Source organism: Arachis stenosperma, chromosome 7 (genome assembly GCF_014773155.1).
Source record: "Arachis stenosperma cultivar V10309 chromosome 7, arast.V10309.gnm1.PFL2, whole genome shotgun sequence".
In the NCBI taxonomy this organism is placed as follows: domain Eukaryota; kingdom Viridiplantae; phylum Streptophyta; class Magnoliopsida; order Fabales; family Fabaceae; genus Arachis; species Arachis stenosperma.
In genome coordinates, this window is record NC_080383.1 from 71,380,084 (window position 1) to 71,452,172 (window position 72,089).

The following is a 72,089-nucleotide window of genomic DNA, read 5'->3' on the forward strand; positions in this document are numbered from 1 at the left end:
GCACTTCTCTTCTGATAACTTGCATATCCTCCTTTCCTGATGATATGACCAAAAGCAAAGAAAGATAAGAGAGAGAAGAGTGAAATGCTTTTACTAGTAGTAAAGAAGGTAATTAAAATGAATTAATAAACCACTTCCCTTTTTCCAAGCCTAGTAACGTGTGAAACATTAAAGGCCATTAAATCAATTTGACCTTTCTCTTTTCTGTTTTCAAGGCATGCAATTAAGCCAAGTTAATTTAAATTTGAATTCCATCAGAGATGTGAGTGGTAACTGTGGAAAACATGCATTCAATTTGTTTAAAATTTGAATTTCACCAAAGTGAATTAGTAACCAAAACATGCTTCAACAGAATTGGGCCCCTTTGTTTTTGTGATTAACGTATGGTATCCTTGGGCCACTTTCTTCATCATTTGTTTTATCAAAATGGATCTGAGATTTGGGCTTTTCTTGATTTCAAAATTTAGCCACTTTGTATTTGAATTAATTTGCTAAAATAATATTTTGACCAAAGTGGGCTGCTCTACTATTTTTGGCCCAATCAACATAATAATAATTCAGCCGTAATGATTAAAATATTTTGTACCAAAGGCTAAATACTTTTCCAACCTATTGGGCTTATCTCAATCTCAAAATTCAGCCACTTGATCTATTTGATTTGCACAAGGCTAAATTAATTCATTAATCAAAGTGGGCTTGATTAACTTTTTGGCCCATTGTGAAAAATTATTTTGCTTCCTGCACACTTGAATAAAAATCATCAAACAAACCGTTGAAAATTATTTAAACACTTAAACATATTTAATAATGTTTATTCATCATTTTTAATTTAAGTTTTCCAAACTCAACAGAGAGTATTAAAACAATGAAACAAGTTTGTTATTTTTAGTGTTTGTTTGGATCTTACTGTTAATAAAAGAGATTTTAAAATAGATAAGGTATACTTTTTATTTTTTAAATTTATTAAAAATTTTAAAAATATTCTTAAGTTTTATTTTATTTTAATTTTGTCTAAAAAAGTTTTAATTTACATCAAATATACTCCAAATAGCTAATTTTTAAAATATTTAGAACCAATTTAACAACAATTTTATAGAAATTAAACAACCTTTAACACAAGCAAAATAGACATAATTATCATACATTATTAGTTTAATACTGGATTTGTCTTAAAATTTTTGAAAATTTAGCTGTTTGGGATATATTTGATGTAAGTCAAAAACTTCATAAATAAAATTAAAACAAAATAAAATTTAGGAATATTTTTAAAATTTTTAACAAATTTCAAAGACAAAAATTTATCCTATATCCTTTTTAAATTTTACCAAGATCAATTATTTAAAAATTTTATTTTTTGGAGAAACTCATCCAAATTTGCAATACCAAATTTAATTTTACAAACGACAAAATAATCAGAATTAATATACAAGGCAGTGAAAATCAGTGATGGTTCTCTCACTTGGTTGAATAAAAATCATGTTGCATATTAGGTTTTCTAATATTAGTGTTACGAATACGGAATACACAAGACTCAAACCATAAAACCAAATACTAGGAAATCAAGAGAGTCTTGAAAGTAGTTGTAGTGGTTAGTTTTCTGTTATTACAGTCTTGAAGTCCTGGTTCACACTTTGCTCTAATATATATGAGATCAACTTGTGTGTAAAGATTTCAGGCTCTTAATGTACAATTATAGAAACAATTCAATACAATTTCTCTCATTTACATCTTCTCTGCTCTCTACATTCCTTGTTTGCATTGCTTCTCTGTTCTTGAATAACTTCTTGCAGATTAAGAAACTTCACATAGTATCATGAGATTATTGTGTATTCAACTTGCTAAACAACCTCCTCAGTTTGCAATAAATGCTGATTGAGATTCAGACATAATTTCCAATACCTACATAAATTGGAATATCTAGGACTATAATTTTAGCTCACTACAGGAAAAATGTTAATTACCGTTGGATTTACCATTGAATTTTTTATTAGCATTAATGGATGTTTCTTTCAGAAATCGAATGGTACATTGTAAATTAGCCCACAAAATTTGGGAGAAATTACAAGGCTATTTTGTTTCTGCTACTAAGATCAAGTCCAAGCAATTCAAGACTCAGCTTAAGAACATCAAGCAAGTGAATCTTTCTGCCTCAGAATATGTGGCAAAAATAAAAATATCTGCTGTTGGTGCTCCCATCACCACTAATGATGACATAGAAGCTTTGTGTGATGAACTCACAGAAAAATATGATCCTTTTATTACTACTGTTGATGACAGAGTCATCAGATTCACAGGAAGTTAATCAATTAATAGCAAATCTTAATTCTTGTTTGCTTTGAAAGACTTAGGCACATTGCATTATTTTCTTAGTTTAGATATTCCTAAGCTCTCTGATTCTGAATTACATGTTTCTCAACAAAAGTATGTCAAAGATCTTCTTAACAGGGCTGGCATGTTGCATTTAAAACTAATGCCAACTCCTATTCAAAGATGCTACTCTCTATAGTAGGTGGCCTCCATATGCTACTTTGATTCATCCGGAGATTGCCTTTGGGGTGAACCGTGTGAGCCAATTCATGCATAAACAACTTCAAAAGAATTTTGAGATACTTATCAGATGCAATATCACACGGTCTTTACTTAACTAAAAATCCTAATTTTAGAATTCTTGCTTTTGGAGATTTTGATTGGACTACTGACGTTGATGATCAACAATCAACAAGTGGCAACGCCTGTTCATAGGCTCCAATTATGTGATTTGGTCAAATAAAAAGCAAGTAGTTTCAGTTAAAAGATCATCCGCAGAAGCTGAATTTTGTTGCTTGAACAGATGCATCAGTACACATTGTTTGGCTTGAGAACCTTCTAAAAGAGTTGTGCATTCCATCTACAATTCCTCTAACATTGTTTTGTGACAACCTCAATGCACTGTTATTAGCTGCAAATCCATTATTACACAGTAGTAGAAGCAAACATTTTAATTAACAAAATGTTATCAGCTTGTGTGTAAAGGTTTAAGGCTCTCAATGTACAATTACATAAACACTTCAATACAATTTCTCTCAATCACATCTTCTCTGCATTACTTCTTTGTTTTTGAATAACTTGCAGATCAAGAAACTTCATAGTTATATAAAAACAAAACTAAATAATAAACATCAAACCCTTTTTCGTTTTTAATTAACAACGAAATTCAAACTTCATCAATCGATATTATTATTCATCCCGTCATCCCGAAGGGAAAAAAAACTTTCAGGTCCTCATGATGCAAGCTGGCATACAAATTATGATACCTATTAATATTATTAATTATATCTAACTAGAATTATGTGGCAACTATTAAACTAGCTAGCACATTAAGCCCATAGTCCAGCATTACAATATCTATGATCTTTTGTCACTTTATAAGATACACGGCTGCGTCAGTTTTTATTCAATTAAACATTTTGCATTATTCAAATGAAAAATGATTTGTGAAATTATAAAATTAAATATAAATAATTTAAAAAAATTATTTAAGCTCTATCTTATAATAACGAATAAGAGAGGAGAAATGCTAGACAAATAAATTATTTTTTAATCAAATTTAACCAAATATTTTTCTTTTTCTTATATGTCTCTTTCTTTCTCTTCAATTAAATTTTATTATGTTAATAAAATATTAAACCAACTTGATCGCAATAATAATAATAATAATAATAATAATAAAATCACGCGGTCCCAACACAACTCGTGTTGTGGATGGTTGCTAACATGCATGTGTTTTTAGCACAAAACACGCTACCCGCAACTCTAATAAGTAATAACCGAGGCTTCCGGGCACAAGGTACTTATAGTTTACATCAATTTTATACTATTAATATTGTAACATTCTGATTTGGTCAGAGATTTTATTTTCATTAATAATAATAAGCTAAGTCTCGACACAACAACAACCTATTGGATCGTAGGCTTGTTGACTTGTTCAAGAAAGTTAAACTGTCTACCTTCTGCTTTGGAAGGGATCGGATGGACCTTAACCTGCTTGTGTTGTTTTATTTGCTGGCGTTTACTACACAAATTTCTCGAGTCTGAATATGGTTCTTCAATCTTCTATATATGTTGCCGTTATTGTTTTTGATACTGTGGGACCATATACATGCCAGTATCTCACTTTGGTTTTCCCTTGCTTTGAGTTTTACCACTTGAAGCTCTTATTTGTGTCTATTTTGAACTGCGGATTGTGCTTATAGAGAGTTTGCAATGTGTTATTTTTTTTATAATGACAAAAACATAAAGATATTCACTACAACAAAACAACATTTTTGCAACGATTTTTTTTAATGCAGGGCGACAGTTTTAGCTATCACTAAATATTTTTGCTACGATTAAAAAAAAGTCATAGATTTGAGCGTCACGAGCTGACATAGTGACGGTTTTGAACCACCCTTGATAAGAAGTTTTGCTAAATTGTTTATGACGATTTTTGAAATATAAAACCGTCACTAATTTACAAACACTTGTCAAAATGTTTTTTGTGTTGTATTTCGCGACGTTTTAAAAGTGTCATTAAATTACTAAATTTAATGGGTGTTTTTTTCTAATATTTCGTGACTGTTTTAACCCGTCACGAATTTTTTAGTAACGATTTGAAATCGTAACTAAATTATTAGTTTTTACACCTTTTAGATATATTTATTGGCTGTTTAAACTGCTCGCAATATTTTTAGTGATAGTTTCTCAATTTGAAACCATCAATAAGTCACTAATTTCTGTGACCACTTTTTTTATATTCAGTGATTATTTTAAACTGTCATAATCTCACCAACATCAAAGTTGAATTCTACAAAAATAGCATTATATTTCAAAAAATACCAACAATATATTTCAAAGTTGAATTCTACATAGGCATAGTTCATAACATATAAATTTAAAAACTCCTAACTTAATCCAAACATGAAAAGTTAACAATTCAATCATAAAACTCCTTTAATTGTTGGATGGCCTATATTGTTGAAGTTCATGACTAGTAGAATAAAATGGTCTTATCTATATCGGTGATTCAAAATCTGCAACCTAGAATTAAAAATAAAAAAATATTTTAGTAAATATTTTAGAATGATACTTAACAAATCAACAAGTGTTAAAAGACCGTGATTACAAATTACAATCATATTTAGCTAACAACAAGAGATATTATCAAGGCTTCCACTAATGAGACTATTTAACCCTGTCAATGTTACTATCGTTGATCATAACAGTCTCCAGTTAGATTTGTCCATTAGTTACTAACGTCCATTGCTAAGGTGGAATGTTAAGTTGCACGCGGTTAAGTGCTATGTGCAATGATAAAAACAGATCAATCTATCATTGTATACGTAGAGAAGACAACGTCGTCGTTGTTTTAGGAAAATTCAAAATGTTGCGTGTTAGGTTGCGAGCGCCATTCCTTCTTCATCTAAAAACCTTGAATTAGAATAGAACCCTACTTTATTCATCTTCTAAACTCATTATTTGTATAATGATGCCTAGTGCATGTGGAAAGCTCATCAACATCAACCTACCGTCGAGGGAGTCAATGTAAGCATGTCCCAATGTTACATGGGTATGCATGACACTGGACAATTTTCTTCCGTATTGGTTGATCAGTTGTTGGCAAGGGGGCCTTTGGGCCTTAGACTAGGGATGTTAGTTGGCCTTTGATGTTACTCTATGTGTCTAGTTGGTGGGTACACAAGGTTGTTTTTTGAAGTTTTAGCTAGCTTTGGGAAGCTTTTCTTGAGAGGGTTCCCACAAATGGTGTCAAATTCAAGTGGTTACTTGGTTGGCCGGTGATAGTTTTTACAAAAGACTATGACGTCATAAATCAAAAGAATTTAAAAGTAAAATATGTGTAATGTGAAAGTGTATGGGGTATAAAATTATACTCTTTTTTTTGTCAAGTAGATTAGACAACCTCCAATCTTAGGTACCCTAAATGAATTGGACAACCTCCAATTCTAGGTACACAACACACATACACAGTTCTCACACATTTACCAAATTTTCTCTTTGATTGTAATCTCTAGAATTTGAATCTGAGGCCTTTGAGGTAGGGAGGGGGAGACATGCCATGTGAGTTAAGATTTATTGGTAAATCATACTTGAATGTACAAAAAGCTCCTCTATTTATATCAATTTTCTCTTAAAGAAGGTGGCAAATAAATCCATTTATTTAATCTCATTTGTTTTCCTAAGTTTTTGGAAAGTTTAGCTAAGATGAGATGAGTTTAAAATATATATATAAAAAAATAATATAGTTCAAACTTAAAAAGTTAATTAAAGTTGGAGAAAAAAATCTAAATGATTTTTGATAATTATTCCGAAAGATAACGAAGTTTTCAACAAAAAAAAATTCTTTTAGACTTTTGATTTTTATTTATGTAAGACTGGTTAGTTCATTCGTTAATATTTTTTCTTTGGGTTAATGAAACAAACTTATATAAGACGTTAAACTCTTGATTTATCCATTAAATGCCAATTAGGACTTACAAATTTTTTTGTTGTGGGTCTTTGTCATTTGAAAATAATTGTCAGAGTCGTTTAAGACTTTTCTCAATCTTTTGTTATCTTTTTCATATATATTAGCTAAATTTATGTATAAAACTAAGAAACATTAATAATTTTTTTATTTTTTTTTTACTTATAGAAATTGAATAGAAGATATTTTTATAATCTTTTTGCTGTTGCTTGAAATAGCTGTCACTACAAGAAAATCACTCATTCAACTACTCTTGAAAAGTGTAGCTAAAAAAATGATGTTTTTGACTAAGGCTACGCTTTTTTAGCTTTGGAGACGGTTTAGTGGAAAATACCTATTTAGTCGTTGCCTATTCTCAAAGACTACGTTTTTCTGTATAAAAAACTACTCTTTTAGCGTTCAAGTATTGGGTGCACATTTCAAGTGATGCAGTTTATGACCAAAGATTACGCTTTTCAACTTCCATGCTTACCAGAATTCTAAAGAATAGGCTCTAATTATTTGCTACTATATAACTTTAAAAAGGTAGCAACATTTTATACCTATAACTACTCTATATAAACGTAGCCTTAAGTTCTTTACTTTTGTTTTTATTTTGTGTACATATAAAGTATTCTAATATTTTTTTCTAAAACCTAATATTTAGTAATATAAATTAGTCAAATATTATAAAATAAAAATAAATACATAATATTATTATACAATATATTTTTTAAATAATAAAAATTATCTTTAAAAAAAATATATTTATTATGATCCAAAAATATTAGAATGTACATCTCTCACTAAATTAAAAGATAATATCACATATTCTTAAACACAAGGAAGGCGAATTAGAAATACACTAAAAAAACGTTAATATAATACCAATATATGGAACAAGTTGTGATATTATATTATTAATTAAGATTATGTAAAAAATGAGGTGTACTCAATTTAAATTAACATCATAATTTATATATATTCATTATTATTAAAAGTACATATTCTATTTTATAATAAATAATAAAAAAGTTAACATAATATTTTATCTAAAATAGATACAATAAATAAGAATATTTATATCAATTAATTAAGTAGATATGATATTAAAGATTCAAAATTTAATATTTTGAAATAATTAATAACAAATAGATAAGACTAACAATAATTAGTAACGTTATTTAATATGTATATTCTCTATTCAAAATTTATAAGTAAAAAAAAATAAAAAATCACAAATAATTTTCGGTTTTTATATAATAAATTTAATTAATATATATAAAAAATAACAAAAAATAGAATAATTTTTTTATAATTATTCTCAAAAGACAGCAAAATTACAAACAAACAAAATCTGTTATTTCTAATTGATACTTAATAGATAAATAAATAGTTTAACATATCACGTAGAATTATTCTGTTAATTCAAAAACGAGTTCATTAACAAAAGAATTAATCAATTTCATAAAATTAAAAATTAAAAACAGAAACAAATATTTTTTTTATTAGACTTGTAATCAACGGTATTCCCCAATCCGACAGGTTAAAGACTAATCCGTCCCGAATCAGAGCTCCATTGAAGGGTCTGCCCTTGGCCAATAAATTACTGCATGTACAAGAGAGGGTTCGAACTCCCGACATTTATTTAAGTGGACGAGTAAACTGACCACTCGACCAATCCAAGTTAGTTAGGATCGGTATTCATTAGTTAAAGTTGTTACTTGGGCCGCAACTTAAGTTACTCTCTTCTGTGGGCCGTACGTAATCAAGTTCGGGGCCGAAAGAAATGTTTAGGTACAAAAATGATATACGTGAATAAACCACTCTGGCAAAATAACGCATTATCGAAGCCATGAATGGTAGCTAGCTACGTATATAATATAAAAACAATAATATATGCATAGTAAATATTATTATTTTTTATTAATATTTGATAATAATTTATACTGATATTTATATCTAATAAAATTTTATACACATAAATTAATATAATTTATATTTATATTTTTAAAATTTATATACATAAATTAATAAATTTATTTATTAAAGATAATATAATATTTATATTAATTAAATAATAATAAAAATTATTAAAAATTATTGATATTCAAAAATTTGTTATCATAATTGTGATATATTTTTTAAAAATTAAGAATGAGATTTAAATTTAAAATTTATAGATAAAAATAAAAAAATTATATTATTTGAATTTTAGGTGATTGATAATGGTGACATTTTCTTTGTGATATTGACTTCGTATTACTTCATCAAAATACATCGTTACCACCCAAAACTAATAATAATATAATAACATAGTTATCCTTTGGCCATGCAAAATCGAGGAGCCAAATAAAGTTACCTTTTGAAACTCGCGAATGATTTACAAAACTTATACTAGTAAATTACAACACATTCAAAAATCCCAATTTACTGGATCGCAAGTAGTATTTAAGGGCAGCCCATGTTTTCTGCGAAAACGACTCATTTAAATATAAAAATTTCATGATCCAAAAAAAAAAAATATAAAAATTTCTTTCACCAATAAAAAAAGAGAAACGTTTCTATTTATTCTATAAAATCTTTTTTTTTCCCTCCACATTATATTCTTATTCGTCTAGTTTATTTTCTCTCTTTCCTTTTCAGACTCAATGAATGAGATCACTTCATACGATAACAATGCATGCATGTCTCTTTATATATAATATTAAAAATGTTTGATAATAAAAAAAATTAGTTAAAAATAAATTAAAATTTATTTTATTTAGTATTTATTAATTATTATAAATTTTAATTATTTTTTATTTTTTTAAAACTATCGATATAATAATAATAATAATAATAATAATAATAATAATAATAATAATAATAATATAAAATGACGAATAAATGAAATACACAAAAAAATTGAAATATATATAAGAATAAACAGAAATTAAAATATATGTAAATATAAAGTACACTCTAAAATTTTTTTATTAATGTTAGATATATACTAAAATCATCCATTATAATATAAAATATATGTTGAAATATAAAATATACATTAAAAATAAATTAAATAATATATATATTTATACACAAATAAACATTTCACTGATTTTAATTACTGTTCTAACAAAGATACTTCTTTCGAGTTATATGTCGGTCTCGCATCACGGTCTCGCGTCAATCCTAAGGCGCCTTACGGCCTAAACCAAACTGGAAGTATCCTCGTGAACTCGGACTCGAACGTGATACTTGCAAAAAGGACTCTAACGCTCAAATCAGTAAAAAAAATCACTTAAAAAATAGAAGCGAGTATATGATCGGAGTATTGTTTTATAGTGTGTTGCTGTGGAATGAATTTCTTGTGTGTTATATAATCGGTACCGTGCTTGATTTATAGCACGGTTTGAAATAGTAGTTGATTTTATCCGAGATCTTTGCGATTGATCTGTAGCGAGATTATGGGGAGTATTCCGATAAGGTAGAGCCATTTTTATGATAAATCATGTCGAGATATAACTCGGTTTTATCCATAAAATGCGGTACAATGTCATTATTAATTTTATATACAAATACTATTTTTATTTTTTTATAGACAAAAATATCATATCGATAGTAGATTTTGGAAATCTAACTTGTATATTTGTCTATGAAAAATAATTTTTAAAATATATTTTAATATTTAAAAATTTTAATACATATTTTTCTCAAACCCTTTCATTGGTAACTTTATTCATTTAGAAAAACTTTAAACGAAACTCTCACTCTATTTAAAAAAAAGTATACTCCTCAACGTCACATTTTCTCCCAATAATTTCTCTTCAACTTCATCAAGGGATAAAAAAGCAAACATAACAAAAACCCACAAAATGAAACATAAGTCGGTGCCCTTTGTAAGCGCTAATGGTACCGTAGTTCATATTTAGCTTTTAAGTTTTAACTCCCCCGTTAGAATGAGTAGTTCACTTCCATGCACACATCTTCAATGACCCACAATAAATACTAAGAAATATCGTTCAAAACGACAACAATAATGACCCAAAACGGCAGTCTTGTCGAACACTACTACATGATCAGTTTCCTCCTCTTTGCCCTTCTCATGCAGAAGCCGCCAGAAGCAACATCTCAGCTGATAACTGCCGCAAAAACCCCAACATATTTGTCTCAAACATCCCCAATGGAACCACCCAACAAAAATTCCATGGTGGCCATCATGATCATCATCGTCTTTATGTTCCTCCTCTCAGCCTTCATCTCGCTCTACTCGCGCCACTGCACTCGTCGCCCAGCCCGCGTACAGTCTCGCAGGCTGAATATCGCCATGGTAGCGGACGAACTTAACGATCGCCGATCGCACAGTGAGTGTGTTGGCCTCAGCCAAGAGACAATCGAAACATTCCCTACTTGTCTCTACTCCTCCGTGAAGGGCCACAAGATCGGCACGTGCGCATTGGCATGCGCGGTGTGCATAAGCGAGTTCGAGGACCAAGAGACCCTTCGCTTGATCCCCAAATGCAGCCACGTGTTTCACCCAACCTGCATCGACGCCTGGCTGGCATCTCACTCCACGTGTCCCGTTTGCCGCGCCGACCTCGATCCAACGCAAAACGACGTCCATTCATCTTCCATATTCTCAATTCACATTCCTGATGATGACGTCATCAACGAAATGGAGGAGCAGGGCCAAAGCAACGAACAAGAGGACGCTGCTGCTGATGTTATGGGCAGGGATCAAAACGACGTCGTCGAACCGTTTTCATCGAAAGGTGATTTGCTACGTAGAAGCCGTACGGTGAACGATGTTATGACAGGCCAAACCCTGCGTTCTTTATTGTTTCCGCGGTCTAACTCGGCCGGAACATCCTTAACCAGGGTTCAGACCGGTGATAAGGATTTTGAAAGGTTTACTCTGAGGTTACCGAGTGGGGTTCGAAGCGAGGTTTTCATGAACTCGAGATTGAAGCGTGCAAAGACTTGTGTGGGGTTAGTGAGAATGAGTAGTGGGACAAAGGGGTATAGGACAGGAAGCGTTGGCAACTGCCGCGGCGATTACGAGCGGTGGCGGTTTACTTTGACGCCACCGTTTTTGACCAAGAATTGGAGTCGGTTAGGGAGAAGATCTGCATCGGCTCAGTGTTTAGGGGTGGAGGTGGATAATAATAATGTTGGTGAGCGATCTTCTGATCTCTTGTTCCCTCCATCGACAGCTTAATCATGCATTACATACAATGTTATTAGTTGAACTTACTATTTTAATTAGTACATCCAAATGAAACATGAACGCTTAAAGGATACATGAGCTAGCTAGGTTCGGTGTGGAACTTTGAATATTTGTACATAAAAATTTGGACATTTTAACAAGGAGAACTTGAGAAGAAAGTAAGAAACATAAAAGCTATACCTATAGTCCGATCCCCGGCCACTACTACCATAGGTCCATAGACCATAGCTAGTAACACTGATTTTTATTTATTTATTTATTTTTTAAATTTGATTTCTATATACTAATTCCTACTTGTTACCTTTAAAGCTGTTGTACAGGTGTACTACGCCGTCTCTCTGTACATGAATATCTATTACATTTTACATACACTAATTTTAAGGGGTTTTTTTACTTATATAAAACAAAGAAAATTTAAAATTATCAAACTCTCTTAAATCAGTTTCTGCTATATAAATATTTTTTTATAGAGCAATGCTAGGGGCCAATAATTTTTGTGATTGTTAGCCATCAACTAGCCATCATTGATGATTTGATGGTGTGAGATTGGTATGAAATTTCATCCAATGGCTCACCTTCCTCTGCTGGTTACATGCTAGCCAAAATTCAATAAAACTGCTGGCCCCTAGACTTTTCCTTTTTTATATTATATAAATCGTTTTAAAATTTTATGGTTTAGATAAACTAATAAAATACTACAGATTGAGACGATTTATATTTGAACTTACTAATTTTAAATTGCATAAATTATTGCGCGTATTGTGTTTTGTAGATGACTATAAATCGTCCCAAGGTGAAGATTATAACATGTAAAAGTTGGAATCACAAAATTTTAAAACTATTTATGCCTTGTTCAAACTCTCAACAGCCTGAAACAATTTATGCCTTACAATAACTATTAAAGTCCTAGGACGATTTATAAAGACAATAAATTTATAAATAAATGAGTATAGTATATACTAAAACAAACGTAAAGTGAGAGTTTTGGAAGAAATGGTTTAAATTAAAAACCAATTTAAATTATAGATACTAACTTCTTTTATTATTTTAAATTGTATTATATTTTTATTATTCTAGTACTCATTAAATATATTTTAGAAGTTTGCTAATTTATTATTATCTTTTATCCACATTTTACTTTAAAAATAAATTGATACAATGTAAATCGATACTCTTTTTTATTTTATTTGGTCTTCCTAATAAAATTAATAATTAAAAATTATACAAAACCAAATAAAAAATAATTAAAAAATTTCTATAAAAATAGGCATCGATAAAAATGATTAAAAAAATTATATGAACCATGAATACTAAAAATTTCATAACCTTAAATTTATATTACTAAAAAAATATGAATTTATATTATACAAAATTACAGTTTTTAACACCCTTTTGACTCATTTAAAAAAAAAAAAAACTTAATTTTATGTGTTAAAATTTAGTAACTTTTCTTATTATAATTTGTCAGTACTCTCTTTTATTTAATTTGGTCTTCTTAATAGAATCAATCATTGAAATTATAAAAAACACAATAATAAACAAATTACATGCTAATTCAAAAATACATAGTGAGAATTATACAAAGCCAATACAAATGAAAAATTAACAAAGAAAAGTTTTATAGAAAATATATATCAATAAAGATTATTAAAACAATTTATATGAACAATGACTTTAAGCCTTTTTATATTAATATCCTATGAAGATTTATGCTCATTTTTTTAAATGAAGTTCAAGAATAAATAATCCTAAAGTGTCACTGTTTACTAATTATCTTAAGTCCTAATTAATACGATTTATATAATAATAATAGAGAGAGAAGAGTCACGCAACAGAAACTCAGTTAGAGGATTATGGTAATTTTGGTTTTTATTTATTAATTATTAATCATCGAAATTTTACTCAAAAGCAAATAACTAAAAATAAATTAAGAATATATTATTTTTATGGTATACAAAATAAGGAACTTTTATTAAATAAAAAATGAAAATTTTTATTTGAAATTTGTATTATATCAATTTATTGTAACAAATTATAGCGATTTGCATTGTATCAATTTATTTTTAAAGTGAGATGTGGGTAACAGATAATAACAAATAAAATAATAAATTAGCAAACTTTTTAAAAATGTATTTAATTAGTACTAGAATAATAAAAATATAGCACAATTTAAAATAATAAAAAAAGTTAGTATCTATAATTTTAAATTGGTTTTTAATTTAAACTATCTCCCCCAAAACTCTCATTTTACATTTGTTACAGTATACACCATTTTCGTTTATTTAAAATCTTATTTGTCCTTATAAATCCTCTTAGGGTCTTCATGGTTACTAGAAGGCATATATCGTCTCAGATTGTTGAAGGTTAGAGTAAGGCATAAATATCAAATTCTGCATTTATTTTTAATTTTTGCACATTACTGTCTCCATCCTATAATGATTTATAGTCATTTATGTGAGGTTTAGAATTTTTGAAAAATCTTATTATGAGTGCATTTTAATTTATTTATTCATTTAAGACTTTGGTTTCAAAAATTATTTTGATAAAGTTAATTAAATCAAATTTTGATAATTAAATTAGAAATTTTATCTAATTTTATAGTTATTAGACAATTTTTATATTTAAATTATAAAATTTAGTAATTTAAAAAAAAATAAAAATTTTATATGATTTGATTTAAATAATTGAGATTTTGGAAATTTAATACTTTAATTTTTATAAAAAAAAATTAATTATATTACCTATAATTCTTGAATTTGAGTATTTATTTGAAAATAATTTGTAAATTGATGAACAAATAATATATTTATATATTTATTATTGGATTAAAATTGATTTTCAATTAATTTATTACCCCTAATTTTATTAAAATTACTAAACTATCGAAAATTCCCAAAACAAACCATAACTTATTATACTACCATAACCCTAATTTTAACACACACCACTCTCTTCTAACCCTAGCCGTCACTCCCCTCACTCAACACAACGCACACACACCCACGGCTATTCACACCATTCGGAAAGAGAGAATCGAGGGAGGAAAAGGGAAGAAGAGAGGGAGCGACCGCTGCCTAGCTCCTCACCGCCGTCGTCAACTTCAACCCAAAGAAGAAGAAAGAGAGTTCACGGAGGAGAGAGATGGAGCTCGCGTCGCCGTTCGTTCCGTCGCAAAGGAGCCGTGCATGCAAAAGAGAAGGAGATGCAAAGGGAGGAGCTGTACCACCCTTACTATCAGAATTTCACGCTTCCAGGTGCACCACTCTGATAACAGGGGTATTACAACGTCTCTCGCACATTTTGTAATAGGGTATGAGCCTTTACGCGTAAGTCTATCGATCGTTTTAGAAAAAACTTGAAAATTTTTCTAACAAAAACAAATAACACTTTTTCATGTACTTAATATTAATAATACATTATAGTAGCACAGAAAAAACCAATTACATAACCTACTTTGAATAAAACTCTAATTAACAAGGCGATGGAAAAATAAATTCTAACAACTCAACTTGTAAACATACTCTTCTATGTTCCTGTAGCTCTGTACTAAACTTTCACACCTGTAGCTAAAAGGGGGTAGAAATAGGGGGTAAGAACTAGGGAGTTCTTAGTAGGGTTGGGGGTAGATAATTAAATTCTCATTATCACAGTGCAGACATTCTCAGTCCGACACAGGGAGCTAGAACAATAACTAGTCATAGAAGTTCAAATTAACAAGCAATGAAAATCAGAATACAAACACACTCAAGCAATCACAAACAATTCACAACACCGAACCAAATACAAAATATGCAAATAAGGATGATATATGCCTAGTCCTATCGAAGGTAAGGAGCTTGATAAACCCCAATTTTAGGGTTTATCTTGTATTGAATTTAGAGAATTTTATCAACTTATCTCACATTTATTCAATGAAATAGCATCGTTTTGTAAATTTCTCCTAATTTGTGCTTAAGAGTAAAAACATACTTTTTAGCCCCTTAATTTGTCAAATTTAATTCACTTTAGTTCCATTCGATGCCTTGATATGTTTGTTAAGTGATTTCAGGTTTAGAAGGAAAAGATTGGGTTGAAGAAATGAAGAAAAAAATATGCAAAAATGCAGAATTATGAAGAAATGAGGATTTACAAAATTCATGGTGACGCGTGTACGTGGCCTAGCGTACGTGTGACCAGAAATTCGCCAAGCGACGCGTACGTGTGACAAGCAGCATGTGACCTCATTAATAAAACACGCTGGGGGCGATTTCTAAGCCATCCAAGTCAAAATCCAACTAATTTCTAAAGCTATTTGATGCAGAATTCAAGAGGGAACAAAGGGGAGCAATTAGATTAGGTTAGAAACATGTTTTAGGTTAGTTTTCTAGAGAGAGAAGCTCCCTCTTCTCTTTAGAATTAGGGTAGATTTAGGTTAAACTCTCTTAAATTCAAGCTTTAATTCTTGTTTTCATTTAGTTTTTTTTTTTACTTTTCCTTGTTCTTTTGCTTTAATTTTCTTAGTTCTTCTTGTAAATTTCTCATTTGAGCTACTTTTTAGTTGTATGAACTCTTGTTAATTTCAATTTTCATTTAATGCAATTGATGTCTTTTTATGTTTCTTATTGTTTAATTGAGTTATTATTGTTACTTTCTTGCAATTAGTAGTAGTATAGATTTTACTATTCTTTCCCCTTTTACCATACTTTCCTTTTATACCTTCTAAGCGTTTGACAAAATGCTTGGTTGGGTTTTAAAGTAGATTTTGAGCATTTTTGGCAACAACCTCCTCTGATTTCTAATGGGTACAATCCAATTCCTAATGTATACCAATCTAATGGATGTGGTGAACCTCATTGTGGTTGTCAACCACAATCACCATATACTTAGAACCCCCCCTCAACATAGCTTTTAACAGCCCTACTCACAAGCCCCATATCACCATTCACCTCCATATGATCCTAATCCATACCCACCTTACCAACAACCATATGAGCTATACTTAGAACCACCACCATTCCAACACCAATACTCCCAAGAACCACTACTTCCTTATACACCACCTCAAGACTTTCACCAATATGAACCACCTTCCAACTATGACGCCTCTCCTCCAAACAATGAACCCTCTTTTCCACCACCGCCCTCATTAGACGAATTGCTCAAACCCCTAATGCAAGAACAAAAAGATCTCTATTCTCATTTTCAAAAGCAAGAAGAAGAAGATTGAAAGAAGCTAAAGGGGTTAGAAACCATGATGGCCACCATAACCGAAGCCGTACACCACTTAGTCTCCCTACGTTCATGCGATCAAAGTACTCCCATTGACAAATGCAGAGGATCAACCAAAGAGCATAGTGAGGAAGTGAATTTGGAGCTTCAAGGCAAAGAAGATGGGTTGAAGCAAGAATTATAACAAGAGGAGAAAGTTGAGATAACTGAGCCGCAAGGAGCGGTTGAAGAACTAAGAGAGGTTGATTAAGAATTAGACTCAATCATTGACGAATTCTTGTTCTCACTAACAAATCACCTCGAAGATCCTATTGAACCTTCTTCCATTGAGCTCAAAAGCGATGTTAAGGAGGGTGCACAACCTCCAAAGCATATGGTGAATAACGAAGAATTGGAAGAAGGTGAGCAATGATAATTCCACACCAACACATGATCCTTTTGAGTTTGAGGAGTCTTCTCCCACTGAAATTGAGGTTGATGTTGAGATAGATTCTACATTACCTCCAAGTTATGACATGAAGGATGGAGAAGAGTTAGAAGAGGTTGGTGAGGAAGTGATTGAATGTAAAGAACCTTGTCAAGAAGTGGACATGGAAGATGCTTGTCAAGAGGTGGAGGTAGTAAAAAAAGAGCACAAGGGAGTGGAACTTGCAAGACCATTGGAATTATCCCTTCCTAAGTCACCATAATCGATTACAACATTCAAGTGGGTAAAGTTCTTATCCTTGAGCTTTACATTCCCGCTTGAATATGATTTGCTTGAAACGAATGGTCAATTTAGAGCTTTTTGTGGAATAAGAAGCAAGAAAGAGTTAGTTAGTGGTCGGCACCACAATACAAGGTTCACTATGGTTGAGTTATCAAGATTTAAGTGCAAAGGGTGGTGTAGTACTCAATTGAGAAGATCTAGGAGAGTTCGGTACCCAAATGAGAATTCACAAGTCTTGTCACCCATATTGAACTATGGTAGTCAACAAGAAGACGGGTGTAAAAACAAGGTTTGGGACCCTAGAATCCACTTCATAAATCAACAACTTTGGGGTCTTGTCACTTGTTTAATTTTGCTTGGAAGCTTTATGCGCATAATTTGGGATCCCGGTGGATATTGAAAATGCAAACATTGGTGGGAATTCAAGGATGAATTCAAGCACTAGCCACCTTGACAAGCACCCTATCGATGGTCCAACTTAAGGACTTAAAATAAAAGTGCTAGGTGGGAGACACCCCACCATGGTAAATTCTTTCCATTCTCTTGTATATATAATCAATGAATGAATTGAATTGCCATTGTTAGGTACTTTTCTTCTTTCTATACTCTTGTATATATTGCTTAGTTGCATGTTAAAATAAGTCTAATTTCATGTTTAGTTTTGTTTCTTTGGTTTCTTTGGTAGTGTAGTATATTAAATAAGGTTTGGTGGTGTTTAGATGACGGTTTGGGTGTTTGGAATGCTTGGTTTGGTGCTAGAACTTGAAAAATTTTGAAAATATAGAGCACTCAGCCACGCATACGCGTGACCCCAAGATTCCAGCTTCTCACGCGTACGCGTGGCTGACGCGTACGTGTGACCACCCGAAAAACCACTATGCGGGAAGGGTGCGTGAGTACTGCTGTTGCATAACTCCAAATAGAGAGTTGTGCGCAAAGGGTGCGGACACTGTGAGTTTAACACAATTTCATCCCAGGGCACGCGTACGCGTCACCCTCTATTTTCCCTTTCCATGTGTACGCATGCCAGACGCGTACGCATTGCACCCCCTTCGCCCATTCCACGCTTACGCGTGGAGTACCCCCTATTTCACAGATCTTTTTTCTTCTCTTCTTTCCATTTCTTTTCTTCTTTTCTCTTCTCGTATCTTCTTCCCCTCTCTAGCCATCATCTACCAGCACCATTTTCTTTAGTTAGTTAGTTAGTTTAATTTTCTAATTTGGTGCTAAGTGTTGGATTCTTGCTGTTAATTACTGCTAATTACTGATAGGATGCTATTTTAGCATCATCATTGTTGTTGATATTCATTGTTGGATTTCTTTGTTGAGGTTATACTTTGTTACTTGGTTTTGAATTCTTCATGCTTAATATCTTTTGAATACCAAGTACATATGAATTGCCTTCAAAGAATTCTAAATCTTTTAAATTGCATATTTTGGCCACCATGTAATTTGAATTCACTATCTATTGTTAGGCAATTGTCTATTATCAATGCTTTTTTTGTTAGGTGATGCTTGTTTATGATTGATCTTTATTTAGGTAAGCTTACTTGGTGACATATTTTTGAGCTTTTTAAGCTTTGTGGACCATGCTTGCTATGTGATGAATTTTAACTTCTATCTCACTTCTCTTAAGTTGCATAGCAACCATGTATCCCACTTTATGTCAATTAGGAGATGCAAACAACAAAATTCAAAATGTGTCATTGATTGGTGTTTGAGTTCTATATTTTCTTTGTTGCATTGAATTCTCTTACACATCAACCAATGTCCATTCAGTATCCACTTCACAATTGCTTGATTATTGGCTTGAGTACTTTCATGCTTCTTTATTGCTTGTTTGTTTATCTTAACCTACAAGTTTTCTTTGAAGTATTTCAAGCACACTAGAATGAGTGAAGTGTATGCTTTCTTTAGTGTACTTGTGACATAACTTTTCATACCAGTGTGTGTGTTCTAAACCGCATGCAACTTAGAACTCACACACTATTTTTCTTAATGTCACACTAATTCACTCACTCTATTCTAGTGATTCTTACCTCATTCCAACAATCTACGCTTCTTTGCTTTTGCATTTTCTCATCTTACGACGTTATTTTCTATTTTTCCTGGATGATTCACCATAAGTAACAAGGGAAGCGGGAGAAAGAACATGCAGCAGCCGATTGATCCACCAGCTGAAGATGGCAACCCGTGTAGTCGCCGTACCCCCTTGCTCATATTTGAATGCACCGGGGACGGTAAAAACTTTTAAGTGTAAGGAGGTCGTTTGATGAATCCATATTTGACGATATATTTTGGTTTGATTTGAGTGGATTTCATCACAAACTCACATTTATTCATCTAAATAGCATGCTTTTGTATTTTCTCCCTAAATTGTGTCTAATTGTGAAAACATGCTCTTTTGTGCTTAATTTAGTCAATTTTTATTCACTTTAATCCCATTTGGTGCCTTGATGTATTTGTTAAGTGATTTCAAGTTTTTAAGGCAAGTTTGGGTTGAAGAAGTGAAGAAAGAGCATTTAAAAGGGGAGAAATCATGAAGAAAATGGTGTTTGGAAGCTGCTGCAAAGGTGCATACGACAGTGATGCGTGCGTACGCACAACGGTGACTTCGTGCAAGGATGCGTACGCACCATAGGTCGTGCGTACGCATGACTGCATGCACATGAGGTCATTAATGCAAATCGCTGGGGCGAATTCTGGGCCTCCAAAACCCAGTCCAACTCATTTTCTGAAGCTATTTAAGGTTGAATTGAAGAAGGATGAAGGGGGGCAATTAGGTTTAGCTTTTATGATATTTTTTCTTAGTTTCTATAGAGAGAAGCTCCCCCCTCTCTCTAAAATTAGGGTTTTATTAGTTAATTTTCTTTTAATTTCAGCTTTTAATTCTTGTTCTAGTGTAGTTTAATTTATGTTTCCATGTTCTTCTATCTTGTTCTTCTTCATTTCTCTTGTTATTTCCTTTATTTTGTCACTTTTATGTTTATGGATACTTTTGTTGAATTTAATTGTAATTAATGCAAATTTATGTTATTGCTTTCTTTAGTTGTCATTTCCATTTTCTTGCTTTTGGTATTTTAGATTTTATTTTTAATGTAATTTAATATTATTTTATTTTCATGCACACCAAGTGTTTGATAAAATGCTTGGCTTAGTTTTTACATAGTTTTTCTTCAATCTTGGCTTGGAATTGATGACTTTGGTGACCCTTGAGTCATTGAAGTCCATTCTTGTTTGATATATTAGAGTAGTTAGTTGATTTGGTCTCCATTGACTCTACGTGACCCTAAGTGTTGACATAGGACTTATGGATTAAAATTAACTATGCCTACTTGACTTATCCTCGAAGTAGAGTTGACTAAGTAGGATTAACTCTTCATAATCATCATGTGTTTGTGGTCAATGTCTAGGATAGGTAACCTTAGCCCTTAATCCATGCCAAGAGGTTCTTGCATTTGAAGTTTCCTTTCCTTGCATTTACTTGCTTTGACTTTTATTGCTTTGATTTTTAATTCCTTGCATGTTTAGTTTTCACACTCTTAGTTGTGAAATTGGGTGTTTGGGTAGAATTGATTTGTGGATGTCCATTCTGCATTGTGTGAGGATTGTTAATTGGTTTAGTTTTCCTTGACTCTAAGTGACCCACTAGTGTTGACTTAAGACTTAGGGATTGGAATCAATTATGCCCTTTTAACTAATTCTCAAGTAGGATTGACTAATTGGGATTAATTCAACACAATTATCATGTCTGTGGTCCATAATTAGGATAGAAATCCTTAATTCCCCAATTATCACCAAGGTCCTTTTTAGCACTTAATTTTCATTTTTATTGCTTTTAACTGCTTTCCTTTAATTTTTTGCATGACCATTTACTTTCTTGCCATTTACATTACTTGCTCTCTATTGCATTCCCAATCCCCATTTCCCTAATAGCCAATGATGATCACTTAATTGCAACTCATAGGGAAGACGACCCGAGATTTCAACTCCCGGTTATTGTGTTTTAATTGTGACTATCTTTTGATTTAAATTTGATTGTTGGCCAATTGTTGAGTTGCGAACTATACTTACAATGCCAATTCTAATTTTGAGAAAAATTCCTAACCCGCTTTGGGCTATTGTCAAATTTTTGGCGCCGTTTCCGGGGAGTTGCAATGGTGTATGTTTTTGGCTATTGTGCATATGTGAATATTGTAAATAGCTTGCTTTTTGGTTGATTGTACATATGTTGCTTGCTTATTTTTAGATATTGTGAATATGTTAATATGTGAATATCTTGCTTCTTGTTTACTATTATGAATATATTTTTCTTGTTTGCTTTTTGTTTTTCTTGTTGGGAGCTCATGACTTGTGGGACACTCCATCCAAGCTTGGTGCAATCCATGGAGAGTTTGAAGACCCAAGTATTATTAGAGCTTCTCAATAAAGTCCAACTTAAGGACTCTAAATAGAAGTGCTAGGTGGGAGACACCCCACCATGGTAACACCTTTCTAACCCTCTCTTTGTACATAGTTTTAATTCATTGCATTTTGTCTCTTGTAGATAGCTTAGGTTTAGTTTAATTCAAGCTTAATTTGCTTATATTTTAGTTTAGATTATGTGTTTTTGATGATTAATATGTTTTGGGGTTGAAAAACTATTTTGGATATCAAGTTTGCTGCCTTAGAACACTAAATTTTTTTTAGAAAAATAGAGCATGTGCGTGCGCACGCACACAACCCCAATTTTTGCATTCTGTGTGCTTGCACCCCTCTGTGCGTGCGCACTGACGAGTGAATTCTTTGATGGTCTAGAATTTCACAAATGAAATCTTCGTTGTAAGTATAGTTCTAAACCAACAAACAATCCTCCCAATCAAAAATTTGGTTGTCACAAAGAACAAACCCCAAATAAGAATTAACTGGAGTATTTGGGCTCCGGGTCGTCTCACGAGGATTTCAATGAAGTGTATTATTATTGGCTATGAAGGAATATTTTGGGGTTTTTGGAATAAGAGACATGAAAAGTAAATGATAAGGAAATTCAAATAACAAAAAGGTCTTGGCAAGGGTTGGTGGTCAAGGATCTCTATCCTTATCACTAACCACAACATGAGAATTGGCAAGGATCAACCCCATTAAGTCATCCTCTAAATGATAAAGGAAAGTCAAATGAGCTATGTCAATCCAAGTCCATAAGTCCTAGTTCTCCACCAATTCAATTAGTGAGATCTAAGGTCAATGGTACCCAATCATCAATCACTTGGACATTAGCAACTCAAGAGTTCCTAAGTTACCTTCCCAAGCCAAGAGCATAAAATTCTACTCTAAAATCCTTCCAAGCATTTTGTCAAACACTTGGAAGGCATAAAAGGAAAGCATGATAAAAGTGCAAGAAATATAAATCTACCAACTACTAATTACAAGAAAAGTAAAATCACAACTCAAATCAACAATAAAATAACATCAAACCTTAAATCGCATTAAAGAAAAGGTCCAACTCCAACAAGAGTCATAATCATAAAAGATAGCAAAAATGGGAATTAACATAAAAACTAAGAGGAATCAAGAATAGAAACATGAAATTGTAGAGAAAACAAGATGAGAACATGAAATTGGAACTAGATTTAAGAAGAAATTAACCTAACCTAACCTAATTCTAGAGAGAAGAGGGAGCTTCTCTCTCTAGAAACTAACCTACATGATGCTAATGCTACAACCAATTGCTCCTCCTTTGCTTGGGCTTCAATTCTGCATGAAATACACTCAGAAACATGTTGGAATTGGGCATGGGCTGCTCAGAAATCGCCCCCAGCGTTTTGCCTTTCAGTGAGTCACGTGCGAGTATCGGCGCATACGCGCCATGTGTGCGTGCACGTCGATTGGCTAATTCTTCATCCACGCGGACGCGGCAGGTACGCATGCGCGTCCCTAGGCGAACTCACTTTTGCACGCGCGCTCCTTGTACGCGTGCGCGCACATTGATGCATTCCCAATTCTTGGTTTCTTCATGCATTCTCCATTTTGTATGCTTTTCTTCTCATTTCTTCCATCCAATACTTGCCCTATGAACCTGAAATCACTCAACAAACATATCAAGGCATCGGATGGAATTAAAGTGAGTTAAAATCACCCATTTAAGGGCCTAAAAAGCATGTTTTTACACTTAAGCACAATTCGAGGGAGAATTACAAAACCATGCTATTTTATTGAATAAATGTGGGAAAAGGTGATAAAATCCCCCTAAATTGAGCACAAAATAAACCACGAAATCGGGGTTTATCGAATCTCCCCACACTTAACCTAAGCATGTCCTCATGCTAAAATTAAGAAAGAAGCAAAGGGTGTCACATTTATTCAATGCAAACTAACTAAATGCAACCTATCTATATGCAATCTATCTATATGAATGCATCCACTTGGTCAAAATAAGTCAATTTTCAAGAATACCTATATGAGTACAAGGGCTAAAGCAATAGCAATCAAAGCAAACCCACAATTGAATTGAATCATTGAAAGATTTTACAAACTTGCAAGAAAAGGTGATCATGGGTGGAGACATGTAATTGAGCGATCGAACCCTCACCGGATGTGTATCCGCTCCAGGCACTCAAGTGTATGGGGTTGATTCACTCAATTCTCCCTTAATCATGCTTTTCAAGATTTTTTTTTCATCTAACAATCAACAATTATTTCATGCATGCATACAAATATCAATAGGTCTTTCCCATAGGTTGTAATGGGGCTAGGGTTAAGGTAAGGGTGCATATAGTCAAGTGGACTAGAATTTGAATCTTTGATTAACCTAAGCTTCCCACCTAACCTATATAACAACCTATACAATTCAAAGCTAACCTAACTACCCATTCTTCACTTTTTCACACACTCATGCATTCTATTTTTGGTCACCACATATATGCATTGACTCTTATTAAATTTCACTTTGGGGCATTTTGTCCCCTTTTTATTGCCTTTCTTTTTTTCTTTCTTTTCTATATATTTTTTTCTCATTTTTTTAAACTAAAATATATACAAGAACATCAATGCATATGGTTTACACATGATTAATACATGAGTATGTACCCATTCCCAAGATTTTCAACACAAATACAAAATATACTTTTATCTCTACCCAATGTTTCCAATTATTCCCAAACTTGAATAATAAATACTCTCACTAGCTTAAGCTAATCAAAAATCTAAACAAGGGACTTTTATTGTTTTTCACATTAGGCTTGTAATGTGCTACAATAAAGAATAATTGGGTTAAGCATAGGCTCAAAATTGGCTAATAATGGAGAGTAAAAGGTAGGTTATTTGGGTAAGTGAGCTAATGAAACAATAGCCTCAATCATATAAGTGCATGTATACATAAAATAATGGACATATAGAATTAAACAAATCGAAGATTATAATCATAGAAAGAGAATAATGCACACAAGAATGAAAATAAGTGGTTATATGATGTAACCACACAATTAGGCTCAAATCTCACATGCTTGTATTCTTAGCTCAAGAACATGATCCACAAAATGTATAATTCAAGCAAGTTCTAAATTTTTTTTTTCAATCAATTGGGGTGCCCTATAGATAAAATTCTTGAAAAATTTCATTATTTTGACTAAGCTTAATATATACATATGCAATGCAACCAAAAATCCTAAGAGACATAAAAGTGAAATGCAAAAGTGTTGGGATTAGAAACTTGTTACCCAAAAACGCCGAGTGGTCGGACGACCTCCCCACACTTAAAAATTTGCACCGTCCTCAGTGTACTCAAAGATAAGCAAGGGGGTATGGCGACCTTCCTAGTTGCCACCTCCAGCTGGTGGGTCAACCAGTTGTTGCATGTCCTTTTCCTGCTTCCATTGTTGTTTATGATGACTTATCCTAAAAATAGAAAACAGGAGATAATAAGACAAGTAAATGCACAAGCAAGGAAGCATGGATTGTTGGAATAAGGTAATTCACTAGAATTGAGTGAGTGAGTTAATGTGATATTGATGAAAAATAGGCGTGTGGGTCCTAACTTGCATGCGGTTTAGAACTCACACCCTAGTATTTAAAAGCCATGTCACAATTATACAAAAGAAGTAAAGAAGCATAAAAGCATTCAAGCAAACAATCAAGCAATTGTGAAATTAGATAGTGAATGGACATTGATCGATGTGCAAGTAATTTAGTGAACAAAACGGTATATGAAACTTATACAACAATCAATGACACATATTGAAGTTTTTGCAACACCTAAGTGACATAGAGGTGAAACACATGGATGCTATGGAACTTAGGAAAAAGAAGATAGAAGTGGAAATCAATCACATAGCAAGCATGGTCCACAAAGTTAAGAAAGCTCAAAAATATGTTATTAGGTAAGCTTTCGATCCAATTTCACAATTCTGCAATCTCAATGCATGAAATAAGTGATGTGAATAAGGGTAAACCATAAATAAGCATCACCTAAAAAGATGCAATGATAATATACAATTGCCTAATAATAGATGACGAATGCATGGTGGCCAAAACATGCAATTCAAAAAGGTAAGATGCATGAAGACAATGTAACATGTACTTGGTGTTCAAAAATGTTAAGCATGGAAACTCAAAACCAAGTGACAAAATATAACCTCAACAAAGAAATCCAACAATGAAAATTAAAAAACAATGATGTTAAGATAACATCCTATTAATAATGAGCAGCAATAAACAGTAGACAAGATTAGTAATCCAACACTTATAAAGAAAAATAGAAAACAAAAATTAAACTAACTAACTAACTACAAGAAGTGGTGTTACATGATATTTGGTAGTGTTGGATGATGTTTGAAGGGTGGAAAGAAAAGAAGAGAAGAGAGAAGAAGGGAAGAAATAGAGAGAAGAGAAGAAAAGAAGGTGGGTGAAACAGGGGCAATCCACACGTGCGCGTCATGTGCGCGTAGGCGTGGATTGATGAAATGGTAGCGACGCGTATGCGCAAGGTACGCGAACGCGTGCATGGCAAAGCAGAGAGTCAACGCGTACGCGTGAGATACGCGTGGGTGTGGGTGGCCTTGTGCCTTGGGCACAAAGTTGGCACACTTCAGGCACAACTCTCGGGTGAATGTATGGGAAGTGGAAAAATTCACTCCACGCGTATGCGTACGTGCCGCGTGCGCGTGGATGGTTGAAAATGCTTAAGGCGCGCGTACGCGTGCAGTGTGTGTACGCATGGATGATGCTCTATTTTTTAAAATTTTTCTAAGTTCTTGCACCAACTCAAGCATTCCCAACCTCCAAATAACTACCAAAACATCATAAAACCTTATTTAACATACTAGGCTCCCAAATAAACATATCTAACCAAACAAAACATAAAATTAAACTAATTATTAGCAATATTTACAAAAAGAAAAAAGGAAAGATGTTACCATGGTGGGGTGTCTCCCGCCGAGCACTTTTGTTTATTGTCCTTAAGTTGGACTTATGGGGAGCTCCTCATTAAGGTGGCTTGTGCTTGAATCCATCCTTGAACATCCACCAATGCTTGGACTTCCATTGTGCTTCATCATTCAAAGTTACTAACTCCAAGCTTTGATGGAGTTCTTCACAAACCATAGGCTCCCAAAGTTGATTCTCCTTGTGCGATCCAGGATCCCACACTTTGTTCTCACACCCGTCCTTGAGTTGATCATGGTGATTTCCTCTGGGTGGCAAGAGGGATGAATTCTCACGGAAGTACCAAACTAACCTCCTAGACCCATCAAATTAAGCACTAGTCCAACCCTTGCTCCTTGAAGCTTCAACCATAATGAGCCTAGACTTACAACGCCAACCATTAAACATCCTCCTATTACGCTTAATTCCACAAAGTGCCCTAAGTTGGCCATCCGTCTCAAGCAAAACAAATTCAAGTGGGATAATAAAGCTAAGAGTTAGAAGTTTTACCCACTCAAATGAAGGATTAGATGACAACCTAGGTGGAGGAGTTCCCAATGATCTTGACAAAGCGCGCTCTACTCCCGTCCATCCTCTTCTAGAGGCTTCCACCACTTGGCAAGGTTCTTCAAGCTTTACCTCTTGCCAAGCTTCCTCAAGTTCAAGTTCTTCTTCATCAATGTCCTCTAGCTCTTCCCCGTCACTCAAATCATAGATAGGAGGTTTAGTAAAATCTACCTCATCATCAATTCCAAGTATAGTGGGGAAGGACTCTTCAAACTCAAAAGGATCATATGTTGATATGGAATCATCATAAATAGGAGGACCTATTTCTTGGGTCACTTTTTCCAATTCTTCAATCACATTGTGCCTTGGAGGTTGTGCACTCTCCTCCTCAACATCAACTTCAAATTCTATGGAAGAAGGCACTTCAACTTGTGATTCCTCTATGTACTCAACATATCCCAAGGTGCCAACTACTACTTCCTTTGGTTCAATCATCTCTACCTTCTCCTCTTGTTGCACTTCTTGCTTTAACTCCTCTTCTTCACCTTGGAGCTTCAAGTTCACTCCCTCACTAAGCTCCTTGGTTGCATCTCCACATTCAACAATGGGAGTGCCTTGATCGCATAAGCTTAGGCGGGATGAGACTATGTTGCTGATGAGCGGATAATTTATACGCTTTTTGGCATTGTTTTTAGTATGTTTTTAGTAGTTTTAGTCAAGTTCTTAGTATATTTTTATTAGTTTTTAGCTAAAATTTACTTTTCTGGACTTTACTATGAGTTTGTGTGTTTTTCTATGATTTCAGGTATTTTCTGGCTGAAATTGAGGGATCTGAGCAAAAATCTGATTCAGAGACTGAAAAGGACTGCAGATGCTGTTGGATTCTGACCTCCCTGCACTCGAAGTGGATTTTCTGGAGCTACAGAAGCCCAATTGGCGCGCTCTCAATGGCATTGGAAAGTAGACATCCTGGGCTTTCCAGCAATATATGATAGTCCATACTTTGCCCAAGATTTGATGGCCCAAACCGGCGTTCAAAGTCACCTACAGAAATTCCAGCGTTAAACGCCGGAACTGGCACCTAATTGGGAGTTAAACGCCCAAACTGGCATAAAAGCTGGCGTTTAACTCCAAGGAGAGTCTCTACACGAAAATGCTTCATTGCTCAGCCCAAGCACACACCAAGTGGGCCCGGAAGTGGATTTTTATGTCATTTACTCATCTCTGTACACCCTAGGCTACTAGTTTTCTATAAGTAGGACCTTTTACTATTGTATTTTTAATCTTCGGACACCTAGTTCTTAGATCATTGGGAGGCTGTCCTCACGGCCATGCCTAGACCTTGTTCTTATGTATTTTCAACGGTGGAGTTTCTACACACCATAGATTAAGGTGTGGAGCTCTGCTGTACCTCGAGTATTAATGCAATTACTATTGTTCTTCTATTCAATTCCGCTTGTTCTTTGTCCAAGATATCACTTGTTCTTCAACATGATGAATGTGATGATCCGTGACACTCATCATCATTCTCACCCATGAACAAGGTGACTGACAATCACTTTTGTTCTACAAGCAACCAAGGCTCTAGTGAATATCTCTTGGATTCTTTAATCGGAATCTTCGTGGTATAGGCAGGACCTGATGGCGGCATTCAAGAGAATCCGGAAGGTCTAAACCTTGTCTGTGGTATTCTGAGTAGGATTCAATGACTGAATGAATGTGACGTGCTTCAAACTCCTAGTAGGTGGGGCGTTAGTGACAGACGCAAAAGTATCGATGGATATTATTCCGGCCTGACCGAGAACCGACAGCTGAATTCCGCTATGCTGTGACAGAGCATATGCAATCGCTTTCACTGAGAGGATGGGAGGTAGCCATTGACAACGGTGAAACCCTACACGAGTTTGCCATGGAAAGGAGTAAGAAGGATTGGATGAAGACAGTAGGAAAGCTGAGAGACGGAAGGGAAGGCATCTTCATGCGCTTATCTGAAGTTCCTACCAATGAACTACATAAGTATCTCTATCTTTATCTTTTATGTTATTTTCGTTCATCACCATATCCATTTGAGTCTGCCTGACTGAGCTTTACAAGGTGACCATAGCTTGCTTCATACCAACAATCTCCGTGGGATCGACCCTTACTCACGTAAGGTATTACTTGGACGACCCAATGCACTTGCTGGTTAGTTGTGTGAAGTTGTAGTGATCACAATTTCGCGCACCAAGTTTTTGGCGCCGTTGCCGGGGATTGTTTTGTGTATGGACAACTGACGGTTCATCTTGTTGCTTAGATTAGGTATTATTTTTCTTCAGAGTTCTTAAGAATGAATTCTAGTGTTTCAAGGTGATGTTCTTATCATCACCAAGGCTGATTGATTCTCATCAATTTAGCTCTTGAATGCAGTGTCCTGCTGAAGCTTGGCCGGCCATGTCTAATTCCTTTAGACTAAAGCTTTAGACTAACATTGCATGATTCCTGGAATTCTCATTAAGAATTTTGATACCTTTATTTTCCTTTTCACTTAATTTTCGAAAAAGCACAAAAAAAAAATTACAAAATCATAAAAACCAAAAATATTTCTTGTCTAAGTCTAGTGTCTCATTTTAAGTTTGGTGTCAATTGCATGTTTCTGTTCTTCTTGCATTTTTCGAATTTATGCATGTGTCCTCATTGATCTTCAAGTTGTTCTTGATGATTTCCTTGTTTTGATCTTTGAATTCTATTGACTTGAGTGTTTTGTTATATGCATTCTCATTTTGCTAGTGTCAATGGTATACAAACTGCTAAGTTTGGTGTCTTGCATGCATTATTATTTGATTTTAGTTGCATTTTGATTATTTCTTATTATTAAAAATCCAAAAATATTTTTAATTTGTGTCTTTTCAAGTCAATAATACAGAGAATTGAAGATTCAGAACATACTGCAGAGGAATCACACAGAAAAAGCTGGGCATTCAAAAATGCCCAGTGAAGAAGACAGACTGGCGTTTAAACGCCAGCCAGGGTGCCTGGCTGGGCGTTTAACGCCCAAAAGGGTAGTAGTTTGGGCGTTAAACGCCAGAATGTGCACCATTCTGGGCGTTTAACGCCAGGATGGCACAAGGGGGAAGATTTTGTTTTTCAAATCAATTTTTTTTCAAGTTTTCAAAGTTTTTCAAAATCAAATCTTTTTCAAATCATATCTTTTCAATCAAATGTTTTCAAAATCAATTTCTTTCCTTTTTCAAAGATACTTACTAACAATTAATGATTTGATTGAACATCTCAAGTTTGTTGCCTTTTCTGTTGAGAGAGGTTTAATGTTTGAATCATATCTTTTCTTGTTAGGCAAGTCATTAATTTTTAAAATCATATCTTTTAAAATTGTTTTCAAATCATATCTTTTAAAATTGTTTTCAAATCATATCTTTTAAAATTGTTTTCAAATCATATCTTTTCAATCACATCTTTTTAAAACCAATCATATCTTCTTAACCACATCTTTTTCAAAATAGTTTTCAATCAAATCTTTTTAATTTCTAATTTCAAAATCTTTTTCAAAAATCACTTTACTTCTTTCCCACTTTTGTTTTCGAAAATCAATTAGTGTTTTTTCAAAATGTTTTCAAAATCTTTTACTTAATTTTCGAAAATTTCTTCCTTTCTTCTCACATCCTTCTATTCATGGACTAACACTATCCCTTAATGCAAAATTCGAACTCAATCTTCTTTGATAAGTTCGAATTTTCTACTTCTGCCTTCTATTTTTCTTTTCCTCTGACACCTCAAGGAATCTCTATACTGTGACATAGAGGATTCCATATTTTCTTGTTTTCTTCTCTTTCATATGAGCAGGAACAAAGACAAAGGCATTCTTGTTGAAGCTGACCCTGAACCTGAAAGGACCTTGAAGCAAAAGCTAAGAGAAGCTAAGGCACAACTCTCTGTAGAGGACCTAACAGAAATCTTCAAAGAAGAAGAACCCATGGCAGTCGAAAACAACAACAATGCAAACAATGCAAGGAAGGTGCTGGGTGACTTTACTGCACCTACTCCCGACTTCTATGGGAGAAGCATCTCTATCCCTGCCATTGGAGCAAACAACTTTGAGCTTAAGCCTCAATTAGTTTCTCTAATGCAACAGAATTGCAAGTTCCATGGACTTCCAATGGAAGATCCTCATCAGTTTTTAGCTGAGTTCTTGCAAATCTGTGACACAGTCAAGACTAATGGGGTTGACCCTGAGGTCTACAGACTGATGCTATTCCCTTTTGCTGTAAGAGACAGAGCTAGGACATGGTTGGACTCACAACCTAAAGAAAGCCTGGACTCTTGGGAAAAGCTAGTCAATGCCTTCTTGGCAAAGTTCTTTCCACCTCAAAAATTGAGTAAGCTTAGAGTGGAAGTCCAAACCTTCAGACAGAAGGATGGAGAATCCCTCTATGAAGCTTGGGAAAGATACAAACAATTAATCAGAAAATGTCCTTCAGACATGCTTTCTGAATGGAGCATCATAGGTATTTTCTATGATGGTCTCTCTGAACTATCCAAGATGTCTTTGGATAGCTCTGCTGAAGGATCTCTTCATCTGAAGAAGATGCCTACAGAAGCTCAAGAGCTCATTGAAATGGTTGCAAATAACCAATTCATGTACACTTCTGAAAGGAATCCTGTGAACAATGGGACAAGTCAGAAGAAAGGAGTTCTTGAGATTGATGCTCTGAATGCCATTCTGGCTCAGAACAAGATATTGACCCAACAAGTCAATTTGATTTCGCAAAGTCTGTCTGGAATGCAAAATGCACCAAGCAGTACTAAGGATGCTTCATCTAAAGAAGAAGCTTATGATCCTGAGAACCCTTCAATGGAAGAGGTGAATTACCTAGGAGAACCCTATGGAAACACCTATAATTCTTCATGGAGAAATCACCCAAATTTCTCATGGAAGAATCAAGAGAGACCTCAACAAGGTTTCAACAACAACAATGGTGGAAGAAACAGGTTTAGCAATAGCAAACCTTTTCCATCATCTTCTCAGCAACAGACAGAGAATTCTAAGCAGAACCCCTCTGACTTAGCAACCATGGTCTCTGATCTAATCAAAACCACTCAAAGTTTCATGACTGAAACAAGGTCTTCCATTAGGAATTTGGAAGCACAAGTGGGACAGCTGAGCAAGAAAGTTACTGAACTCCCTCCTAGTACTCTCCCAAGTAATACAGAAGAAAATCCAAAAGGAGAGTGCAAAGCCATAACCATGGCCGAATCTGGAGAGGAAAGAGAGGAAGAGGACGCCACTGAGGAAGACCTCAATGGGCGTGCACCAACCTCCTCTGAGTTCCCCAATGAGGAACCATGGGAATCTGAGGCTCAAAATGTGACCATAGAGATTCCACTAGACTTACTTCTGCCCTTCATGAGCTCTGATGAGTATTCTTCCTCTGGAGAGGATGAGTATGTCACTGAAGAGAAAGTTGCTAAATACCTTGGGACAATCATGAAGCTAAATGACAAGTTATTTGGAAATGAGACTTGGGAGGATGAACCCCCTTTGCTCACCAAAGAACTGGATGACTTGTCTAGGCAAAAATTACCTCAAAAGAGACAAGATCCTGGGAAGTTTTCAATACCTTGTACCATAGGCACCATGACCTTCAAGAAGGCTCTGTGTGACTTAGGGTCAAGTGTGAACCTCATGCCTCTCTCTGTAATGGAGAAGCTAGGGATCTTTGAGGTACAAGCTGCAAGAATCTCACTAGAGATGGCAGACAACTCAAGAAAACAAGCTTATGGACTTGTAGAGGATGTTTTGGTTAAGATTGAGGACCATTACATCCCTACTGATTTCATAGTCCTAGAGACTGGGAAATGCATGGAAGAATCTATCATCCTTGGCAGACCCTTCCTAGCCACAGCAAAGGCTGTGATTGATGTTGATGGAGGTGAACTGATAATTCAAGTGAATGAAGAATCTTTTGTGTTTAAGGCTCAAGGACATCCCTCTGTCACCATGGAGAAGAAGCATGAAGAGCTTCTCTCAAATCAGAGACAAACAGAGCCCCCACAGTCAAACTCTAAGTTTGGTGTTGGGAGGCCACAACCAAACTAAAAGTTTGGTGTTGAACCCCCACATTCAAACTCTAAGTTTGGTGTTGGGAGGTTCCAACATTGCTCTGAGTATCTGTGAGGCTCCATGAGAGCCCTCTGTCAAGCTACTGACATTAAAGAAGCGCTTGTTGGGAGGCAACCCAATGATTATATTTTATATATTTCCTTTTGATTATTTTATGTTTTTTGTAGGTTGATGATCATAAGAAGTCACAAAATCAATTGAAAAAGCAAAAACAGAATAAAAAACAGAAAGAAAAACAGCACACCCTGGAGGAAGAACTCACTGGCGTTTAAACGCCAGTGAGGCTAGCAGTTGGGCGTTTAACGCCCAGTCTGGCACCATTCTGGGCGTTTAACGCCAGAAAGGGGCACCAGACTGGCGTTAAACGCCAGAAAAGGGCAAGAACCTGGCGTTAAACGCCAGGAATGGGCACCAGCCCGGCGTTTAACGCCAGAAATGGCTCAAAACGTGATTTTGAGCAACATTTGGTGCAGGGATGACTTTTCCTTGACACCTCAGGATCTGTGGACCCCACAGGATCCCCACCAACCCCACCACCCATCTTTCTCTTCACCACCCACATCCATCCTTCATAAAACCCCACCTACCTCACCATTCAAATTCAAACCACTTTCCCTCCCAAACCCACCCATACATGGCCGAACACAAAGCCATTCCCTTCTTCCTCATTTCTTCTTCTTCTACTCTCCTCTTTCTTCTTTTGCTCGAGGACGAGCAAACCTTTTAAGTTTGGTGTGGAAAAAGCGTTGCTTTTCGTTTTTCCATAACCATTTATGGCATCCAAAGCCGGTTCAACTGAGAAGGCATGACCTCAAGCCCATCACTAAGAAAAGGATGGAGCAAACAAGAGACCCCTCTCATCAAGAGATCCCTGAGATACCTCAAGGGATGCACTTTCCTCCACTAGACTATTGGGAGCAAATTAACACCTCCCTAGGAGAGTTGAGTTCCAACATGGGACAACTAAAGGTGGAGCATCAAGAACACTCCATCATCATTAGAGAAGATCAAAGAATCATGAGAGAGGAGCAACAAAGACAAGGAAGAGACATTGAGGAGCTCAAGAACTCCATAAGACCTTCAAGAGGAAGAACAAGCCGCCATCACTAAGGTGGACCCGTTCTTTAATCTCCTTGTTCTTTATTTTTCTGTTTTTCGAAAATTATGCTTTATGTTTATCCATGTTTGTGTCTTATGATCATTAGTGTCTTAGTGTCTATGCCTTAAAGTTATGAATGTCCTATGAAATCCATCACCTTTCTTAAATGAAAACTGTTTTTATCACAAAAGAACAAGAAGTACAGGGTTTCAAATTCATCTTTAAAACTAGCTTAATTAGATTGATGTGGTGACAATACTTTTTGTTTTCTGAATGTATGCTTGAACAGTGCATATGTCTTTTGAATTTGTTGTTCATGAATGTTAAAATTGTTGGCTCTTGAAAGAATGATGAAAAAGGAAACATGTTACTGAGGATCTGAAAAATCATAAAAATGATTCTTGAAGCAAGAAAAAGCAGTGAATACAAAAAAAAAAGAGAAGAGAAAGAGAAAAACGAAAAAGAAAAAAAAAGGGGAGAAAGAAAAAGAAAAGAAAAAGAAAGAAATAAAGTTGTGATCCAAGGCAATAAGAGTGTGCTTAAGAACCCTGGACACCTCTAATTGGGGACTTTAGCAAAGCTGAGTCACAATCTGAAAAGGTTCACCCAATTATGTGTCTGTGGCATGTATGTATCCGGTGGTAATACTGGAAGACAGAGTGCTTTGGGCCACGGCCAAGACTCATAAAGTAGCTGTGTTCAAGAATCATCATACTTAACTAAGAGAATCAATAACACTATCTGGATTCTGAGTTCCTAAAGAAGCCAATCATTCTGAACCTCAGAGGATAAAGTGAGATGCCAAAACTGTTTGGAGGCAAAAAGCTACTAGTCCCGCTCATCTAATTTGGAGCTAAGTTTCATTGATAATTTGGAGTCTATAGTATATTCTCTTCTTTTTATCTTATTTGATTTTCAGTTGCTTGAGGACAAGCAACAATTTAAGTTTGGTGTTGTGATGAGCGGATAATTTATACGCTTTTTGGCATTGTTTTTAGTATGTTTTTAGTAGTTTTAGTCAAGTTCTTAGTATATTTTTATTAGTTTTTAGCTAAAATTCACTTTTCTGGACTTTACTATGAGTTTGTGTGTTTTTCTGTGATTTCAGGTATTTTCTGGCTGAAATTGAGGGATCTGAGCAAAAATCTGATTCAGAGACTGAAAAGGACTGCAGATGCTGTTGGATTCTGACCTCCCTGCACTCGAAGTGGATTTTCTGGAGCTACAGAAGCCCAATTAGCGCGCTCTCAACGGCATTGGAAAGTAGACATCCTGGGCTTTCCAGCAATATATGATAGTCCATACTTTGTCCAAGATTTGATGGTCCAAACCGGCGTTCAAAGTCACCTACAGAAATTCCAGCGTTAAACGCCGGAACTGGCACCTAATTGGGAGTTAAACGCCCAAACTGGCATAAAAACTGGCGTTTAACTCCAAGGAGAGTCTCTACACGAAAATGCTTCATTGCTCAGCCCAAGCACACACCAAGTGGGCCCGGAAGTGGATTTTTATGTCATTTACTCATCTCTGTACACCCTAGGCTACTAGTTTTCTATAAGTAGGACCTTTTACTATTGTATTTTTAATCTTCGGACATCTAGTTCTTAGATCATTGGGAGGCTGGCCTCACGGCCTTGCCTAGACCTTGTTCTTATGTATTTTCAACGGTGGAGTTTCTACACACCATAGATTAAGGTGTGGAGCTCTGCTGTACCTCGAGTATTAATGCAATTACTATTGTTCTTCTATTCAATTCCGCTTGTTCTTTGTCCAAGATATCACTTGTTCTTCAACATGATGAATGTGATGATCCGTGACACTCATCATCATTCTCACCCATGAACAAGGTGACTGACAACCACTTTTGTTCTACAAGCAACCAAGGCTCTAGTGAATATCTCTTGGATTCTTTAATCGGAATCTTCGTGGTATAGGCAGGACCTGATGGCGGCATTCAAGAGAATCCGGAAGGTCTAAACCTTGTCTATGGTATTCTGAGTAGGATTCAATGACTGAATGACTGTGACGTGCTTCAAACTCCTAGCAGGCGGGGCGTTAGTGACAAACGCAAAAGTATCGATGGATATTATTCCGGCCTGACCGAGAACCGACAGCTGAATTCCGCTATGCTGTGACAGAGCATATGCAATCGCTTTCACTGAGAGGATGGGAGGTAGCCATTGACAACGGTGAAACCCTACACGAGTTTGCCATGGAAAGGAGTAAGAAGGATTGGATGAAGACAGTAGGAAAGCTGAGAGACGGAAGGGAAGGCATCTTCATGCGCTTATCTGAAGTTCCTACCAATGAACTACATAAGTATCTCTATCTTTATCTTTTATGTTATTTTCGTTCATCACCATATCCATTTGAGTCTGCCTGACTGAGCTTTACAAGGTGACCATAGCTTGCTTCATACCAACAATCTCCGTGGGATCGACCCTTACTCACGTAAGGTATTACTTGGACGACCCAGTGCACTTGCTGGTTAGTTGTGTGAAGTTGTAGTGATCACAATTTCGCGCACCAGTTGCCAATGGCTTCTACCATGATAGCCATTTTTTCTCTTAACTCCGCAAATTTCCTTTCATCCTCCTCGTGTCGTCTTAATATATGAGATTCAAGATATCTCAATTCTAGCATGGGGGCTTCATCGGGAGGTGATGGTGGAAGAGAGGATTAATTGTTTGAGGGAAGGTTATTGTAATTGGAAGGTGGTTCATATTGGTGAAATTCTTGAGGTGGTGTGTATGGACTTTGTGGTTAATGGGAGTATTGGTATTGGAATGGTGGTGGTTCTAGATATGGTTCATATGGTGGTTGGTAGGGTAGATATGGGTTAGGATCATATGGAGGTGGTTGGGGGTATAAGGCGTGTGAGTATGGTGGAGGGCTATATTGAGGAGGGGGTTCATATGCATATGATGATTGTGATTCACAACCATAATAAGCGTCATCACATACATTAGACTGGTATGCATCAAGATTTGAATTATACCCATAAGAAGCTGTACGAGGTTGTTGCCAAGAAGGTTGTCCATAAGCTTGGGGCTCCTCCCACCTTTGATCTCCAAATCCTTGATGCATGTCGTTATTGTAATTTCTATCTCCTACAACATAGTTAGAACCACACTCATACCCAAAGTCATGAGAATTCATAGTGAAAGAGAAAATAAAAACAAAAGCTAACAAGAAACAAAGAGAACAAAATCCTACAACTAGCAAAAACTAACAAACAAACCAAAAATCAAGATATTCACAATATATACAATAGCTAATAACATAGCACCATTGCAACTCCTCAGAAACGGCGCCATTTTGACGAGTGAATTCTTTGATGGTCTAGAATTTCACAAATGAAATCTTCATTGCAAGTATAGTTCTAAACCAACAAACAATCTTCCCAATAAAAAATTTGGTTGTCACAAAGAATAAACCGCAAATAAGAATTAACCGGAGTATTTGGACTCCGGGTCGTCGCACGAGGATTGCAATGAAGTGTATGATTATTGGCTATGAAGGAATATTTTGGGGTTTTTGGAATAAGAGACATGAAAAGTAAATGATAAGGAAATTCAAATAACAAAAAGGCATTGGCAAGGGTTAGTGGTCAAGGATCTCTATCCTTATCACTAACCACAACATGAGAATTGGCAAGGATCAACCCCATTAAGTCATCCTCTAAATGATAAAGGAAAGTCAAATGAGCTATGTTAATCCAAGTCCATAAGTCCTAGTTCTCCACCGATTCAATTAGTGAGATCTAAGGTCAGTGGCACCCAATCATCAATCACTTGGACATTAGCAACTCAAGAGTTTCTAAGTTACTTATGAGCGGATAATTTATACGCTTTTTGGCATTGTTTTTAGGTAGTTTTTAGTATGATCTAGTTACTTTTAGGGATGTTTTCATTAGTTTTTATGCTAAATTCACATTTCTGGACTTTACTATGAGTTTGTGTATTTTTTTGTGATTTCAGGTATTTTCTGGCTGAAATTGAGGGACCTGAGCAAAACTCTGATAGGAGGCTAACAAAGGACTGCTGATGCTGTTGGAATCTGACCTCCCTGCACTCGAAATAAATTTTCTGGAGCTACAGAACTCCAAATGGCGCGCTCTCAATGGCGTTGGAAAGTAGCCATCCAGAGCTTTCCAGAAATATATAATAGTTCATACTTTACTCGTGATTAGACAACATAAACTGGCGTTCAACGCCAGTTTCATGTTGCTGTCTGGAGTCAAACGCCAAAAACACGTCACGAACCGGAGTTGAACGCCCAAAACACGTTACAACCTGGCGTTCAACTCCAAAAGAAGCCTCAGCTCGTGGATAGATCAAGCTCATCCCAAACATACACCAAGTGGGCCCTGGAAGTGGATTTATGCATCAATTACTTACTCCTGTAAACCCTAGTAGCTAGTCTAGTATAAATAGGATAGTTTACTATTGTATTAGACATCTTGGGATGTTAGTTCTCAGATCATGGGGGCTGGCCATTCGGCCATGCCTGGACCTTTCACTTATGTATTTTCAACGGTGGAATTTCTACACACCATAGATTAAGGGTGGGAGCTCTGCTGTACCTCAAGTTTCAATGCAATTACTATTATTTTCTATCCAATTCGATTTATTCCTGTTCTAAGATATTCGTTGCACTTCAACTTGATGAATGTGATGATCCGTGACACTCATCATCATTCTCACCTATGAATGCGCGTGATTGACAACCACTTCCGTTCTACCTTAGAACGGGCACATATCTCTTGGATTTCTTAATCAGAATCTTCGTGGTATAAGCTAGAATTAATGGCGGCATTCATGGGAATCCGGAAAGTCTAACCTTGTCTGTGGTATTCTGAGTAGGATTCCGGGATTGAATGACTGTGACAAGCTTCAAACTTCTGAAGGCTGGGTGTTAGCGACAGACGAAAAAGAATCACTGAATTCTATTCCAACCTGATTGAGAACCGACAGATGATTAGCCGTGCTGTGACAGAGCATTTGGACCATTTTCACTGAGAGGATGGGATGTAACCATTGACAACGGTGATGCCCTACATACAGCTTGCCATGGAAAGGAGTAAGAAGGATTGAATGGATGCAGTAGGAAAGCAGAGATTCAGAAGGAACATAGCACTTCCATACACCTATCTGAAATTCCCGCCATTGAATTATATGAGTAACTATTTACTAATTTTCTGTTTATTTTATTAATCATTATTTAAACCAATAATCCCTTAAATTAGTTAAATCTGCCTGACTGGGATTTACAAGATGACCATAGCTTGCTTCATACCAACAATCTCCGTGGGATCGACCCTTACTCACGTAAGGTATTACTTGGACGACCCAGTGCACTTGCTGGTTAGCTGTGCAGAGTTGTGCCTAAGTGTAATTCACGTGTGAGAGCTACCAAACAATTGGAGCCATTGTTGATGATCACAATTCCGTGCACCAAGTTTTTGGTGCCGTTGCCGGGGATTGTTCGAGTATGGACAACTGACGGTTCATCTTGTTGCTCAGATTAGGTAATTTTCTTTTTGTTTTAATTTCAAAAAAATTTTTTTCAAAAATTTCTCATCTGTTTTCGAAAATTATTCTAAATTTTTAAGAATGAATTCTAGAGTTTCACAAGTAACATGTTGATGCTTGGTTGGCTGTAAAGCCATATCCAAACCCCCTTGGATTGAGGCCTCCACTTGTCAACAGGTCGGGTATGTATATGGAGTTGGATGAAATATCAGCTGTTGCATGCCTGATTTATATCTTCTAAAGCTGGCTGGCTATTAAGCCATGCCCAACCCTTGGATTGGGGCTTTAGACAAATATTGAAAGATTTCGGGAATTCTTATTAAAAATTTTGAATTTCTTATTTTCTTTTTTCTTAAATGTTTTTTGAACAAAAAAATCAAAAGAAAATACAAAAAAATCATAAAATCATAAAAACCAAAAATATTTTGTGTTTCTTGTTTGAGTCTTGAGTCAATTTTTAAGTTTGGTGTCAATTGCATGTTTTTAAAATTTATGCATTATTTTTTCGAAAATTCCATGCATTCAGGGACGGATCTACTATTATAGCTGTGGGGGCAAGCGCCCCCACTACAATTTGAAATTTTATTGAGTAGTATATAATAATAATATTTATTTGTCCCCACTAAAATATTTAATTAGACCCCACAATAATTTTTATTCAACTTTAGACACTTAATAGTCAATTTGAGAACTTCATATTAGATGTCCATTATAATGATTAATTTTTAAATTTAAACAAGATTGGTGTTCTTTTTTAAAAATCGACTCTGAAAAAATATTATCTATCCATTTGTGTTTTTTCTTTTAAAATTAGCTTTAGTTTTTTTCCATAACAGCTACACTAATTGAATAAACTTTTTCAACTATGAATATCATCAAGAGCTAATTGTATGAAAGTTGAATTTTAAATGATTGTTTACACACACACATATATATATATAAAGACATTTTGATTATATTGTCAAAATTTCAAAATATGAAATATAAAAGTTTAAATTTTAAATTCTATATTATTATTTAAATTACTATTTTAGATTTTAATTTGTAATTAAATATTTTAAAACTTAATTATATTTTACAATAACAAAATATAATTATAACAACAATTATGTTATGTATACATAAAATAATCACTTGTATAGAATAAATCTTAAAATATAAATTTTAAAATATAAAATACACATTAAAAATAAGTTAAATAATATATGTATTTATACACAAATTTATAATAGATAATTTGATAGTTAACTTTTATGTAAACATAATATTTTTATTATAAAAATTATTATCATGTTATATATATTTCGCCCCCACTATCAAAATTTTCTGGATCCGTCACTGCATGCATTCATAGTGTTCTTCATGATCTTCAAGTTGTTCTTGGTAAGTCTTCTTGTTTGATCTTGATGATTTCTTGTTGTGTGTCTTTTATTATTTTTCATATGCATTTTTGCATTCATAGTGTCTATGCATTAAAGATTTCTAAGTTTGGTGTCTTGCATATTTTCTTTGCATAAAATTTTTTTTCAAAAATATGTTCTTGATGTTCATCATGATCTTCGAAAATTTGAGTTGACTTAATCAAAAATTTTTAGAATTAGTTGTTTCTCATAAGTCAAGTCAAATTTTCAATTTGAAAAATCCTATCTTTTCAATTTTTTTTTCAAAAATAAAATCTTTTTCATTTTTATCTTATTAATTTCGAAAATTTTAAAATTATTTTCAAAATCTCTTTCTTAATTTTATTTCAAATTTTTGAAATTACACTAACAATTAATGTGATTGATTCAAAAAATTTGAAGTTTGTTACTTTCTTGTTAAGAAAGGTTCAATCTTTAAATTTTAGAATCATATCTTTTAGTTTCTTGTTAGTCAAGTAATTAATTTTAATTTTAAAAATTAAATCTTTTTTAACCATATCTTTTTAATCATATCTTTTTATCTTATCTTTTATATCATATCTTTTTCAAAATTTTATCTTTTTTCAAAAATTTGATTTTAAAATATCTTTTCTAACTTCTTATCTTCTTATCTTCTTATCTTTTCAAATTTGATTTTCAAATTTTTTTTTCAACTAACTATTTGACTTTTTGTTTGTTTCTTATCTTTTTCAAAACCATCTAACAACTTTTCTCTCTAATTTTCGAAAATATCCCCCTCTTTTTCAAAAATTCTTTATTTAATTAATTAATTGTTTTAAATTTTAATTTTAATTTTATTTCTTATCTTTATTTTTCGAAAATCATTTAACTCTTTTTTTAAAATTTATTTTCGAAAATTTCTCCTTCTCTCATATTATTCTATTTATTTATTCATTCACTAACACTTTTCTTCACCTCTCTTCATCTCAATTCACTACCCCTATCCTTACCCTTCTGTTTGGATTCTCCTTTCTTTATTCCCTTTCTTCTACTACTAACAATAAGGAACCTCTTTACTGTGACATAGAGGATTCCTCTTTCTTTTCTTGTTCTCTTCTTCCCTATATGAGCAGGAACAAGAAAAAAGACATTCTTGTTGAAGCTGACTCTGAACCTGAAAGGACTCTGAAGAGGAAATTAAGAGAAGCTAAATTACAACAATCCAGAGACAACCTTACTGAAATTTTTGAACAGGAAAAAGACATGGCAGCCGAACCTAACAACAATAATGCAAGGAGGATGCTTGGTGATTATACTACACCTACTTCCAAGTTTGATGGAAGAAGCATCTCAATCCCTACCATTGGGACAAACAATTTTGAGCTGAAACCTCAACTAGTTGCTCTAGTGCAACAAAACTGCAAGTTTCATGGACTTCCATCAGAAGATCCCTATCAGTTTTTAACTGAGTTCTTGCAGATCTGTGAGACTGTAAAGACGAATGGAGTAGATCCTGAAGTCTACAGGCTCATGCTTTTCCCTTTTGCTGTAAGAGACAGAGCTAGAACATGGTTGGATTCACAACCTAAAGATAGCCTGGACTCTTGGGATAAGCTGGTCACGGCCTTCTTGGCTAAGTTCTTTCCTCCTCAAAAGCTGAGTAAGCTTAGAGTGGATGTTCAGACCTTCAAACAAAAAGATGGTGAATCCCTCTATGAAGCTTGGGAAAGATACAAACAGATGACCAAAAGATGTCCTTCTGACATGTTTTCAGAATGGACCATGATAGATATATTCTATTATGGTCTATCTGAGTTCTCTAAGATGTCATTGGACTATTCTGCAGGTGGATCTATTCACCTAAAGAAAATGCCTGCAGAAACTCAAAAACTTATTGACATGGTTGCAAATAACCAGTTCATGTACACTTCTGAGAGAAATTCTGTGAATAATGGGACGCCTCAAAGGAAGGGAGTTCTTGAAATTGATGCTCTGAATGCCATATTGGCTCAGAACAAAGTGTTGACTCAGCAAGTCAATATGATTTCTCAAAGTCTGAATGGATGGTAAAATGCATCCAACAGTACTAAAGAGGCATCTTCTGAAGAAGAAGCTGATGATCCTGAGAACCCTGCAATGGCAGAGGTAAATTACATAGGTGGACCTTATGGAAAAACCTATAATTCATCATGGAAAAATCATTCGAATTTCTCATGGAAGGATTAACAAAAGCCTCAACAAGGCTTTAATAATGGTGGAAGAAATAGGCTCAGCAATATCAAGCCTTATCCATCATCTTCTCAGCAACAGACAGAGAATTATGAACAGAATACCTCTAACTTAGCAAATTTAGTCTCTGATCTGTCTAAGGCCACTTTAAGTTTCATGAATGAAACAAGGTCCTCCATCAGAAATCTGGAGGCACAAGCGGGCCAGCTGGGTAAGAAAATCACTGAAACCCCTCCTAGTACTCTCCCAAGCAATACTGAAGAAAATCCAAAAAGAGAGTGCAAGGCCATTGATATAATCAATATGGCCGAACCTAGAGAGGAAGGAGAGGACGTGAATCCCAATGAGGAAGACCTCATGGGACGTCCCTCAAGCAAGAAGGAGTTCCCTATTGAGGATCCAAAGGAATCTGAGGCTCATATAGAGACAATAGAGATTCCATTAAATCTCCTTCTGCCATTCATGAGCTCTGAAGACTATTCTTCCTCTGAAGAGGATGAAGATGTAACTGGAGAGCAAGTTGCTCAATATCTAGGAGCCATCATGAAGCTAAATGCCAAGTTATTTGGTAATGAGAGGAAGCATGAACAACTTCTCTTAATGCAGAGTCAAACAGAGACCCCACAGTCAAACTCTAAGTTTGGTGTTGAACCCCCACATTCAAACTCTAAGTTTGGTGTTGGGAGATCCTAACATTGACCTGATCACCTGTGAGGCTCCATGAGAGCCCACTGTCAAGCTATTGACATTAAAGAAGCACTTATTGGGAGGCAACCCAATTTTTATTTATCTAATTTTATTTTTCTTTTTATTGCTCTTTTATGTTTTATTAGGTTCATGATCATGTGGAGTCACAAAAAATACTAAAATTAAAAACAGAATCAAAAACAGCAGAAGAAAAAGCACACCCTGGAGGAAGGACTTACTGGTGTTTAAATGCCAGTAAGGAGCATCTGGCTGGCGTTCAACGCCAGAAACATGCTGCACATGGGCGTTGAACGCCCAGAACATGCATCACCTCGGCGTTTAAACGCCAGAATTGTATGCAAAGGCGTTTTACATGCCTAATTGGTGCAGGGATGTAAATCCTTAACACCTCAGGATCTGTGGACCCCACAGGATCCCCACCTACCTCAACTCACCTTCTCCCTTCTTCCCCAATCACCTTAATCCCTCTTCCCCATCATCTCTTCACCACTCACATCCATCCATCCTTCCCACCCAAACCCACCCTACATGGCCAAAACACAAACATCTCTCCCTCTCCCCCATATCTTCTTTTCCTTCTTCTATTCTTTCTTCTTTTGCTCGAGAGCGAGCAACATTCTAAGTTTGGTGTGGTAAAAGCATAGCTTTTTTGCTTTTCTTGCTTTTCCATAACTATTGATGACACCTAAGGCCAGAGAAACCTCAAAAAAAAAGAGAGAAAAGAAAGAGAAGAGAAAAGAGAAGACAAAAGCTTCCACCTCTGAGTCATGGGAGATGGAGATATTCATCTCAAGGGTCCATAACTCAGTAGAAGAGCATTTGATTACACATCAAGAGAGCATGAGAAATTCCCTCATCAAGAAATCTCTAAGATACCTCAGGGGATACATGTTCCTCCACATAATTATTGGAAGCAACTAAGGGTAGGAACACCAAAATCACTAGGGATCATGCAACAGAAGCAAGGTAGAGACATAAAGGAGCTCAAAAAGCACCATTGGACCTTCAAAAGGCGCCACCCTCACTAAGGTGGACTCATTCCTTAACTTCCTTGTTCTTATCTCTCTGTTTTTCGATTTTTTATGTTATATGTTTATCTATGTTTTGTGTCTCTACTTCATGATCATTAGTAGTTAGTAACTATGTCTTAAAGCTATGAATAATTCCATTAATCCTTCACCTCTCTTAAATGAAAATTGTTTTTAATTCAAAAGAACAAGAAGTACATAAATTTTGAAAATTGTCCTTGAATTTAGTTTAATTATATTGATGTGGTGACAAAACTTTTTGTTTTCTGAATGAATGCTTGAACAGTGCATAATTTTGATCTTGTTGTTTATGAATGTTAAAATTGTTGGCTCTTGAAAGAATGATGAACAAAGAGAATTTATTGACAATTTGAAAAATCATGAAAATTGATTCTTAAAGCAAGAAAAAGCAGTGAAAAAGCAAAAGCTTACAGAAAAAAAAATTTGCGAAAAAAAATAGAAAGAAAAAGAAAAAGCAAGCAGAAAAAGCCAATAGCCCTTAAAACCAAAAGGCAAGGGTAAAAAGGATCCAAGGCTTTGAGCATCAACGGATAGGAGGGCCCAAGGAAATAAATCCAAGCCTAAGCGGCTAAATCAAGCTGTCCCTAACCATGTGCTTATGTCATGAAGGTCCAAGTGAAAAGCTTGAGACTGAGTGGTTAAAGTCGTGATCCAAGGAAAAAAGTGTGTGCTTAAGAGCTCTGGACACCTCTAACTGGGGACTCTAGCAAAGCTGAGTCACAATCTGAAAAGGTTCACAAAATTATGTGTCTGTGGCATTTATGTATCCGGTGGTAATACTGGAAAAGAAAGTGCTTAGGGCCACGACCAAGACTCATAAAAGTAGCTGTGTTCAAGAATCAACATACTTAACTAGGAGAATCAATAACACTATCTGAAATTCTAAGTTCCTAGAGATGCCAATCATTCTAAACTTCAAAGGAAAAAGTGAGATGCCAAAACTGTTCAGAAGCAAAAAGCTACAAGTCCCGCTCATCTAATTAGAATTAATATTCATTGATATTTTGAAATTTATAGTATATTCTCTTCTTTTTATCCTAATTGATTTTCAGTTGCTTGGAGACAAGCAACAATTTAAGTTTGGTGTTGTGATGAGCGGATAATTTATACGCTTTTTGGCATTGTTTTTAGGTAGTTTTTAGTATGATCTAGTTACTTTTAGGGATGTTTTCATTAGTTTTTATGCTAAATTCACATTTTTGGACTTTACTATGAGTTTGTGTGTTTTTCTGTGATTTCAGGTATTTTCTGGCTGAAATTGAGGGACCTGAGCAAAACTCTGATAGGAGGCTAACAACGGACTGCTGATGCTGTTAGAATCTGACCTCCCTGCACTCGAAATATATTTTCTGGAGCTACAGAACTCCAAATGGCACGCTCTCAATGGCGTTGGAAAGTAGACATCCAGTGCTTTTTAGCAATATATAATAGTTTATACTTTACTCGTGATTAGACGACGTAAACTGGCGTTGATGTTGCTGTCTGGAGTCAAACGCCAGAAACACGTCACGAACCGGAGTTGAACACCCAAAACACGTTACAACTTGGCGTTCAACTCCAAAAGAAGCCTCAGCTCGTGGATAGATCAAGCTCAGCCCAAACATACACCAAGTGGGCCCTGGAAGTGGATTTATTAATCAATTACTTACTCCTGTAAACCCTAGTAGCTAGTCTAGTATAAATATGATAGTTTACTATTGTATTAGACATCTTGGGACGTTAGTTCTCAGATCATGGGGGCTAGCCATTCGGCCATGCCTGAACTTTTTACTTATGTATTTTCAACGGTGGAGTTTCTACACACCATAGATTAAGGGTGTGGAGCTCTGCTGTACCTCAAGTTTCAATGCAATTACTATTATTTTCTATCCAATTCGATTTATTCCTGTTCTAAGATATTCGTTGCACTTCAACTTGATGAATGTGATGATCTGTGACACTCATCATCATTCTCACCTATGAACGTGCGTGATTGACAACCACTTCCGTTCTACCTTAGACCGGGCGCATATCTCTTGAATTCCTTAATCAGAATCTTCGTGGTATAAGCTAGAATTGATGGCGGCATTCATGGGAATCCGAAAAGTCTAACCTTGTCTGTGGTATTCCGAGTAGGATTCCGGGATTGAATGACTGTGACGAGCTTCAAACTCTTGAAGGCTGGGCGTTAGTGACAGACGCAAAAGAATCACTGGATTCTATTCCAACCTGATTGAGAACCAACAGATGATTAGTCGTGCTGTGACAGAGCATTTGGACCATTTTCACTTAGAAGATGGGATGTAGCCATTGACAACGGTGATACCCTACATATAGCTTGCCATGGAAAGGAGTAAGAAGGATTGAATGGATGCAGTAGGAAAGCAGAGATTCAAAAGGAACATAGCACCTCCATACACCTATCTGAAATTCCCCCCATTGAATTATATGAGTAACTATTTACTAATTTTTTGTTTATTTTATTAATCATTATTTAAACCAATAATCCCTTAAATTAGTTAAATCCGCCTGACTGGGATTTACAAGATGACCATAGCTTACTTCATACCAACAATCTCCGTGGGATCGACCCTTACTCACGTAAGGTATTACTTGGACGACCCAGTGCACTTGCTGGTTAGCTGTGCGTAGTTGTGACTAAGTGTAATTCACGTGTGAGAGCTACCAAACTATTAGAGCCATTGTTGATGATCACAATTCCGTGCACTAGTTACCTTCCCAAGCCAAGAGCATAAAATTCTACTCTAAAATCCTTCCAAGCATTTTGTCAAACACTTGGAAGGCATAAAAGGAAAGCATAATAAAAGTGCAAGAAATATAAATCTACCAACTACTAATTGCAAGAAAAGTAAAATCACAACTCAAATCAACAATAAAATAACATCAAACCTTAAATTGCATTAAAGAAAAGGTCCAACTCTAACAAGAGTCATCATTACAAAAGATAGCAAAAAGGGGAATTAACATGAAAACTAATTGGAATCAAGAATAGAAACATGAAATTGTAGAGAAAACAAGATGAGAACATGAAATTGGAACTATATTTAAGATGAAATTAACCTAACCTAACCTAATTCTAGAGAGAAGAGGGAGCTTCTCTCTCTAGAAACTAACCTACATGATGCTAATGCTACAACCAATTGCTCCTCTTTTGCTTGGGCTTCAATTCTGCATGAAATACACTCAAAAACATGTTGGAATTGGGCCTGGGCTATTCAGAAATCGTCCCCAGCATTTTGCCTTTTAGTGAGTCACGTGCGAGTATCGGCGCATACGTGCCATGTGCGCGTGGCGTCGATTGGCTAATTCTTCATCCGTGCGGACGCGGCAGGTACGCATGTGCGTCCCTAGGCGAACTCACTTTTGCGCGCGCGCGCCTTGTATGCGTGCGCGCCCATTGATGCATTCCCAATTCTTGGTTTCTTCATGCATTCTCCATTTTGTATGAACCTGAAATCACTCAACAAATATATCAAGGCATCGGATGGAATTAAAGTGAGTTAAAATCACCCATTTAAGGGCCTAAAAAGCATGTTTTTACACTTAAGCACAATTCAAGGGAGAATTACAAAACCATGCTATTTTATTGAATAAATATGGGAAAAAGTGATAAAATCCCCCCAAATTGAGCACAAAATAAACCACGAAATCGGGGTTTATAACGCACACTAGCTTGTGCCCCTTCTGCTGGGAGCGTTAGCACTCCTTGTGCGTCCGTACCCTCTTCTTTTTTCGCCTTGTGCGTGTGCATGGACCTGTGTGTGTACGCACAGATGGCGTGATAGCTGGCAATTTTGATGTTTCGTTATGTTAAAAAAAGAGTGTTCTGTGCACGCTCACAAGCTTGTTGTTGATACCTGCATGCCTGGAACTCATTGGAGTAGGGATGCTCAAGGCCACCTTACCAACTAGGTAGGCTTGACCTTAAGATAGTGGCTAGAGGATAGTTAGAGTTCATCCAACGTTCGATCATCCCTACGAGTACCCACTCTGAGGTTGCAGTCAAGCGGGCAGTGATGATTCACTGCAATGAGGTAGAGGTACATGAAGTGATCCCACAAGAGCATTACAGAATAACAGACAAGCACTCTGGTGCACGAATCCCCACACTTCGTACAACTGAACCAGGGTCAATTCCATGAGGATTTTGACTTGAAGCAAGCTATGGTTATCTTGCAGATCTTAGTCAGGCAGATAGAAGAGTTGTTGATTTTGTGAGATCTGAACTAGGTTGACATGTTTAATTGCATAAAAGGAATGAAAAATGGAATTATTAGGTTTGATTATAAGTAGTGATAAGATGGTTAAGGCTTGGAGATGCTTTGTCCTTCTGGATTAACTCTGGTATTACTGTCTTCTTCAATTGTGAATGATTTCTTCTATGGCAGGTTGTATGTGATTGACGCTGGTTTGAGCAGCTGCCAATACTCCTCCAGATCTGAACCCCAGGGTTAATACGGATCCAGTTGGATTGAAGGTGAAGCTCCTGCAGTTCATTCTCCTTGGTGATTTTACTCAAAACGCCACAGACAAGGTCGAATATTCAAGATTGGAGGATGCTGCGCCTTTGGTTCTAACCTCTACTACAGAGACCCTAATCTCCCCATACTTCGGCTAAAATGGTGTCTCAAGAAGTCCCCAACGAAGTCGTGGATTAGCCGTCTAAGAGATGTATAATTAAGCTGGTGGTTCATCATTGTCCAATGAAAGACTCACTCTGAATCCATGTAGAATGTGATAACCTTATGCCAGTTCAACACATTCATATTGATGAAGAACGATGATACATCTTAGAATAGAGAATCAAACACAAATTGAGAAAGAACAGTAGTACTTTTATTAATCCATAAAATTCAGCAGGGCTCCTACCCTCAACCTAGGAGGTTTAGAAACTCATATTGATAGAAAATACAATCATAAAAACAAAATACGGCAGATCTCTCTTTAATTAGAGGTGTAAAATTTCTTTAAATACTAGAATAATGACTAAGGATTACATAAGAAAGGGTAAAACAGTCTTTTAGTGCTAAAATCCACTTCTGGGGCCCACTTGGTGAGTGTTTGGGCTGAGTTTTGATGAGATCCACGTGCTAGGAGGCCTATAAGGCATTGATGCTGGCTAGGGGTCTTCTTTGGGTGTTTGGACGCTGGTCTCCTCCTTTAGGCGTTGGACGCCTGGAGTGGGGCAGGAGGCTGGCGTTGGACGCCAGTTTTGGGCCTTCTATTCTGAAGCAAGGTATGAACTATTATACATTGATGGAAAGCTCTAAAAGACAGCTTCTCATAGCTATTAAGAACGCTCCATTTTTACTTCTGTAGCACTAGAAAAGCTCTTTCGAGTGCAAGAAGGTCAGATCCGGACAGCATTTGTAATGCTTTCTCTGTCTCTGAGTCAGATTTTTGCTCCAACTCACTCAATTTCAGCCAGAAAATACCTGAAATTGTAAAAAAACACAAAAAATCAAAGTAGAATCCAAAAATGTGAATTTAACACTAAAACCTATGAAAACTAAATAAAACATGCTAAAAACTATATGAAAATGATGCCAAAAAGCGTATAAAATATCCACTCATTACCCTACACTCAAGCAAGGCTAGCATTCCCTCATCTTATTCACCACTTATGTGCAGCAGCTAGAGCTCATATAGAGGGAGATAACCTGATTGACAAGGAGAGACTAATCACAAGGAAGGGTATGGAGCACGCTAGGGAGCCCGTGTAACAACCCCTTTTTTGAGTACGCGAGATCTTTTCTAAAGACACGGATTTCTCCAAAAGACCAATAAAGGGAACACCTCTGCTGTATCGTCAAGCATCTCAATCCTCATTGTCATTATGTCATCTTTAAGCTAGAACCTCTTTTGAGGCAAGCTCGATAACGCAACCACAAAAAACCTAGTTTTTGAACCGTATCGGTTAGGAGTTTTGATTCTAGTTTTTGTAAATAGTCTCTGTCTGATGAACTGGACTCAATTCATGAGATAAAAGAGATAATAGTATATTATTATCATTATATTAGCATTAGAAGATGGTTGAATGATATTATAAGGTTACTTGGTCTATTTTTTGTTAAAAACAGGAAATCAGTTTAACCAGGTTCACAGTTTACTGGTGCAGTTTAGCACCAGCACTTTCTGATGACTTTAGCAATGCTAATGCCTCATTATACATGATCTATTCTCATATTAAATATGTTACTAGTGTCATTTATGCTAGTAGCTCAGAAAAGAATTTTTAGAGATATTTTTACAAATGTTCCGATACACCTAATTTTAGAAGTTATACACCTGAGATATTTTAATATTATTTTAACCCACCTCTAAGCCAACCAATCACAACTCACCATACACCCCCAAGACCTCCAAGGCTGCCTCATTTGCTCATTGTGGTCGAAAATCATCAAGAGAAAATGGAGAGAAAGTTCTTGGTTCATAAATCTTCAAAGCTTGATTTCTTTTGAACTAAAACTCAAGTCTAAACTCTGATTATACCAAAAATGATCCTCTCTTCTTCCTCTACATAACCATATAACTTATCAAAGCTGGAAATAAGGTTAGATGGTTGTCCCTTTCCCCCTTTGATATCGGTTTTCAAGAAAGCATGCTTAAAACATGTGTTTTCTTGATGTTCTTCCTTAGATCTCTTGCTTAGCCTGACTTGTGAGCCAAGAATCTTCAATTCCCAGAACGTTTAAGGTGAGGAATCCCTTCCTAACATGTTGATTAAGGTTTGGTCAGTTGAGGTTTTATGGATTCAAAGTTGTTCTTGATGTGTTTTAGGAGGAAGAAGTGTAAAAGGAACACCTAAAAGCATATCCAGATTTGAGGCAGCAAATCAAGGTAGGATTTGGTAAAATTAATCTTGATTAATTTTGTTTGAGTTGTGTGATTATGATATGGTTTGGTTATGCTTGAAATTGATTGTTTATATGAGTGTTTCTTGTTGAAAATTTGGTGAAAATTTGATGAAATTTGATGAAATTCAAGCTATGAACTTGTGTTCTTGGGAAGCTGGGAAAAATGAACCCTAACCCTTTAAATTTGGGTTGAATTTGTGTTGTAATCAACGAGAAAATATGGGGCTTTAGTGGCTGCAATTTTATTTTGAATTATGATAAAAATTGGTTGCTGAAAACATTGAAAAATACGTAAAAACAGAGAAAGAATCTGAAAAATTTACGAAGAACACAAAGAACACTTTGAATGTGATGAAGAACATTGAAGAACACCTTTTAGATCTTAAAAAGGGCAAGGTTGTAATTATTTTAGTGTTTGAGGGGTTATTTTGTAATTTCCAAAAGTTAGGGTGGTTAAAGTAGAAATATTAAAATGGTAGAAAGTGAATTTTAAAGGTTAAAAGTTAAAGAGGGGTAATTTTTGAAAATTTAATTAAAAATAATATTTTAATAAAAATAATAAAATAATGTAGAAAATGCAATTTTTCATAAAAGCTTTAGAAAGACAACTTTAAGCACAGAATCTGATAGTTACCTTCATAAAATACTTAAGGAGTGGTAATAACATATTTGTGAGGTAAAGATAAAGGAAAGATAAAAGGTTGAAGAAAAGATAAAAATCAAAGAAAAAGTCTGTAAGGTTTTAATGACAAAAATAAATAGAGATTAGCGAACGAACTAGGAGCAACATAGTTAGTTTTTGAGTTGCGCTTAGGGTTAGGTATTATATGAAAAGTTAAACTGTTTTAGTATAGACTTAATGAACCTATACTTGAGACAGGCTAACTATTCATACCGAAATTTACATAAGCTTTAAATACATATGTTAAACAGAAAAATCAGAGCCAAGTAAAGAGACACAAAGAAAAGAGGAACAAGAGCAGAGTAAAGAGACAAAGAGAAAAGAGTAATCAGAGCAGAGTAAAGATTCAAAGAGAACAGAGTAATATGATAAAGAGATGAGATAACAAGCAGAGGGCCTATTAAAAGGTCATTTGTTGCATTAAATCAACTCTAGAGACATTTGTATGTTCATCTGCTGCATTGAAGCAGTTAGATAGATGGTGGTACGACCACTAAGAATACTTTCCTGGGATACCTTGCTATAATGCTTTCTATAAGACAGATGTTGCTTATAGAGGTATCGAGATCAGTGTGCTCCTGTAAGACAAAGGTTGCTTACAGTGAGTGTGCTATTGCTCCTGTAAGACAGAGGTTGCTTACAGTGAGTGTGTTGTACTCATGTAAGACAGATGTTACTTACAGTGAGTTTGTTGTGCTCCTGTAAAACAGAGGTTGCTTACAGTGAGTATGTTTGGCATATATAGGCTAACAAGTTCCACCCTGCAAGACAAATGGTGCTTGCAATGGGTATTGCCAACAGGAAAGCCTTATCCAGATAGAGGTTGCTAGGTAACGTCGGGAGCGGGTATGTAACCGATAAATGAGCTCATTACCTGCACTAGGGCTAGACATGCATCATACTTGGTTGTGCATTTCTTCTATTATGTTTGTTGTATGAATGTATACTTTCTTTGTTTGTATTCTATTCTTTGTATTTGTATTTTATTTTCTTGTATTTTTTTGTTTGTGTTCTGCTTTCTGTTTTATCTATTTTTTCTATTTATTTGTATCTTCTATTTACTGCTTCTCTGTATTCTGCTATTTATTTGCTAAACAACACAGAATTAATGAACTTAACAAATAAACCCGGCCCTACTAAGAACTCCCCACTTCTTATCCCTTCTCTCTCCTTTCCCCCTCCAGATGGAAGCAAGAGTATCCTTCCATAGTCCACTGATGATTGTTCTGCAAAAAGGTTATGCTCTGGGTAGTTTTTGAGTTTAGAGCGAGATTCGTTTTTTGTTTATATGTATATACTGTGAAACCAGCCAACGTTTGCACCCCGTTCGTATGCGAACTTTAACCTAAATCCTGTGTACGAGACTCCTGTTATGTGGCTACGTGATGAAGTACCAGTGAGACGTCATATGACAACATATGATCGTGCAGAGAAGTAGTAGACGATCTTCCACCTTTTGATGACGTTCTACCTGATTTGAGTTTTGAAGACCTAGAACGTACTTTCCCTCGCTTTAGTAGTTTAGAAGGATTAGGTGAATATAGAGTCTAGACTAGCCTGGGTGCCAGCTTAGGAACTTCTTGAACAGGTCAGGGCCTGGGATGTTGTATGTATATATATATATATATATATATATATGTATATACATATATATATACATATATATATATATATACATATATATATATATGTATATATATATATATATATACATATATATATGTATATGTATATATATATGTATATACATATATATATATATGTATATATATATATATATGTATATAGTTATTATCTAGCTATATCTAAGGGTGTTCTAACTAAAAGTCTATACTCTAATAAAGGCTGGATCACTAAATGTTGTCAACTACTTGTGATGTATTTATATGGGTTGTTTATAACTATTTTATCTGTTATCAGTTGTGAATTGATTATGAATGATTCCGTCTATTAATCCAAACGTTTTCAAAAAAAAAGTACCTTGCAAAATAACTACACTTTTAACAACGAATCAGGCTCATATAATAAATAATAAATACTAATTAGGAAGACAAGTTGGTAGCGCTCAGTTTCTAATATGATCATGACGTACTAGAATTTTGGTCATTACAGCCCATACAAGGACCGTAGCAAGAGGCTGCTCCACCACCTCCACAGGATATTTTGGAGATGCCTCAAGGGATGTACTTCTCTCTCCGTGGCTACCGGGATCAGTTGATTACATCTTTGGGGGAGATGACATCATCAGTTGATCAGCTAAGGCTGGAGCAGAAGAGGCAAGGGCGTGACATTGAGGAGCTTAAACGCTCCAGAAGATTCCCCGGAGGAAGTAGTAGCCGCCATCACTGAGTTGGTCTAGTTTTATTCTCCCTATCTTTATTTTATTTCTGTTTTCCTAGTATTTCATTATGTATCTATTTTCTATTCTAGTTGCATGATCACTTTTAGGATTTCTTTGCTTTCTAGTCTAGTAGTAGTTTCTTTTCTGTTTTATTTAAAGATGTCTTATGTATTCCGCATCAAGATTAAAAAGAAAAATTTATTGAAAAAGAAGAAGTAGGATGCACAAGATCTTGAGTTATATTATGAGTTATTCTGATTACTTTGATGTGGTGGCCTTATCTCTATTTTCTAAATGTATGAATTAACTGTGCATATTTGATCTTGAAGTTGAGTATATTGGTTCTTGAGGAATAGAAACTTAGAGAAATATTATTAATTCTCTGAAAATAAGAAAAAGATTGATTCTTGAAGCAAAAGAAACAACAAAAAAAAACTTTAAAAGAAAAATCACAAGAAAAAGGTAAAAGACTTTGAGCATCAATGATAATGATTAGGAGGGTCAAAATTGATCTAAAAACTCAAAAGAGTGGTTTCCCCTAACCATATGCATGTGGTGTGAAAGTGTTAAGTAACCCTTGAGACTGAATACTTAAAGTCGTGACCCAATGCTGTTAAAGAGTACGCCTAAGGCTCTGATCACTATTGTCTGGGAATAAAAGCAAAGCGAAAGTCGAACCCAAAGAGTTCCCCCAGTTAAATGCTTGTGGTGTTTGTGTATCAAGTTAAGCTTGAAGACAAAAAGTTTAGAGTCACAGCTAGGCTCAAAGGTGCAAAGCACAAAAAAAAAGAAAAGCTGTATTCAAGAATCAACAAAGAGCCTAAAAAAGAGAATAAATAATATCATTCGAGTTCTAGTTCTGAAGGATGCCAAAGTTTCTAAGCTTCAAAGGATAGTGAGATGTCAGAGCTATTCAGAAATAGAGTGTTGATAGCTCAATTCAGTAATTAGACTTGAGCTTAATTAACAACTCGAATCTTGTGTATCTTCTCTTCCTTGGTCTTATATTGTTTTTGGTTGCTTGGGGACAAGCAACAATTTAAGTTTGGTGTTGTGATGTGTGAGCATCTTATACCCTTTTTCTAGTTTTTTTTTTTTTATATTGTTTTTAGTTAGATTTTATTAAGTTTTATTATATTTTAGTGCAAAATTCACCTTTGGATGCTACTTTGAGTTTTCCTTGTGTTTTTTTTTTGTTTTAGGTAAAATTCGGAGCAGTTTGGAGAAGCCTGGAGCAAGAAAGGAAAATATTGACAGCTCTCCAATGGGCGCTGAACGCCAGACGCCCAACCTGGCATTCAACGCCAGCAAGGGAGCAAGGAATTGAACCAGAATGCACTCCCCTTCTCTAGTGTTCAACGCCCAATCCTGGTGCTGAACGCCAACAAGCAGCTCGTTTCACATGCTATTGGGCCTCCAAAGTGGATTTAGCACCTCTTAGGCTTATCTTATCTTTGTAATTTTTATTTTAAAATAATATCTTTTAGATTTAGCATTCATTATTAGGTTACTATTTAAAGGAGAAGATCAATTAGGTTTAGTATCATAAAAATCTTCTTCCTTTCGCATCTTTTCAGAAACCTATTTTTTCTTTGTAAAGTTATGAGCAACTAAACCTCTTGGTTAAGGTTAGAAACTCTGTTTATTTCTATGGATTAATATTATTACTTTTCTATTTTAATATATTTTTGATTCAATTCTAAGGCGTGTCTCGTTCTTAATCTAATGAAACAGGGTGGAACGGAAGTATGGCCCCTTTTTCTACATGAGTTCTTGTGAAACTCTGACAAAGGTCACCTGAACTACAGCTTGAGAACACACCTCCTATACGGCTAATCCAAAACTCGTTGGGGACATGAGAACATCTGTTCAGCCGGATCTGGGGTGATTAGGGCCTTTGTGGTATAAACAAGTTTTCTGAACTTCACCCTTCAATTCGAATTGAATGATCACTGACCATAGCGTTTGATAAGGATTAGAGGAGATTAAATTGCTAAGAAATTAAGTAGCAAGTAAATAACTAAGTAAATGACAACTATCTTACAATTTTTTATAGAAAATAATAGTTCTAAGTTTGAACAAGTAGCAAGGCAAATGAATGAATTGATTGGGACAGTCAACGGTAACTATAAGGCACCAAATTCATTAAGTGGTCACCAATCTCATTTGAGAGATCGTCAATTACTCATAATAGTTAACAGGAGACAAAACCTTGATGATGTAGTGAATAATGCACGGAAAAATTAGTTTGCCTAATATAACATTGCACAAGGTGATGCGCAGAATATTACATAAGATGTTGAGTATATGTTAAATACGGTAGGTTTCAACAAAACGTTGACTCACCAGTCACCAACCATAATCTATATCTCCTTTTCTTGATCATGTGTTGCAAATAGAACTCCATAGATGAGTCAAATTCCCAAAATCACTCACTAAATTTTCTGGAGAAAGTGGTGAGTCGACTGTCGAGCATGTGGCTCACTACACAGTCGAAATCGGAGTTCTAACTAGCAATGAGCAAATTAAAATGAGATAATTTTCTTCTTTTTTGACTGCGAATATTTTCACTTGGTTTTCAAATTTGCTACCCAAGTCGATCGATTCATGGAAACGGTTGGAGTAGAGTTTTTATGATTAATTTTTCAGAGGAGAACTAAAAGTTACACTCTCTGATTTATTCTCAATAAAAAAATCCAAGGCAGAGACGATGGACGAATATCTTATTCAATTAAAAAATATGAAACATAAGTGTTATAACTTGATCCCAGAGCCTAAAATTGTCATGATATTGATTAATGGGCTTGACTTTAAAATTAGAAAAAATCTAGTTAACCAACAATTTATTGACCTTACTCAATTAACAGACAATGTTTGACAAATCGAAATGTTATAAAAAGAAAAAGAGCAAGAAGATGAGAACCTTTCTAAAGAAGAAATAGTAGTTTTTGTTGATTGTGTGATGTATTTTAACTTGGAAGTCGAAAATAATGTACTTACAATCGAAACAAAAGACAAGTCACATTTTATGCTTCAAGCTCTTAACCTTGTCGAGGAAAAGATATTCCCAAAGAAAAAAAATTACTAAAATAAAGTTAAGATTTTCTTACAAGACTCAAGATACGAAAGTTGGCAAAAATCCTTATGAATTGATCTTTGAAACCAACATATTCAAAGTAAGGCTAATATGTCCTAAGACTAGTGAAGATTTTTAGACTTTCTAAGCCGACAAAGAGAGTCGAAAATGATTATGACTATGTGCAATAGGTGCATTGCAAAAAAAAAAAAATAGTAGCCAACAAACAATCAAGATAAAAGTCACACTTGTGAAAGTTAATGTAAAAGATGATGATCAATTTAAATTTATTTTTGGATTGAATTCAACGGTGGTTTTGAAGTTTTTCATGCTTCTTAATCAAAATCGAAGACATCCAAAACTTTGAGGGGCATTTTTGTGCAAAAGATTTGGGACAAATGGTTGACATCGGAAAGAATTCAACAGTTAAAGTCAAAAATCATATATGCATAAAAGCACACCGTGGTTGGAGAAAATAAGAATGAGTTAAGTTTAGTGGTCAAGTTACCTTATGCTTGGTATCCAAGTTTACTTGAGGTTCAAGACTACTTGAAATCCAAGTTTACTTGAGGTCCAAGACTACTTGAAATACAATGTTATACCAATTAGTTTATAATTTTTTTTTCTATAAATAGGACTAGTTTCAATAAGTTAGGGGAGCTTTCATGCATTCACACACTCACTCAGTCTAACAATTCCTAATCACACTGACGCACGGAAATATGAGTCACGAGTCCATATAAATATTGGAAGACTCTATTTTTCTTTTAATTCTATCTTTGCTTTCTATTATTTAAATTATGTCCTTTTCATTCAAGGCCAATTTCTGTATATTTTAATACAAGTCTTGTAATTTTTAATTCTTGCTTTATGTTTTTGCACTTATTTTTTTACTTGCTTTTTATAATTATTATTTTTATACTTTATTGCCACAATCTCTAAATCCTAAAGGCAACCGACAAAAAAAAATTGTATCTACTTCTTAAATTGAGATCTTGATACAAATTTGGTTGACACCTCTTTTCGAGGTTGAAAAAGTAAAATCCAATCGTAACAATGACAAAACTTACAAAAGTACAATCAGGTGGGCTCTTACATATAAAAAAATTTGGATGGTTGGGTTATACCCAATTTTCTCTCACTCAAAATAGAAAGATTTGAATTTTTTTGTGTTTTATTTGTTTTAGGAAATATTATAGTTTTTTTTATTTCTAAAAAAAAAATTTACTACGTTTTCATTTTGGTGGTAAGACAAAAAAAAAAAAATTACCTTATTTAATCGCGGGAGGGCGTTTTTGGTCTCCTTGACTGCAAGTGCGAATAACTATGTAATTTTCAAGAATCTAGTATGACACTTGTCAATCTATATCAGTATGTATTATTAATAGTACAATGATAAAAGTTTACTAATCGACCAATTTTATACACATTATATTTAAAGGCCTAAAATATTAAGTAAAATTTAGGGATAAAATTAAACTAGAATTCAAATTTATTAGGAGATCAAATTTAGCTTTACTCTCTTATGGCAATTAAAGAAAACGATTATATAAGCATTGATGATGATTTGAGATTACGGTTATTATTAGTGCATGGATGGGTGAATACTTCCTATGTATTTCATATTTTCTGTTCTCCTCTCTCTAGAGAATGGTTGCTAGTAGAGTCCGCACTTTGACTTGTTCTTGAACCCAATAAAAACATAGGTTAGATTCGTCATAGCTCATCATCATGATGCTGCCAGAGAGTAATAATCTTTTCTTTTCGGTTTCAAATAATTTCTATGAATTCTTAAAAGTGTTTTGATATCTATTTGATGCAGTGATAACTGATAAGGGGGTCAGCTTGAATTTTAATTACAAGATCAATATCCAGAGTTTTGAGATAAGGAAATACACTGATGTGAACAGCTACACAACTAAAAGTCTGTGTGCTAACTGCTAATTTTAGATCATTTAAGTATTGTTTTTCCGAATTAATCATAACGATCCGTAAGGAATCGGAGAAGGAAGAATAAATGATAAAGATCGATAGAGACAAAAGCATGCTAACAATAAGCAGGATCATAGCGAAATTTTCAACCACTACTACTATTGGAAAGTATAAATAAAAAAAAGGCAATAATGCGAATTATTACATTAAGATGCCTTGCCTACAAAATTGAATAACAAGAAATTAGTTACCTAGCGGAGCCATCAAGAGATCCGAGAAGCCAAAAGTAAAATTAAAGCCCATGACCCATTCTTATCAACTCCACATGTCCATCCTGCTTCCCCCTTGCAACTCACAAAGGCGACAACATGTTATTGAAATCCACGAGACACAGCACACACAAACACAAACAAAACAAAGCCATATCCCTTTGTTAACAGTATATTCTTATTTACTTTAAGAGAAACAGTTAATCCACCATAGAATTTATTATTTTATCCGAATATTAAGTTATCAGTTTAAGGTCTAATTTGAATAAATAATTTAGGAAAGTTTTCAAATATACCGATACACCGGTGTTTCAGTCATTTTTAACCGTTAATCTTAATTATAATTATATATATTATATATTTTTATAATTAAGATCAATGGTTAAAAATCACTTAAACACTAATATACCAATACATTTGAAAATTTTCCAATAATTTAATTAATGTTTTTTTAAATTTAAACAATAAATATTTATATTAAAAATAACTTATAAATAAGTTATTTTGTAATTATTTTAAAAGAATAATAATAAAAAAAATTTTATTATAAAAAAGTAATTTTTTTTATTTTTCATAAACATTTAAATAGCTTTTTATAAAGTTATAAATTAATTTTTAAAATTGCACCAAACATTAATGCAATAACTTTTCATAATAAATTAAAAATAAAAAAAGCTACTTATACATCTTTCCATGTCCTAAATTTTAGTCTAACAAAATAATAATATTTTTTAGTTCATACTTTTAAATATTAATAATTAACTGTTAACAAAAAAAAATTCTATTTATCTTCTAGTATTTTTTTTAGGAGAAAGTTTAGGGAGCTAATACTTTTATTAAAATCTGACCAGCACTTCACCAACAAAAAAAAATGAGTAATCTCATGTTATTATTTAGGATTGGATATGGGTCAAGGCAAATCCGACTTCACCCGATCCATGTGCACTCTAAGCGAACTAACATATATATATATATATATATATATATATATATATATATATATATATATATTAAATTAATTTTAATATTATGTTATATTAATTATAAGATTATTATTTTATTTTTAATCACACTTGTTGAATTAGAAAATAGATAAAAGAAGTATTAAATTAGAATTTATGGATAAATTCAAGTTCAAATATAGATATCAATTTTTCGGTAATAAGTTTATTCTTTATAAATAAGTGCATCATAAATAAATTTTTTTATAAATTATTGTTAAAACTTTAAAGGACCGATTTTCACCCGAGTTGAATACGGTATAATAGTGGTCCGAAAATGTTTATTTTATCGGATTTAGAGCCAGGTTATGGTCTAAAAAATAGACCCGTGTATATTTAGGGCTGAATTTGGATTAGGACAACTTGATTTCATCCGATTCATATACACTCTTACCCATACTATTAAATATAATCTCACACCATTTAAAACACTAATAATAACTAATTAATAATTACAAATTACAAAATCTCCTATACCTCTAACACTAATCTTCTTAATTTAGTTTGTTAATATCTTCCTTACCTTTATCTCCCTTCCATCTTCAATTTGCACTCTCGATTTTCCCCATCCCAATCCCAATCAAAATAAATCAACACAGTATCCACGGTGGTAGTATTACCTTCATGTTCAGCTATGACCGACCTGATCGAGTGTCATCCACCTTCAAGATACCATCAAACTATCCACCACCGCGTCCTCTGTCTTTCTCTATTTAAACTATCACTACATGTCATCGTAACTAATAATCTGTTTGTTCAAGATGGTGGATCCTATCCACCTCATTTTCTTTTTCTTTTTCTCCTTATCTTTCACACTCCGCTTGCAACGGCACAGCAGCAGGAGTACCCATTGCCTAAGGTAAGAGGTGACAAGACCATGGTCATTGTCCTCCTCGTCCTCGTGGCCGTCTTCTTTGCCCTAGGCCTCCTCTCCATCTACATTCGCCAATGCTCCGAACGTCGGCACCGTGACCAGCTCCACCCTGCTATCCTCTCTGCCACCTACGGTGGAGGCAACAGTGGGGGGCAGCATCATGGCCTTGACATTGCGGTGGTGGACTCATTTCCAACCTTCATCTACTCCAACGTGAAGAGTCACAAGATCGGGCAGGGGGCGCTAGAATGCGCCGTGTGCCTCTGCGAGTTTCAAGATGAAGAAACGCTGCGTTTGATCCCACAATGCTGCCACGTGTTCCACTCCGACTGCATCGATGTCTGGTTCTCCTCCCACTCAACATGTCCAGTCTGCCGTGCAAACCTCACGCCAAAACCACCTGACACGTCATCACCACAATCCCTCGTTGTAAACATTTCGGATCAACCTGATACGAATCCAGTTAACAGTGAGCCAAATATCATTTCCCTGATCAATGATGGCGACCAGAACAATGCAATAATAACAGAGCCGAAGTCTCATCAGGAGATGAGAACTATTTTTAATTTTGATGAAGAGAATGGTTCGGTTCGGTCATTTTATCGTTTTAACTCGGCCGGTCATTTTACGGTTCGACCGGTGGAGAATTTTGAGCGGTTCACATTGAGGCTACCGGAAGATATGAGAGATCGGCTCGTGAATGTTAGTTCAGTTAACCGAACGGTTAGTTGCAGGGTAACATTTCAAAGGGAGAGAAGCCAGAAGGAGGGTTATAGGACAAGGAGTGCAAGAAGCACAGAGCCACCTTTTATTGGCATGACCAGATTTGAAAGGTTAGAGAAGGGTGAGAGCATTAAAGGAAATGAGGTTGAAGTAGATGGGGGAGAACGGTCTTTTGATCTTCTATTTCCCAAGGGCTCAAGGGATGAGAATTAGATATATAAATAGAGTAAAGCTAGGGAACCAAAAGCATATCAGCCAAAATCTAGCTAAATACCTTTCGATGAATTCAAAATCTCTACGAGTTAATATATATGGATGTTTCTTCTACTAAGTATGAGAATGTTTCTTTTTCATATTAAATGGATGTTCTTTTATGTATTTTTTGAATTTGTGTTTGACGAAAGGGAAAATGAATTTTGGATCGGACTTGCTAAAAGGGTTCCGTGATCCTAGGGGTGGTTATTGGGGATTTGAAACATATTAGTCAATGAAAAATTTTATTCAAAACGGCAATTAATAACAAACATTAAAAATTAAATAAAAATTAAATTAATTAATTTAATATTGTTTTGTTTATCTTTTGGCTGATTCCCTTTTGGTTCCACATACTTTTCCATATAAATATCTTTGGATCCACGACTTTGGAGTTCATCATCAATCAACTACTAATTTCTTTTGATAGATCATATAGATGGAATAGTGTCTCAAAATTTAAACGTTTCTATGCCTAAACGAAAATTAAATTAGACTAATACAATTTCACAAGTTTTCCTTTTAACCTTGCCACTTTATTTCAATCAGTAATATAAAGCCAAGTATGTTTCTTAGAATGTCTATAAGTAAAAAGAATGCTTTGTCCGAAGGAGTTTTTAATAAGAAAATATCTTTTGCTTTGTTTTGTATGGTGGATGGATAACATGATGGCAATAAAAATTTCTCTCAAAAAGGTGTATGACGGGCTAAATTTTGACTTTATTTGAGATGCACTTTTGGATAAACCTTCTAAAATCATGCATTGCTGGTATTCCATAATGAGTTTGTTAATAACTGCGTTGGAATCACACTCCTGCAAAGCGTTTTCCACCGTACCCACTTGTTGGAGTCCCACACTCCCACTACGTGTGTTCCAGTGTACTCATAAATCTTTGTCCTTTGTATTGAGTGTCTTTCTCTAATTATGTCTATGGCAGTTAAAAATAAAATTTGGGAGCATATCGTTATTCGGAGATGGTTCTGAACTCTCTCACCTTTGTTTTGTTAGTGATTTGGTTTTGTTTAAATGGTAAGGAATCTATCGACCAAGTGACGATGATGATAAAAGGTATTCTAGATTTTTTTTTTCTTTAATAACTCTGAGCAAGATGTGTTTTAATAAATAGATCACATTGCAGCTAAGCAAATGGTGGCTATAGGTGATTATAGGTTTACTTGCAAATCAACAAGCAAACCTTGCCACATGTGAAGGTTTAATTAACTGGATTTTTATGTAATTATGTTAGGTGTATACTAAAATTAATTACAAAAATTAATTATTGAAGTAAAATACACATTGAAATATTAAAATATACATTAAAAATAAATTAATATATATAAATACATGATGGCTGATTTTAGTATACAAATTAAATATTATTTTTGATTTATATGTTTAATCTAAAATAACTAACTATTATGCATATTTTTAGCAAATCTGGGTTGGTTTGATATTTATGGTCTCAAAACCTACTCTTTTTCTACGAATATCTGTTTTAAAAATTACACCAAAAATTTCATTTGAACAAGTAAATGAAAGAAAACAACTTTAGAAAGTAAATTGAAATTAAATCACTTGAATTTGAAATTATAGAAAAGCAGAATAAATGGCTTCAAATTTAAGGAAAACAATAAAATGCCTTCAATACAGTCGAATGACTTTGAATTTAAAATACAGGAATTAAAGAAGATAGAAGAAGAAACTTACAAAGGAAGAATAACTTGAAAAAAAAAATACAAAAAATTTTAAATGAAAAGTAAAAACATGAAAGGAATTCGACAAAAAAAAAAAAATTTGAGGCAGCTCAAACAGTCGCTGAGATGTAAGTGTGCGTGAATATTTTTCTGAAGACGAATTTCAATTTCTTGTCACTTCTGAACCTTCTTAATTTATAGAACAAGCTGACCAATCCCATTTTGTCAAGTATCAATCCTCGAAGAGTTAAAAAAACCGTTCCCGCCAAATGAAAATCCAAGTAACTACTCTTTGCACATCTCACCATCGATCTCAATATTCAATTTGTTGACCTCATCTTTTGACAAACTTAGATGTATCCAAACCTTCTTTATCGATTTTCATCTCTCAACTTGACATCCTTGTTGATCTTGTCGGTCAAAATTTTTCGACCAACAAATTGCCCCTAAGATTATTATTATCATAAAAAATTTTAAGAAAATGAAAAGGAAAAGAAAGTCTGTCCACATCATGTTTAGTAACTGACTAACTGACTTAGTTGATTAACACCCTATTAATTGCTAACATCATGCACATCATTAATTAATTATACTTCAATTTCCAAAATTATAAACTTAACGAGGAATACCTCCTCTTTCAAAGTTCAAGATTTTCCTTAAAACTGTTTACCTTTAGAGAATCTTCCTTTCCAACTTCCAACTTCATTTTTATCATCACAAAGAATTTCAGGCTTCAAACTTCACTCCCTTTCTACTTTCTCCTAATACGTTCCTACTTCATTTTACTTTTTGCATTCTCCTGATATACTTTTATTTCATATTTGTCAATATAATCATACCCCCATTCATAAAACCCTAACCTTTAGTAAATGATCATAACATTTGGGGTTTCTTATTCTAAAATAATCATTGACATTCTTACTTTGACCAAAACTCAAAGAAACCACAATTAAAAATCATTTCTCTATTTCCTATCATGCAGAAATGGATGCTTCAACTTCTCTTACTATTTCTCCAACAAAAGCAAAAAGAAAACAGTCCTCTGAACACTAGGAAGAACAAACGACCACAAAAACTTTTAAGAACATTCTCTCAAATGCAATGGACACCATTATTGAGGATCCGGTCGATACGACAAACGATAAAAACTCCCCTTTCTTTTTTTCATCAAGAATGAACTCCACTACTTCTTAAGCCCCCTGAATTCTCTAGAATAAATAGGCACAAAAAGTTCTTCACTAATTTTCCAGTTGCGATAATTAGGACTTGCTAATCAAACAAGGCCTATTTAGGCCCCATTTGTTGATCATGCTTACCATTTCACAACAATTCCAAAATTTCTTTTAAGAACGCAGACTTCCTGGCTTGGTATAAGAGGCTTAAGCCCTTCAAATTGGAAGGATGGAAATTTTGAGGGATTTACGACCTCCTGCGACTCTCACATTTTCAACCTTCAACTCATCACTGGATGATCAGAGTCACATTATTCTTTTGGAACAAAATCACCAACTACTTCCATCTCCCATGTGGTATGATCGGGCTTACACTTTGCTACTATCATAGGGCTTTCTGTAAAGGGACCAACAGATATTTTTGAGATGAAACCTGAGCATAAACACAATATCATTGAAAAAAGCTCTTATAGAGAATTTATCGGACAAAACATGGAGAAAGAAAATAGCCCAGTTACAAAGGACGAACATGTGACTCTTTTTATACTACTAGCTTAATACTATAGTGTTCTTCTCAAGAAGTGTTTTGATGCAAAAATTATACATCCCGCTGGCCTCCCTGATTCATGAAAAGCAAAAACTCAACTTGCTCAAGCTGCTCTTAAGCACTCTTTATGATGAGCTGGGGCAAATGGTTGACAACCTTTGAAAGAAATCTTTAGTCAGTGCTGGAAGACCTCTTTGGTTACTACAACTTTAGCTGAACATAATTTTTGGTAAACACATGAAACACAAAGGGATTCCTCCTAATGAAAGACAAAATATCGAAGGATTTATATTAATCACTTTGCAGCCAAACTTTGCTCACTTACACTCGACCGGTGAACTCTTCTGAGAGGTATCTTCGAAGCTTCACTCATGTAAAAACTTTTAAAATGAAGAGTTAAACTTTACTCCATTTGTTAATCGAAAATGTGGGCCAACTTGATTCTGACACCCTATAGTTTGACAAGATAATAGTGATGATCAAGAACACTAGAACAATGACATGTGGTCTAACTTTTTTTCTATTCAAATGATCCCAACTCAGTATAAAAAGGATCAATTCCATGTCACCTTCCATGCCCCACATTACGTTGCAAGGTAACTGGGTTTCTCTCAAGCTATTCAAACACTATTTACTAGCAAATTGCCTCCTCTTTTCCAATTAAATTTCAACAGGAAGAAAGAAATCGACAAATGCCTCAAACACAATGAGATGCATCGAAGCCACTATCTCCTACTCTCTTTTGTTCATAGCAGCTACATGACCAAGTCATTTGTCGTTGGTGGGATAACTAGTACTCTCGCTACGATCGGTCATTACGCTACAAAAAAAGGCTATATCGTAGGAGTTTGGTAACGAAAGTTTTAAAAAAGTCTTACAAATTTAATTTTAGAAACAAAAAATTATCTTTTATTTTGTTAAGATTTTTATTAACAGTAGTTTTTATTTTAAATTATAGGATTTTTAAAACCCCATCAAATTAAAATCAATTCCCACAAACAATTTGGCAAGGCAACCTCTTTCTTCCCACGAAACTCATTTTTCCTCCTCCCACCCTTTCCTGCTCCCACTCTTCTGATATTCTAACTGCTTCAGTATTCATTGTTCACATGTCTTCATTGATTGCTGCTGTTGTTCGCAGTTGTGTCATTGCAACTCACGTTCGTGTTCCTGCTGCTTGATGAGCGGATAATTTATACGCTTTTTGGCATTATTTTTAGGTAATTTTTAATAGGATCTAGCTAATTTTAGGGATATTTTTATTGGTTTTTATGCTAAATTCACATTTCTGGACTTTACTATGAGTTTGTGTGTTTTTCTGTGATTTCAGATATTTTTTGGCTGAAATTGAGGGACTTGAGCAAAACTCTGATAGAAGGCTAACAAAGGACTGCTGATGCTGTTGGATTCTGACCTCCCTGCACTCGAAATGGATATTCTGGAGCTACAGAACTCTAAATTGCGCGTTCGCAATGGCGTTGGAAAGTAGACATCCAGAGCTTTCCAGCAATATATAATAGTCCATACTTTATTTGAGATTAGACGACGCAAACTGGCGTTCAACGCCAGTTCCATGCTGCATTCTGGAGTCAAACGCCAGAAACACGTCACAAACTAGTGTTAAATGCCAAAACATGTTACAACTTGGCATTTAACTCCAAAAGAAGCCTCTGCATGTGTAAAGCTCAAGCTCAGCCCAAGCACACACCAAGTGGGCCCCGGAAGTGGATTTTTGCATCAATTACTTATTTCTATAAATCCTGGTAGCTAGTTTAGTATAAATAGAACTTTTTACTATTGTACAAGGGTCCTTTTCCCTATTTTCAAATTCATATCATATTTTGGGGGCTGGTCATTTGGCCATGCCTGGACCACTATCACGTATGTATTTTCAACGGTGAAGTTTCTACACACCATAGATTAAGGGTGTGGAGCTCTGCTATACCTCGAGTTTTAATGCAATTACTACTATTTTCTATTCAATTAAGCTTATTCTTATTCTAAGATATTCATTTAACTTCAACATGATGAATGTGATGATCCATGACACTCATCATCATTCTCACCTATGAACGCGTGACTGACAACCACTTCCGTTCTACCTTAGACCGAGCGAGTATCTCTTGGATTCCCTAACCAGAATCTTCGTGGTATAAGCTAGAACCTTTTGGCGGCCACTCTTAAGGATCCGAAAAGTCTAAACCTTATCTATGGTATTCCGTGTAGGATTCAGGGATTGAATGGCTGTGACGAGCTTCAAACTCGTGATTATTGGGCGTGATGACAAACGCAAAAGAATCAATGGATTCTATTCCGACATGATCGAGAACTGACAGATGATTAGCCGTGCTGTGATAGAGCATTTGGACCATTTTCACTGAGAGGATGGGATGTAGCCATTGACAACGGTGATGCCCTACATACAGCTTGCCATGGAAGGGAGTATGAAGGATTGAAAGTAAGAAAGTAGTATGTTGCAGAGATTCAACAGGGACAAAGCATCTCCATACACTTATCTGAAATTTCCGCCAATGATTTACATAAGTATTTCTATATTTATTTTATGCTTTATTTATTATTAATTTCGAAAACCATTATAACCATTTGAATCCGCCTAACTGAGATTTACAAGATGACCATAGCTTGCTTTATACCATCAATCTCCGTGGGATCGACCCTTACTCACGTAAGGTATTACTTGGACGACCCAGTGCACTTGCTGGTTAGTTGTGCGAAGTTGTGACAAAGTGTGATTCACGTTTGAGAGCACCAAGTCTTTGGCGCCATCATTGATGATCACAATTTCGTGCACAACTGCTGTTCGTGTTCCGGTTGCTGCTGCTGTTTGCATTCGCATTTGTGTTGCTGATGCTGTTTGTGTTCATAGTTGTGGCTATTCTTCCATAAAAACGGTATGTATATGAACTAATTAGGCTTGATGAATCAATTATCCCCTTTCTTATTACTGTTTTGTATCATAATATTATGAATTTCTATCTCTAAATTTAAGTTTTATTTTGTGCTTCTGTAATTTGTAATCCCATTTATGTGGGTAATTGATATTTCCAAATTTTTGTGTCTTCTATTTGCATGTAATGTGCACATTATTATTATTATTATTATTATTATTATTATTATTATTATAGTGCATTGTTGATTTCTTTCTTAACTTTTGATTGGTGCAGATGAACAAAAAAGGAATCTATAAGCATCATAGTCAAATATCCAGATCGAGTTCCTGTATGATATTTCTTCAAATTGACATTTCACATTTTCACATTTGGCTTCGAGTTTCACATTATTTTCAATCACACAAAATCAATTGCCACTATCAGTTGAAAAATTGTTTCTTATGGTTACTTTTTTATGAATAAGTGACTTTCTTAGTAATGGCTATTGGTTTTTCTTTTATTTTATTCTTGTTTCTTTTTTCTTTTTTTCCTTCTCATTTTGATGCATTATATGTTGTAAGTCATGATAAACCCCATTTTTAGGGTTTATTTTGTATGAAATTTACGGATTTTATCAATATTCTTTCACACTTATTCATATGAAATGCATAGTTTTGTGTTTTTTTTTCCAATTTTGCTTCATGGTTTAAAACATGCTTCTTTTACACCAAATACGCTATATTTTTAATCCTCTTCTATTACCATTCAATGCCGTGATGTGTTTGTTAAGTGATTTCAGAGTTTATAGGACAAGAATGGCCTAGAAGAGAGGAAGGAAGCATGCACAAGCGACAGGAACATGAAAATTGGAGCTTTAGAGTATAGACATCCGACGCGCACGCGTTGCCTGCGCGCACGCGTTGCCTGCGCGCACGCGTGGCCTACGCGCACGCATGGATGCATGGTGCTGAGATTGGCACGCAAAGATAGTGCATTCACGTGGCTGAGCGAGAACTCTATGGACGCGTACGCGTGCCTTACGCATATGCGTGGATCGTGAAATTTCAAGGACGTGCACGCGTGACTTACGCGCACGCGTGGCGCTCAGCACGCGACATCTTTTGTGAAATCGTGACTGGCAATTTCACATGAGTTTTAGGCCCAATCTGAGCTAAATTTTGGAGGCTAAAGACCCAAGAGAACCAAGGGAATAGGGGGAATGCAAACATTAGAGATTTTTAGCTAGTTTTTGGAGTTTATGTTCTAGAGAGAGAAACTCTCACTTCTCTCTAGGTTTTGGCTTTCTCAATTTGAATTTCCCTTGGATCCTTTGGTTAGATCGAAATTTAATTCAAGTTTACATTGCTATAATTTGTAGATCTCATTCTTCTACCTTTGTTTTAGTGTTCTTGTTACTCTAGTTATTGTGGATCTTGGATTTGGATCTTGTTTCCTTTGAATTCCATTAATGCATTGAGGAATTTCATGTTTATTATTGCTAATTGCTTGATTGTTGTTAGTTGTTTGTTGTAGATAACTTTGATTTGGATTTTCTTCTCAATTTCACAATGTCTCTCAATTTTGTTCACCAAGTATTTGAAGAAATGTCAACTATATTTATGGAGTAGACTTTTCACTCTTGGCTTGGGTGTTGAGTTATTGAGACACTTGAATTATCAATGTCCTTTGTTGATTCATAATTGGAAATTGCTAATTGATTTGCATGCCACTAAAGCTAGTCTTTCCTTAGGAGTTGACTAGGACTTGTGGACACAAATTCATTATCTCCACTTGACTTTCCTTCAAAGTTAGAGGTTGACTAAGTGGAGCAATAACCAATTATTGTCACAATTGATGGAGATTATGATGATAGGACTTCTAATTCTCACCCCTAGCCAAGGCTTTTACATTGATTGATTGATTGACTTTCACATTTCTTAGCTCAATTTCTTGGTTTCTTGTTCCAATTGTCAATTACTCATTGCTTTAACTCATATCCATTTACTTTTCTTGTATTCAACTCCAAAACACCAAGAGAACTCCTAACCAATGATGTGAATCTTAGAGCAACTCCTAGGGAGAATGACCTGGGATCCTACTCCCGGTTATCGATTTTGAATTGTGGTGACACACTTTCTAAATTTGGTGTGGAATTGCTTGTTGGTTTAGACTATA

The 72,089-nt window shown here is 34.8% G+C and overlaps 2 protein-coding genes and 2 non-coding genes across 4 annotated transcripts; 2 read left to right on the forward strand and 2 right to left on the reverse strand.

Annotated features, from left to right (window-relative positions):
* The first annotated feature begins 10,287 nt into the window (after positions 1-10,287).
* On the forward strand, positions 10,288-12,063 carry LOC130941951 (RING-H2 finger protein ATL11-like). Its single transcript, XM_057870598.1, has one exon. The coding sequence runs from the start codon at positions 10,500-10,502 to the stop codon at positions 11,676-11,678; it is 1,179 nt and encodes a 392-aa protein (XP_057726581.1). The 5' UTR covers positions 10,288-10,499; the 3' UTR covers positions 11,679-12,063.
* Positions 12,064-31,879: 19,816 nt separating this feature from the next.
* LOC130943127 (small nucleolar RNA R71) lies at positions 31,880-31,987 on the reverse strand. The gene has a single exon (XR_009071660.1). It is a non-coding gene; the product is annotated as a small nucleolar RNA R71 (small nucleolar RNA).
* An 11,291-nt stretch (positions 31,988-43,278) lies between these two features.
* Positions 43,279-43,382, reverse strand: LOC130942414 (small nucleolar RNA R71). Its single transcript, XR_009070984.1, has one exon. It is a non-coding gene; the product is annotated as a small nucleolar RNA R71 (small nucleolar RNA).
* A 19,012-nt stretch (positions 43,383-62,394) lies between these two features.
* On the forward strand, positions 62,395-63,570 carry LOC130939901 (RING-H2 finger protein ATL38-like). Its single transcript, XM_057867967.1, has one exon. The coding sequence runs from the start codon at positions 62,395-62,397 to the stop codon at positions 63,568-63,570; it is 1,176 nt and encodes a 391-aa protein (XP_057723950.1).
* The last annotated feature ends 8,519 nt before the right edge of the window (positions 63,571-72,089 follow it).

What these genes read in the sequence shown, in the direction of transcription:
- LOC130939901 (XM_057867967.1), top strand. Translation starts at nt 62,395, where the DNA reads ATGACCGACCTGATCGAGTGTCATCCACCTTCAAGATACCATCAAACT.
- LOC130941951 (XM_057870598.1), top strand. Translation starts at nt 10,500, where the DNA reads ATGACCCAAAACGGCAGTCTTGTCGAACACTACTACATGATCAGTTTC.